At 40.6% G+C, this 60,836-nt stretch overlaps 3 protein-coding genes and 1 long non-coding RNA gene across 7 annotated transcripts; all 4 read left to right on the forward strand.

Moving 5' to 3' along the window:
• The first annotated feature begins 12,375 nt into the window (after positions 1–12,375).
• Positions 12,376–13,931, forward strand: LOC130912091 (slit homolog 3 protein). The gene is made up of 3 exons (XM_057829895.1): positions 12,376–12,486; positions 12,560–12,667; positions 12,840–13,931. The coding sequence occupies exon 3, from the start codon at positions 12,864–12,866 to the stop codon at positions 13,929–13,931; it is 1,068 nt and encodes a 355-aa protein (XP_057685878.1). The 5' UTR covers positions 12,376–12,486; positions 12,560–12,667; positions 12,840–12,863.
• Positions 13,932–13,975: 44 nt separating this feature from the next.
• On the forward strand, positions 13,976–38,709 carry LOC130912090 (major facilitator superfamily domain-containing protein 6-A-like). 3 transcript variants are annotated; one of them, XR_009062538.1, is made up of 8 exons: positions 17,668–18,020; positions 20,631–22,068; positions 25,138–25,235; positions 25,692–25,853; positions 26,436–26,534; positions 26,603–26,895; positions 28,110–28,277; positions 36,681–38,709. XR_009062538.1 is itself a non-coding variant. In XM_057829894.1 (7 exons), the coding sequence occupies exons 2-7, from the start codon at positions 20,633–20,635 to the stop codon at positions 28,209–28,211; spliced, it is 2,190 nt and encodes a 729-aa protein (XP_057685877.1). In that variant the 5' UTR covers positions 13,976–14,335; positions 20,631–20,632; the 3' UTR covers positions 28,212–31,681. The 3 variants fall into 3 exon arrangements, 2 of the variants coding, with proteins under 2 accessions (XP_057685877.1, XP_057685876.1); XM_057829894.1 differs by lacking the exons at positions 17,668–18,020; positions 36,681–38,709 and adding an exon at positions 13,976–14,335 and having other exon boundaries at positions 28,110–31,681; XM_057829893.1 differs by lacking the exon at positions 36,681–38,709 and having other exon boundaries at positions 17,669–18,020; positions 28,110–31,681.
• A 7,697-nt stretch (positions 38,710–46,406) lies between these two features.
• On the forward strand, positions 46,407–49,676 carry LOC130912136 (uncharacterized). The gene is made up of 3 exons (XR_009062549.1): positions 46,407–46,453; positions 47,099–47,170; positions 47,671–49,676. It is a non-coding gene; the product is annotated as an uncharacterized LOC130912136 (long non-coding RNA).
• A 1,178-nt stretch (positions 49,677–50,854) lies between these two features.
• Positions 50,855–59,696, forward strand: nab1b (NGFI-A binding protein 1b (EGR1 binding protein 1)). Of its 2 annotated transcripts, XM_057855703.1 has the most exons (8): positions 50,855–51,227; positions 54,745–55,544; positions 55,618–55,751; positions 55,836–55,887; positions 56,724–56,843; positions 57,550–57,718; positions 58,163–58,303; positions 58,382–59,696. In XM_057855703.1, exons 2-8 carry the CDS (start codon positions 54,747–54,749, stop codon positions 58,456–58,458), a joined length of 1,491 nt encoding a protein of 496 aa, XP_057711686.1. In that variant the 5' UTR covers positions 50,855–51,227; positions 54,745–54,746; the 3' UTR covers positions 58,459–59,696. The 2 variants fall into 2 exon arrangements, 1 of the variants encoding a protein (XP_057711686.1); XR_009066752.1 differs by lacking the exon at positions 58,382–59,696 and having other exon boundaries at positions 57,550–57,825.
• The last annotated feature ends 1,140 nt before the right edge of the window (positions 59,697–60,836 follow it).

The raw sequence follows: 60,836 nt of genomic DNA on the forward strand, positions 1-60,836 counted from the left end.
TGCCTCGCTTGGCAATTTGTTAAAAATGTTCACATTAGGTTTGTCCTTCTTGACCTCACAACGGCTCTTGGGATATGTAGTCTTTCGTGCTGCTTTCGGTTTTGAAAAAGGACAAGAAATTATGGAGATATACACATGTTCCATGCAGTGTTTTAATGCTTATTTATGAGTGCAATAAAACTAAAACTCAAATGACATTATCTCCAGTTTTACTTGGTCGATTGACTTCAAATAAAAACTGGTGTGGACATCAACTTCCACACTTTCAAATGAGATCAGCCATCGGCAAGTGGGTGACCTAATTACAGCGTGACGAGGCTTCAAAGATGATATGCGTAAGCACGTCGCCGCCGACACGTTCGGTGTTAAAGGGGTAAGTAAAAGTTTAATGTTTCAACTTTACTTAATGTTAGAGTGGCTTACAATAAATTACAATTAGTTCACATTTCTATTGTATTTTTAGATGACAAGGACTTTTGTTTTGAAAAAGGCACTACCTGACCGACCACAATAAATGGATTTCCTAAAATCAGCTCAAGTCAGAATGGTTAGAATGTCCGGGTGTGACCTTTTTTGGCATATTTAGCCGGAGGGCTTTGGACGAAGGGTGTGCTCGTGCCTGGCGGACACACATCAGTGGAGCAGAGGTGGAGATGTCAAATCTACATACACAATACTTGTGTCTGGAAAATTGTGTTATCAATTGTATGTTATTGATGTATTATTATAATTTATTATCATACAACATCTGTTTGTGATTCCTGGCTAAAACTAAGAGGGTCGAGTAAAGAAATGACTGATTGTATGATCGTGTTTGACAGAAAAACATCTGGTTTCTGTTTGTTTTCCTGTGTGATGCCTGAGTGAGTACCTTCTCCCACACGGTTTGCCCTTTAACCTCTCCCACTTCTACATTCCTATCAGCCATAAGCAATGTTGCTGCCTTTCTCCCATGTCAACATGCCAAAACTGTTTGGATCAAAGCAGTAGTTTTGTTGACCACGACAGGTGAGGCAAATGGGGAGCTCGGAGAACCGTGGAAATTGATTTTGAGCTGAGTTGGGATCAAAATGTGGAAAGAGGTATTGATTTCCATCAGCATTCTGTGGACTATTCGGACCATATGAAATAATTTGAACTTAATGTTTTTATATAGCATTTAGGAGAAACCAGAGCTGCTAAAAAGGGCTGTAAAAATAAACAAATAAAATTTAACTCTAAGAAAATACCAAAGAAGAAATGGTGGCAATCAAGGGAGGTAATTTAAAAAATAAAAAAATGGTCGTGTAGTTCACAAGCATCAATTTAATTATCCAAGCAAGAAGACTTTCTCCCATCAAAGATCAAGACAAGTCTGGAAACAAGGAAAATGAAATCAAAAGCAGACAGAAACACAGAACATCAACAACTTTCTTTTTAAATTAGCGGTAATTTAAAGGAGTGAGCAGTAATGTACAACATTTAAGTTTATACTGTATGTAGTTATTTTAATGTAATGACTTTCAAATCACTCTGAATTTCCTGTGTAAAGTGACCTGGAAATTCACCATGGCATTTCAGCCCAAATTATGTCACACTCAAAGGCTTCAAAGAATCCAGAGCCAAACATAAATATGTGCATTTCCATCTTGTCTGAAAGCTATCCTTTGTTTCGTCAACTTTGTTGTGACATTACTCAATAATTCAAGGATATTTTTCCTTTTTCTTTTAGCTTCCCTGACACATGTTCCGTTCTCTAGGAAGCTGTGTAAGGCTGTAAGCGCTCACATCCACCTGACCTAAAAGCTTTGACATCTCACAGGGGCGATCAGTGCACACTGAGCTGACAAAAATACTGCTCTTGGTTGCATCGGTGTGTCTGTGTGTTCCTCTGTAACACAACCTTGACCTAGATGCTAAACAAACATGCAAAGGAGTGGGTGAGAAATGACTAATAGTTCTCTAGCAGCAGTAGTAAAACTGCATTGTTTTAGCTGTCTGATTTAGTTGGTGCTGCTTTTTTACAATTTTAACAAGTGCTACATGGCCTTGTCTACGACCATTCCAGCTATTGTATATATTTTATATTTTCTGCTTACAGACTGAAAAGTAAAACGTCCTATTAGTCATGATGACTAAAGATTTTAAATAGATATTTTTAAGTAATTTGTTTTTCCAAAGTTTTAGTCGTAACACATTTTATTAAGTTAATACTGTGAGCTTGATAAACTGAGTTGAATTAACATAAATTTTATCCCATTTTATGTTGTGAAGCGGCTATTTAGCACAGTTGCTCGTGCGCATGGCTCCCACGGATCAGTGCAGGTTTGATCTTTGGTTGGAGTAAAACATACAGTATTTACTTAAACCTGAAGTCAAATTTACTTAAAATGTTGAGTTCAAAGTACTTCAACTGGAGTCCTATTTATTTGAATGCTGAGTTCAAAGTGTTAACTTGTTTTAACCTTTTATTTTAATTCAGTGGAATTGGTTTATTTGAAATTTCAAGTCCAACCAACTTTTATTAACAGGTCAGCTGTGTTTTGTATGGGAACGAATTTTAGTATTAAAATTTGGGGGGCAATTTTTTTTTTGTGTGTTTACATTATTCTGTAATACTGTATTCTTGATGCAAGTATTTAAGTTTTATTTTGTTTTTTTTGTTTTTTAATCATGAAATTTAGTTCAAGTTTTTGAATTATGGTCTATGAACTGAACAGTTCATTTTAAAATTTGTGAACTGCAATTTTAAATAGTTCGTTTAGAAAATGAACTTTTTCAACACTGGTTCAATTGCTGTGTTTAAAAATAAATAAATAAATAAATCGCATTGTTTCAGTACCAGTATTGAGGCACATTATGCAAGTATTACACCAATTTTGCATAAATTTTTGGTATAGTGAGAACGACTGTGAATATGAACACATTCTTCCTCTGCCTAAGAAGCACCCTCCCAGCAAGTATGACAACTGTGCGAATAAAAGTCTCATAATTAAGCTGGATAGACAGATTGATTCAGATGAATAATAGTATGATGATATAATGATGACAAATGGCCATGATAGTAGTGGGAGTGATTGTTTTCAAGTTCACACGTGTCCAGGTCAGCATGTGAAAGCCCTGTGATTCAACTGCATATCTCGTTAATAAATTGGGTTTAGGAGCACAAACTAAAATAAATTTCCTCCCGTAACCTAACGGAGGATAGCACCAGACATGGTCTGCTCCGACCTTTTGACCCCCTGCAGTGTTGACCCACGCCACCATGAGCAACTTCCTGTTTTTGAGTCAGAGATGCCACATTGGATCTGAAGAGAGGTGTCGAGGAGTGGCCACACTGTGCCAGTGTCCCCTTATTTAACACCGCTGTCTGTCACATGAACAGACACCTCCGGGGGTACACACCGCATCAACCCAAATATTTTGTTACTGTGCCTAACAGTCCGGGTGTAGAAATGTGTGGCAGTCCTAACTTGTACACCCACCACTGAGTACACTCCTTACATTTTATTTTGAAATTGTGCAAAATTTAACACACTTGCTCTTTATTCCCCAGTGGGGAACCGTGAACACTTCAGCTGGGCCTTCACCTCAGCCATCACTAACCATCACACAATGAGATGTGCACACTGTAACAGTATTCGTTGACTACATACTAGACGTTGGCCTGAAGTTTCTTTTCCCGACCCAAGTTCTACTACCACTGTATAATGCTTGATTCAATAAATTAGCAAGGTTGTTTTCTTAAAATTGTTTAATCAAAATGTATTATTTACAGTTAATAATTCATACAAAATGATGTGTTAGTTTCCTAAGTGTAAATAATCAAATGCAAAACATTTGTAAACTAAAATAGGCTTCGACAATGAAAAAAATGAATATGAGAGCAAAGTGTGTTTTTTTGTTTTGTTTTGTTTTTAATCAGTATGAAATTGTTTTGTATTTATTTTAATTTTTGAATCTTATTTCTTATTTTTGTGTTTGTTTATTTGTTTATTGTTTGTTGGCGTGTTTATTTGTTGTGTACAGGTAACTATGGTCAGTACTGGGGGCACCCTGAATTGGTTGCCAGCAAGTCGCAGGGGACAACGAGATAAAAAACAACCATGCATGCCAACACTCATACCTAGGGATAATTTGGAGTATTCAATCAGCCGACCATGCATGCTTTTAGGACGCGGGAGGAAACTGGGGTGCGCGGGGAAAAAAATATTAGGCATTCAAAAAGAGTAAACAATAATGGGCAATTTTATTTCCCATAAAAATTTAAATTAAATAGCTCTAACTTTTCTGTTTTTCAAACAATTTTCAAAATCCCCATCGTATTACTAATACCAAGCCCTGTCAAGTCATACCCCAACAAAGGATTTTAAACATTTAGAAATGTTTTTGTACCACAATCATCTTTCCCATGAAAACAGGACTTTTGGGCCCCCTTCTGGCCACCAGTACAAAATACAATTCTGGACAGAGAAGTGTTCATTTTGGACAGTGTTGATTATGTTTACAAACTTTCACCTGTCAACCCGAGGCCGTTGGCAATCTTACAAATAGTGACGTATGCCCTTACAAATTGGTTACTAATCTTACAACGTTGTATATAGCGTCCAATATGAAACAAAAATAAAACTCAATTTTTAAAATAATATGAATTTATTAGTAATATTGTAACATATAGCATGGTGCAAATAAAGAACAATCAATATCTTCAGCTACATCATGATTACAAAAATTTAACAGTGACTTTTGTTATAATTGTATGTAGCGCTTTTGGCCATTTCTATCATGTGTCGATGGCTGCACTTCATGGCAATTCAGCTCGCAATTCAGTTTGACTCGAAGGTAGTTCGTTAGTGTGACCAATTTTAAATTAAAATGGTCAAATGATAAAATTACCTTACCGATGAAATCTTTGAGTCAGGGAACATTTCTTTTGCTAATTCTGAGAAGTGATCAGCAATAGTTGCAGGCATATTGTGTTCGGCAACAAATTGGCAGAATAAAATCTCCGCTTTCGTCACTTTTCATTCTGCAGACTTCATCTTTATGACCAGTGTTGTTAATCTTACTTTTAAAAAATAATTAATTACAGTTATAAATTACTTCTCCCAAAAAGTAATTGAGTTACTCAGTTACTTGAAAATAAGAGTAATTAGTTACTTGGCAAAGTAACTGGTGTTACCTTTGATGTTTTTTCTTTCATTTAAAAAAAAACATTGTAACCTTTGCTATGTTTGGAAGTTATTTAATGTTGTGAATCAACCGTTAAAGTTGTTAAAATTGCTCCCGTTTTTGCATTAGTTCCCTTCTGTCTACTTTCGACATGTGAAAGTTTTAAAACTTTCATCATTTAAAGATAGATTGAAGTCAAGATTTTGCCGGTTTAGGAGTATTTTAGATAAAAAGTTACTTAGGTTTGCTAGGAAGGTTCACTAAAACAGAGCCTTTATGAGAAGTCTCCTGCTTTAAAATGGCGGCTGTTTACTAACGCGCCGAGTCTGTCATTTCGGAAGTAGTTTTATATGCATGTAATATCTAGGCGTAGATTGTAGGCTGTCGGCTACAGTCAAGAAATATTGGCGCCATCTAGCCTAGCATCGCGTTTGTTACAGCGTCACAACAAACACTCTTCTCTCTCCGTGTCTCTGACTTTTCTCGCGTCATTCAACCAACGTAGTAACGCATAGTAACACACATTGTCTCGTTGCCGAAACGGTGACAAAAAATGTAATGCACGAGAAACGTACAGATTTTGACCATACGGCGTACACATTTAAAAATCTGTGCTCACTTCTACAAATTACGTCAAAACCGTACAACTTGACAGGTATGAATACTGTATTATTATTATATTTCCCTCCAACCAGGCCCGGAGTGACTAATCGGGAGCTTCTGGACGATTCCCGATGGGCCGGCCGGCCGGCCGGCCAGATGGGCCGGTCCGGGTTTTATAAAAAAAAAAAAAAAAATTTACACTGTTATGATTTTTTGTTTGGTATTTATTTAGGACAGTGTCAATGAGTATAACTTACATTCTGTTACCGCAGTCCCTGTGGGCCGTCTTAAAAAAAAAATATATATATATATATATATATATATATATATATATATATATATATATATATATATATATATATATATATATATATATATATTTTTTTTTTTTTTTTTTTTTTTTTTTTTTTTTCCCAGACGCATCCTCACGTGTGCAGACGAAAAATACAGCATGCAGCTCCGCCCCTTAATTGTAGTCTGTAATGAGCCAAATTAGCTGCTATCTCGGTGCTCGGATGGATAAAAAGAGCAATGGTGGCGCTGAAAAAATAAGAATTAAAATGAGAAAAGCACTCATGAAAGAATCGGCAAAATGCGCAAAAATAGCTAATTTTTTTCACGCAACGACCTCGCTGCCTCAAACTACAACGAAAGTGGTAAGGCCAGATGGCGAATAAAAATGCAACTTGCACCGTGTGATACGACAATATGTAATTGTGCAAACTTTGGCTTCTTGTAGCTCCTCACAAGGGATATGTAGCAGCAAGCATTAGCCATAAAGAACACACCAAAGGTGCAGAGCTGGAAGGGAGGATTGCCATGTTGTTCAGTGAGTGAAAATTAGAATTAATATAATCAATTACGTGGCGTTTTTAAAGTGCCATAAAGCTGACTTCAGTTGATCAGAATGCATTGTTAAAATTGACGATTTCTTTAATATGTGATTTAATGTCAGTGGCAGCCACAGGGGGAAGTGTTGAGGATGGGATTGCTGCCATTGATGCATTCAGTGTTGAAAAAACAGGTGAGGCGTTGTAACAGTGTGAACAAGCAAGCTTCAATTCTAATATGGTCACATTTTATGCTCAAATGATAATAGTGGCTGACAGTGGAAAGTGATAGATAAATGTTAGATGCAATTGACCTGCATATTTTACATATGCATACACATTTATATTACATATTATACACATTTTATACACACAGAATTACAGTACACGGCTGTAGAAAACACTGAACTGAACACGTGTATGCATGATGACATTATTTTAAATGAGTGGGCCGGTCTGAGGCATTAAATTCCAGGGCCAAAAATGAGTCCCACTCCGGCCCTGCCTCCAACCCTCAGGGATCTCCAAACCCTCTAGAATTTTATTAAATAGTTTGGTTCAAAACAGCAGAGCAACCTCTCCCCAATTTCTCAGGTACTATTTCCGGATGAACTTCCTTTCACTTGTAATACAAAGGAATCTCTCCAGCTCTTCATTTTAGGATGTGAAGATGCGCTTAATTTGGTGTTGTCTAGGGACGCACCGAAAACTTTCTGTTTCGGTTGGAAATACTTTTAATCTTGGTAAAGTGAATGAAACAGAATTTAATCACATGCACAAATCTGTAAACCCTGACCTTCCACCTCACCCGTTTTTTAAAATCTAAGTGCATGCAGCATTCGGACAATGTGGCTCAGCAAGCATTCTACTCTGTAGGCGGTGGTGCAGATTGGCATAAATTTGATTCCGTACACGCCTGCTCAGAGTGCTTGCTTGCTAGTCAATGCAAAGTACACTAGGGGAGTAATAATACATCGATCTGGATTTATATAGCCTACCGTATTGATTTTTTAAGCACAACTTGATGGCAAATCGATCAAAATGCAAAACATCAATCAACATCGTCATTTTATCCATTAACGACGCCTTTTTGTTAAAAAGAAATGATTTCATTCAAATTTATGAAATGGTTTAGCAACAAAATTGTCAAAAACTGGCAATCTGAATACAGAAAATATCTCAAATCATTAGGCACGTCCATTACTGGCAAGTTTAATGATAGCCAAAAAAACAATATTGCTGAATTGGAAAAACAAACAAAATTTTTAACATGAACCAATGGCTAAATCTAATCAATCATATGTCAGGTTGGTGGTGCGTCCCCTCTTCCTGTCCCTGAAGGCCGGTTGATAGGGGCGCGGGTGGCCCGGGGGACCACCCTGGATCCCTGGGGGTTGACGATGGCCCCTTTGCTGGGCTGTGGGAGGAGGGATGGGCTGCACTGGTTCCGCCCCCTCTGACCACCCTCCCTCCCCGGGCTGGCTGGGTGGGGGCCGTGGAACCGGGGTGGTGCCCGCGTAGCGTTTCCGCTCCTCTGGGTGGCTGTCGCATGTTTGATGGGGCTCGCGCATGGCTGGATGTGATTGGGCGCGATGGCGATGGAGCAGCGTAGGGTCAGTTGCTGGCGGGCTTACACTCACAAGGGAATCACACGATTACTGGTTTCTAGATCACAGAGCTGATTTGTGTACACTCCATCCCTCACATGTCTTATAGAACCCCCCCCTTCTTTCCCTGGTCAACAGGGCCCCCATATGGTGTCAACCGGAAATACATCTAGCTGACGATAGCATCGACATATTCATAGTTAGTATAGGTGTTCAATGTATTTCTTGTTGTTGTTTGTTTCTTTTCTTTCTTTTCTTGTGTTTCTTTTCTTCTGTTCCCCCATAACCCCTTCCTGTTCGCTGCTTTGTCTCAATAAACGAGGTATGTTGAATGATCACAATAGGAGTATATCATACTCCAATGTAAAACATTAAAACTTTTAAGACCAACCAGACACTTAGACTTCCATTCTCCGTGTCAAACAGCTGAACAGGACAGGTTTAAAAAAAAAAAAAGAAAAAAGAAAATTGTCAAAAACTTCAAAACTGCTCTGTATTTTTTTTTTATCGCTTTAGGCGAAATGTGACTGATCGTGTTTAATGCGTACATAAAATTGTATTAAATCAATCAAAGGCCCTTGAATCGAAAGTGGCAGACTTTGTAATATTGGCAAATATTGGTATTGTATTGAAATAGATGATTCACAGCCTTAGTGTGCACCTGGACCTCGGCATAAATTCATATATGAGAAAAAAGGGAGTGTGTATTTCAAAGCTGCACTAAAGTCATATTCTAATATTTTAAACAGTTTCTTGCATATGAAAGTGGAGTGTGCCCTGGTCTAAGTGTGTTGTCTGTGTAGCTTTTTGGGTTCACAAGTACACTAGTGAGAAATGGTGAATAGAAAGCCAGCTGCAGTGTGAAAGTGATCTAGATTGAGATACTGTATGTGGAGTAGAATGTTCCGAAGGCAGAAGAACACATATGTAATCCTTCTATGCGTGGATTAACGTCTTCATTCGGGTTTGTCTGTAATCCCTCAGCTCTCTGAAAGCGTGAGGTATGATGGTACTCACCAATCAAATACTTTCATGATTGTCTCTCCTCTCTATTTTGTTCGTATTGGTCATGTATTAGAAAGTGGGCACAGTTATTGAATGACCCAAATACATCAGCGGAGCAGATGTGTTGATATACAGGAAATCTGTCAGTGACTGACAGGCTAATTTAAAAGAGTGACAATGCGCTCATTGTTTTCAGGTTGACTCAGTGAAACTGGAACCCTGCAGACACCCGATAGCTGCTGGAGCGAGAAACCTGCTTTGTCCATATTCCAAACAAAACTCAGCCATAGTCCTGTTGATTTTGTTTGGGATGTAAAGATAGCTGACGGATGCAATTTTTATGCGTCTGTCCTGTTATTGCTGAAGAGTTGAACTGACAATCAACATGGAATTAATTGGATTTGGGAAATGCGGACTTTGAGAATTAAAGTTGTGATATTTTGAAGAAGTTGGGAATAGTGGAAGAATGACTTAAATATGCATAGATAGTATATCTTGGTTTGGGATTTTTATAGTTGACAGAGTGGAATTTGGTGAATGTGCTAATTAGTTCAATGTGGAAAAAAAGTTCTCTATATGTTTTGAATTGAACTGAATGCTTTGAATCGATCAGCAATTGGAAAAAGACGACATAAACGGGGGAAATGTGTCTAAATTTAAAGTTAAGTTATAGTAAAGAGGTTGGAATTTTAGAAATGTGGGAGTTATTGAAATGTGAGATGTTCTGACTGGCCGAAACAGTGTCAAGTTGAAATGGGAATGATTGGGAATATTTGTCAGTGAGTGTCATATGTAAGTAAATGTTTTCCTGTGTGTGTTGAAAAATGTTGGTCATAGTGCAAATTAGTGAATGAGCCAGTCAAAATGGTTTGAAAAGCAGACATAAAAAAGTTAGAAAAAGCAGTCAAATAGATAGTACAGTGGGGCAAATAAGTATTTAGTCAACCACTAACTGTGCAAGTTCTCCCACTTGAAAATATTAGCGAGGCCTGTAATTGTCAACATGGGTAAACTTTAACCATGAGAGACAGAATGTGGAGAAAAAAAACAGAAAATCACATTGTTTGATTCTTAAAGAATTTATTTGCAAATCATGGTGGAAAAATAAGTATTTGGCCAATACCAAAAGTTCATCTCAATACTTTGTTATGGACCCTTTGTTGGCAATAACGGAGGCCAAACGTTTTCTGTAACTCTTCACAAGCTTTTCACACACTGCTGCTGGTATTTTGGCCCATACCTCCATGCAGATCTCCTCTGGAGCAGTGATGTTTTGGGGCTGTCATTGGGCAAAACGGACTTTCAACTCCCTCCTCACCCCGTGGCGTCAAAATGATAAGAACGGTGAGCAAAAATCCCAGAACCACACGGGGGGACCTAGTTAATGACCTACAAAGAGCTGGGACAACAGTAACAAAGGCTACTATCAGTAACACAATCCGCCGCCAGGGACTCAAATCGTGCACCGCCAGACGTGTCCCCCTGCTGAAGAAAGTACACGTCCAGGCCCATCTGTGGTTTGCTAGAGAGCATTTGGATGATCTAGAAGAGGACTGGGAGAATGTGTTATGGTCATATGAAACCAAAATAGAACTTTTTGGTAGAAACACAGGTTCCCATGTTTGGAGGAAAAAGAATACTGAATTGCACCATACCCACTGTGAAGCATGGGGGTGGAAACATCATGCTTTGGGGCTGTTTTTCTGCAAAGGGACCACAACGACTGATCTGTGTAAAGGAAAGAATGAATGGGGCCATGTATCAAGAGATTTTAAGGGAAAATCTCCTTCCATTAGCAAGGGCATTGAAGATGAGACGTGGCTGGGTCTTTCAGCATGACAAAGATCCCAAACACACAGCCAGGGCAACAAAGGAGTGGCTTCGTAAGAAGCATTTTAAGGTCCTGGAGTGGCCTAGCCAGTCTCCAGATCTCAACCCCATAAAAAATCTGTGGAGGGAGTTGAAAGTCTGTGTTGCCCAACGACAGCCCCAAAACATCACTGCTCTAGAGGAGATCTGCATGGAGGAATGGGCCAAAATACCAGCAACAGTGTGTGAAAAGCTTGTGAAGAGTTACAGAAAACGTTTGGCCTCCGTTATTGCCAACAAAGGGTACATAACAAAGTATTGAGATGAACTTTTGTAATCGACCAAATACTTATTTTCCACCATTATTTGCAAAGAAATTCTTTAAAAATCAAACAATGTGATTTTCTGTTTTTTTTCCCACATTCTGTCTCTCATGGTTGAGGTTTAACCATGTTGACAATTATAGGCCTCTCTAATGTTTTCAAGTGGGAGAACTTGCACAATTTGTGGTTGACTAAATACTTATTTTCCCCACTGTACATAATGGTAAATTTGCATCAAAGCCCATCCTGGCATGCTGGTTTATGTCCTTACTAAGTGCTGAAGATCTGTTATTGTCAGCGCTAAAGGCCAAATGAAACATGTGTTCAAGTACGACATGGGAATCCACATGGTGACTGAGTGCTTTATCTGACCTGTGGATTTGGACGGTATTAATGTAATCTTTCTCTCGGTGACCAACAGGTCTTCTAATTTACTGAGACATCACATCTCATCCGACAGATGAGAGTAAACAATTTGACATCTGGACACTGGCAGCCAGGCCGACAATTTATCACGGTGGCCGCAAGAAAACAAGCATTCATAATTTCATACCAGCACACAATATTTACATTTTTAACCTTAAAAAAGTATTTCTAGAACTTGGTAGGGAGATGAAGTACAGGAAATGTTAGCTTTAAGGAAAGTCGCTGTACAGGAGGCTATTTGTGTTTCTTTGTCTCTCTGTCAGTTCGCTAGTGTGCAAAATATTTGGTTAATCCTGCAGGCGACGAATCCTATTAATTGTTGTTGGCCTATGACTTGTGGGAATCAATCCATTTTCTCTAGCGCTTATCCTCATTAGGTTTGTGTGTGAGCTGGATCCTATTTCAGTTGTCTTTGTGAGAGAAGCACACCCTAAATTGGTTGCCAGCCAATCACAGCCAATCAATTAGGCAAGCAACCCTTCACGCTCCATTCAAAGGCAATTCAAAATTTGAAGTAATTCGTACTCACTCAGCAAATGAGTTAAAAGAACAGTGGTTAGCGATTTCTGCATGTTCTATATATATATGTATACACATATATATATTCACGAAATGGTAGAGATTAAGACCTTGCAATCAATTGAATGAGAATTTATAATTCTACTCTGTGGCCCACTTTGCCTTCAATCTTTTAACCACCCCTTCAGCTCAGCCCGCCCTCCCACTGCCATGGTGAATAATTGACAAGCTCTCCTCCCCTCACCACTGTACATCTTTCCATCCTCTTTGTGATGTTGCTCATTAGGTTTTGCAGCCTGGTGACCACCCACATCGCCTTTCTAACAGCATGCCGTGGTTCCACCTGCTGTTCGCCGGATGTCGACAACGGTCGGAAAAAGACGAGTGGCTATCCGTAAGACAAACGCCTCCATTTATTTAACGCGAGGGCATTCAATGTGGAATTTTGTCACTTTTTTTTTCTGCATGTTTCACCAGGCAACTTCTATTTTCTCTTCTCACAAACAAGTTGATGGTGAATAATGCTGATTAGCTTTTCTTGAAAATAATTGTCGATTTTAGTCTAGATTGAAGTTTGAGTGTGCAGAGCCATGAAGGAGTTCCTGTTCCTCCTCCTGGCCACATCCGCCACATCCTCCCGGTCGCCTGGCAGTTGGTGTGAGCATGGTTGCAACTGTCGCGGTGATCTGAGGTTCACCATCTGTTCACGAGCCTCCTTTACTCAGCTGCCCGGGAGAGTCCCGTCTTACACTGAGCTGCTGGACCTGTCCCACAACCGCATTGCCATCCTCCCGGAGCACTCTTTGAACAAGAACCGCAAGCTGCGTGTGCTCCTCTTGCAGAACAACAACATCAGTGTGGTACAGGATGGCGCCTTTTCACAGCTGGAGTTCCTGCAAAAGCTGGACCTGAGCTGGAACAGGATTCCCAACCTGGCCAAGGGTTTCTCAATAGGTTTGGCCTTCCTGAGGGAACTGCACTTGGCCCACAACTCACTAAGTAGCCTAGACAGCAGCAGCTTCACACACCTGGACGGCCTGAAGCGGTTGAACCTGAGCGGCAACGGCATCCACACAATCCAGGTTAGATCATTCGCCACCATGAGCAGCTTGCGGCATCTGCACCTGGAGGGCAATCAGCTGACATCGTTGAGGAGTGGGATCTTCTCCATGTTGCGGTCGGTGGAGCACCTCAATTTGGCCGGCAACCTCATTAATGACACACAGGTGGGCGTCTTTAAACCGCTCACAAGCATGACCCTTCTCAACCTAGCTCGCAACCAGATGACTAGCGTGTACTTTAAGACCTTCCTGAGCATCCACACTTACAGCACCCACATTCTGCTGGAGGGAAACCCCTGGAATTGCGACTGTGATCTGCAGAGAGTTTTCCGCAAGCTACGTAGCGTCCAGCGACTCTTCCTGGACGACTACTACAACCTGACATGCAGGCAACCCGCGGTGCTGCGCGACTACCGGCTCATCCAGGTGGACACAGAATTGTGTATCGCCGAGACCGTCACCGTGCTCATCATCACTGTGACCGTCGTCATAACGGTCCTGGCTGCCATGCTCATGGGGGAGAGGAAGAGGAAGAGGAAGAAGAGGAGAAAGCACTGGACGCAGCAGGGAGAGCTCTCAGATGATTCAGACTATTGAGACTGATACTTTCAATTTTCCTTCTAATTTTTGTTTGTTTGCTTTCTTTCAACAGTTGACTAATTTAACAAGGAGCACTTTTGGATCAGTAGTTATTGTGGTCACGTGAACAATAATTACACTTGCTAGATCAAGTTTATGCCTTACAAGGCTGGGCAAGTTAACAAGTTATTTTAATCATGCATTAACATCAGAGTCACCAAAGACGAAGTCAAGCCTTTTCTCTGCTTTGTTTGATTCTGTATCCTGATCTGATGCAATTGAGAACAGCGTGCTGATGGGTATTAGAGTGGTGGAACAAACAAACATGTAGCTCCACTCAGAGTACTAGTATGCCACTTGCAGAGGCAGAACTTAGGTGGGTAAAGTGGGCATGGTTGGGTGAGGGGAGGTCAAACAGAAAGGTAAGATGATGAGAGGCGCTGTAATATTACGTTTAAGTGTAAAAAAAAAAATCTCTGCCAGCCTTTTGAATTTATTATTAGTTTGTATGGGACAATGTGATTAATCAAAGTTACAGTATTTGCAAGAATATTACACTATTAACCGCGTTTGAAATATCTCATGCTTACCCAGCTCTTGTCTTTTCATTCTCTTAATACAGTGTGTTTAGCTATTACTTAACACAATTTTGTTAGTTTTAGAAAACATTTTTTAGGAAAAAAAAGGGACTTTTTGGCATTTTAATTGACTTCCAACGTCACTTAGTCATAAGCAGAGTTTAATGGGGGACAGCCCCCCCGGTGGCCGAAAAGTGTCATTGCATGTAATTGACTTTCCTGTAGACCCTACCCACGTGACGTCACAACTCCGCCCTCCTGACTGGTGCCGCCCAATTGCCCGTCAACACATCGTGTTTACCTGTTACGGCTACGTACATTCCTCCTATTTACGGCGTGTTTTTCTGCTCGTTAACATTAATAATCAAAATGGTGAAGGCGTGTGTGGCGGTCGGTTGCAACAACAGAGAAGATAGACGGAGAGACTTGAAGTTCTACCGGATTCCGAGAGACCCGGTGAGGAGAGCGAGATGGGCTGCTGCAATTCGACGAGAAAACTGGGCTCCAAACGATTACCACAGATTATGTAGTAGTCATTTTATATCTGGTAAGATGCATTTAATATATATTTAGAGGGTTTTGAGCTGACAACCACAATTAAGATCATTGCTAGGCTAATCGCCGACAACATACACGTATGTATATAGTGAGAGTGCTATCGCTAAACCATATAAACATTAAAAGCCCTAGCTCCATTGACAAATGACATGAAATACATTAGACTTGACAGTGGATGTTAGCAAGAACAAAAGATTTTGAATTGAAAATTTGGTAACTCACCATTCCAAGCACAAGATAGATTCCTGCCGAATTTTCGTGGACGAGGACCTGTTTCACCCAACCAGCAACAAGTATTTATAAGCCTCCAAGCTCTTAAAAATTTTTCAAACTTTCGTGAGAATAGGCTGATTTTGTGTGGACAAGATAGTTGTAAATACCAGGGTAGCTAGCAGATGTCAGGCAAAGACGGCGAAGACAGCAGGTCGAAAAACATCGATTTAGGCATCAAATATGGATCTGGCGAATGGATAAACTGAAGCTTTTCCACATAACGCCTTTTATGCAACGCATCCAGTGAGTTTACGGCATCCGAAAGCACCGGGTCTTCCATGAAATGCGTTATAAATTGCTCGATCAATTGAGACCATTGATAATACAGACACAAAATGACGGACAATGGGGCGGAACAATACAGCGATCACGTGATTTTGTGATGTCGGTGGGTAGGGTCTATATACAGTGGGGAGAACAAGTATTTGATACACTGCTAATGGGAAAACCCATTGGCAGTGTATCAAATACTTAATAAAATAAAAGTTGTAAAGCATTAAAGCAAACAACAAAAATGAATGAAATGAACAAAAAAATATATTTTTATAATGGGTCAAAATTATTTTTCGAACAGATCATGTGACTAGCACCTAAGATGGTCATTTGCTTTGCATATTAATTAAAAAAAAAAATAAATAAATATATTGCAATTTTATCTTTCAAATGATTTTTTTCTTTGTTTGAAAATATTTTTGGGGGACTGAAGCAAATTTTGACATTCAATCCCCCCAAAATTTGGGGGGATTGAATGATTTAAACACAAGTGTCCTACCATAATATGGCCCAAAAACAAAAAGGAGTTCTAAAATCAAAGAAAACTTTTATAATTAAAAATTAAGTGTTCAAATGCAAATATTTGAGTCTCAAATATTTTTTCGCATTCAAAAACGTTTTCCTATGATTGAATTTTTTCTTTTTTTTGATTGAAGTGATTTTTCATTTGAAAATATTTTTTTTTTTGTTTGCAGCAACTTATTTTTTATTGAATAATAAAGACACAAATATCCTAGCCAAAATGTGGCCTAAATGCAAAACAACATTACTTCTTATTTCAATCAAAAAAGTTGCTCCTATAAAAAAAAAAAAAAAATGGATTTCAATCAAAACAAAAGTTCAAAGAAAAATAGCTTTCAAATGTATTTTTTTGAATTTCAAATTTATTTTTGCATTCAAACACATTTTTTTCATCGTATGATGGAGACACAAATCTACCTCCATATGGCTCTGCCCAGGGAATACAATTTTTGACTGGGGTAACTACATTGGCACGACACCGGCGGGCGTACCATATTCAATGGATGACGATCCAGGCGAAAAGTATATAGCAGTCCTAAGCAGCCTGATTTAGAAGTCCCCTCAAGAATGATGGGAAACAGAAAAACGCTCATTTTCAACTTATTATTATGAATATTCTTGTATGTTAATTTTATTGCTGACACTACTTTTTGGGGTCATCAACATGTTGTGCCCCCTCGGCCCAAAAGTCAAACTCCGCCTATGCACTTAGTGTTTTCATGTCTAGAGTTAAATTGGTTAAATTGAGGTGAACGAACTTGGAAACTATCAGTTTGGCACAATGTTTTTGTAGATGGTACTTGAACGGATGAATGACATTTCCAGTGGGAAAAGCTTATTTGAAATACTTTGAGGTATAAATGGAATCACTAGTACCACTGTACGAAAGGTATACGTTATTTGCTGCCTATTTATCATTTCTCATGGGCCCTTGTAGGCATTTTGTGTCAGGCAGACATTTTTGTATTATTTACTTGCTTTTCTGCCATGTTGATGAACCAAAACCTGTTCGTGTTATTTGATCAACATTAAAATATGTGAGACGTGAATGAAGGACTCTTTATGTAAATTTTTGTCTCTGTATTTCTACGCCTCCTTGTGGATACAGGATTTCATAGAGTCAACAAATAAATAATGCTAAAATTAATAGTATACGCTTCAAACAAATCTTTGATTGTAAATTAATCGAATTGTTGTTTATGTTTAGTATTTCTTTATGTATCTTTTAAAATTCAGCGAAAAACAAATCAGAAAACAAAATAAATCGGATACTGATTAAATTGGGCTTCCAGTCCATTAGACCTAATGGTCGATCAAGAGTTTCCGGTTTGCATTGTTCGTTTGTTATTAACGGGACAGGGAGTGTCCCCTTTGAATGACTCTCAATAGGAAGTTCATCGTATTTGACCAATATGCAAGGCGGATATAGAAAAAATAAGGACAAATACGTTCGACGAAAGGTCCGGTTAAATCAACATAAACGGTTGTGCACACACAACCGATTATGCAATTATATTTAATCTATACTGTAAAACTGTGCCATAAATTATGTTGTTGGAGTATTCCATTGACGATATTGCACGTATATTGTGACATAGGTTTTTATTTTGACAGCCATTCACGGAAGTATATTGTATTCACCATAGTTCACTTTACACTGGCGTCCGCTTGGGACAGGTGGGAACTCCGGTTAGACGAGCTCACCACGATTAAAGACGAGCCGGTAACAAAGAGGGTATCGAACGAAATTATTATAGTACGTCAAAGTGTGTTACAATAAATCGACACACAGAGAAATTGTAAGGAATTTTATGGTAGAAATGTTTTACTACCATTGGCGAAAACCACAAAGAGAAAGTGCGTGATAATAATTAGACGTGAATGGGATCGGTGACCTAAGCAGGTAAGCAAATGATTTTTATTTTTCCTACCATTTCAATTTTTTGAATTTGTTATAGGGCAAGTAAGCTCCGTCAAGCACAGTATTAAATGGAGGCACCCTCTATCTATACTCGGTCTGTTCAACTGCTTATCCATTTACAAACATTATTTTTTACTCTTTAATAAGTGCGTTGTCTTGATCAGATTGTGTACTTCATTTTAAAGCTGCGAAAGAAACGAAGCACTTCCGCGTCGGCGTGACGTTACGGTTTCTAACATGAGGTGCTGGGACCACTTGATGTCTGTCCAGAGTTAAATCATGTTCCATAGACCGTGCCATCTATAGACCCTACTCACCAACGTCACAGAATGACGTGTCGCTGTATCCGGCCGCCATATTGTCCGTCTCTGTTTAGCCCTATTCTCAATGGTTTCAATTAGTCGTTCAGTTTATAGAGCAATTCATGGAAGCCCCGGTGCTTTCAGACGCTGTAAACTCATTGGATGCGTTGCATAAAAGGCGTTATGTGGAAAAGCTTCAGTCTATTTATTCGCCAGATCCATATTTGTTGTCTAAATCGATATTTTTCGACCCGCTGTCTTCGCCCTCTCTGCCTGACATCTGCTACCCTGATATCTATAACTATCTTGTCCACACAAAATCAGCCTATTCTCACGAAAGTTTGAAAAACTTTAAGCGCAGCACTCTAAGCAACATTACCCTGTGTGATTTCTAAAATGGCGACAATCAAAAAAAAAAAAAGTTGACTGCGATGGCCGACGCTTCAAGGATAGGTGGATATTGGACTATTTCTTCAATAAAACACGCAACAACTGTGTCTGCCTCATTTGCAAAGAGACAGTCGCTGTTTTCAAAGAGTTCGATGTGACGCAATATTACTAAACAAGCCACGCTGACATGTACGACAACATTACAGGGAAGATACGCAGCGAGAAATTATAGCAACTTGAAGCTAGTTTTTTTTTTTCACAGCAGCAGTATTTCGCAAGAGTCCGAGTGTCGAAAGAGAAAGCCACAAAGACGAGACTGTTGAAATTATGAATTTAAAAAATAATAAAGCAAATGTGACACACGGAAGGGCTTGCTAAAATTTGTTTAAATATATTGTTCTATGTAAATCAGCCAAGGTAACCCCCCGCATTTTTACCACACCAAATCTGGCCCCCTTTGCAAAAGGTTTGGACACACCTGTTTAACTGATAATCCGTAGACGAGGCCAGCTTCTTTCACTTGGTACCAGCTAAATATTATTCAAAATGTAACGATGGTGGAAGAAATAAGCATCTTGAATTTGAAACTGCATGTTGTCGGCGATTAGCCTCGCAATGATCTTAATTGTGGTTGTCAGCCCAAAACCCTCTAAATATATATTAAATGCATCTTACCAGATATAAAATGACTACTACATAATCCGTGGTAATCGTTTGGAGCCCAGTTTTCTCGTCGAATTGCAGCAGTCCATCTCGCTCACCTCTCCGGGTCTCTCGGAATACGGTAGAACTTCAAGTCTCTCCGTCTATCTTCTCTCTTATTGCAACCAACCGCCACACACGCCTTCACCATTTTGATTATTAATGTTAACGAGCAGAAAAACACGCCATAATCGGAGGAATTTACGTAGCGGTAATGCATCAACACGACGAGTAGACGGACAATATGGCGTGGAGACATGGTTGTGACGTCATGTGAGTAGGGTCTATTCCCCACTAGTTACTGCACTGTGTGGGTAGTGGGGGGGGGGGGGGGGGGGGGGTTAATTCATTGCCTACCATTGACAATGATACACATCCAATTCATCTGCTAACTTCTACCAGTCAAAATGGATTGGACATCTAGCGCCGTCACTGGCAGCAAATGAGTTGAAATAACAGATTATATACAAACACAGCTACTGTGTAAAAGTTCATAAATTCATTTAAATCACTGGCATAGAGATCTTTTAAAGATTAAATTTTCGCTTGACACATTTTAAAATTATGACCCATTGAAAGACATTTATGAGTATTGAATTTTTGATTTTGGGCTTTTTTTTTTTTTTTTTTTGCAGTCTTAGTTTTACACAAACCTTTTCATTTCACTGTTAATTTTACACATGATTAACCATTTCAAATTGAGGAAATCTAATGATATTTTTTTAACCTTTGGAATATATGAGACAGCAGTAACTCGGCCTACTATGTTAACTGAATCTGCAATGATACCTTCCGTTTAACTTTCGCCTTTTACACCTTATGTAAACAAATAGTTAGTATTTGCTTGTATAAAGCAAGTGAGAGTGAGAGAGCGGGGAAATTGGTCCGAGAGAAGCTAGTTCTTCAAGGACAACAGAGTAAACTAAAGTGCAGTATTTTAATCGATAGCAGCTAAATAAATTAGATTTTTTTACATGATTGAATTAGTTTTTAAAAATAGTTTTTGGGTGCTGTTGTGCTGATGACCATATAGAGCAGTTTACTATATCTATATAAGGTATAATACCAACTTCAAGCGCCAAGTTGTAACTGGAAAAAAACCTACATTTGTGCTGCTCTTAAGTCAAGGCACCACTGGATTTGGATCAAATGATTTGTGCAGGAATACCAAGGTCCTGATGTTGTCATTTTCCTCCAGATATGCCAGTTGATGACAAGATTGTCATCCTGACCGATGATGATGAGGACGACAAGTCTGTGCCGGCGGAGGCATTCAACAAGCTGTCGTTGCAGCAGAACAATGTTCCTGATCCCTCCTTTCCCTCCACCTCAGTCGAGCAGCCAGCGACCCTGCCGACCAGACCTTCCAGCTCCTTGGACTGCTGCAAAACAATGTTCCTCCGCATCAATACTCACCTGCTCATTTCTAAAATCTTCTACTTCTTCTTCTACGCCGCCTACGGCTCACTGCACCCGCTGCTTGCCGTCTACTATAAGCAGCTGGGTATGTCTGCCAGTCGCAGCGGTTTGCTGGTAGGCATCCGTTACTTCATCGAATTCTGCAGTGCGCCGTTCTGGGGCGTGGTGGCCGACCGCTTCAAGAAGGGCAAGGTTCTGTTGCTCTTCTCAGTCTTCTGCTGGTTGGTGTTCAACTGTGGCATTGGCTTTGTAAAGCCGGCCGACATGAAATGTGTGGAGAAGGGTGCCGACGTAACAACAGCGCCCCCAGTAACCACAACTCTCCCACCTGGAAACTTCACACAGGATAATAACACATCCGAGCGTGTCCGCCGCAGCCTCTTCGACCTGTATTGGCTCACTGAGTTGCCCAACCGCAGATCCCAGCGAAGTGTCAATGATACACCACCAGCTGTCAACACAACTACTACAACCACCACAACTGTTCCGACAGTCATTTTGAAGGAGTACCTTATAGTCTATGACAGTTCTCAAGTGGAGAACATCTTCCTCATCATTCTGCTGGTCATCATAGTCGGAGAGTTCTTCAGCGCTCCGGCCCTCACCATGGTGGACACAGTCACGCTGAAGTACCTTGGCAAAGCCCGCGATCGCTACGGCCTGCAGAGGATGTGGGGATCTCTGGGCTGGGGGCTCGCCATGCTACTAGTGGGCATCTGGATAGACCACACTCACATTAGCGTTGTGGTTGACGGTCTCGGCTGTATTCTGCCAGATGTCCGGCTGCGCAACTATCAGATCGCCTTCATTGTCTTTGGTGTGCTAATGGGTGCAGCGTTTGTTGTTGCAACTCAGTTCTACTTTGAAAAGGAGATTGACTATCGACAGGAAGTTCCAGAAGGTGTTGAAGTGGAGCCAGACACTGGGCAGGCGCCGGCCGATTCCGATCCATCCAACAGTAGTGTCGTTGTCCATCAGGAGTTCCACTTCACTGACCTTTTGAAGTTGCTCTGCAGTGTGCGCTACAGCTCTGTTCTATTCGTGGCCTGGTTTATGGGCTTCGGCTACGGCTTTGTCTTCAGCTTCCTATACTGGCACCTGGAAGACCTTCACGGCACTTACACTCTCTTTGGTGTCTGCTCCGTCCTTAGTCACGTTTCGGAGCTCGCGGCTTACTTTACCAGTCACAAGTTCATTGAGCTGGTGGGACACATCAGGTGAGATTTTGACTGTATCTTGCACCCCAATTTCATTTATTTGTGTCTAGGACAGTGGTTCCCAAACTGGTCCTCAAGGACCCCTGTGGGTCCTGGTTTTTGTTCCTACAGATCGAGCACAGACCGTTTAACCAATGAGGTTTCTGCTAAAACAAGCAGCACCTGACTACAATCAACTGATTACACTTGTAAAACCCCAAATTGGTACACATGTATTGTCCTGTTTTGTTGGAAAGAAATCCAGCACCCACAGTGGCCCGATGTGGAATAGTTTGGGAACCCCTGGTCTAGGAGAACTAGACAGATCCTGAGTGTCCAACTCAATGATTGCTTGACCCAGCATGCCAGATCACTTTACTCATTCAGTCCCCAAAAAAATCAATAAAGGTAATTATTATGTTTTTGTTTTTTTCCATGAGCAATGATTTGGAAGTTTTTGAAGCAGTTTTACTGTGATATCCAAACTTAAAAGGCTGAAATGTAACACTGTCTCTGGTCGGGACTCCCTTAGAAGAGAAGTTGTTAATCTGAGTGGGACTTTTCCTGGTTAAATCAAGGTAAAATAAAAATTTAAATGTGTTTAATCAGTCTGCCATGTTTCGGGAGAAAACCAACATAAACATGGAGAGAACATGTAAACGTCAAACAGGAAGGCCAGAGCTATCGATCTCAGAATTGTAAGGTGACGAGCAATCCAGTCACCACCCTGTTGCCCACTTCTTAACATAAAATGGAAATTAGTTGTTTACCCAAAAAATATTACAAAATAAATAATGAAAATACAATGTTGTGGCAAATGTGGACACAGTACATAATATTACCGTATAATTTGTCAATGTACTGTATATTGATAAGAATTTGACTGTCTCAGTAGCCCACTATGTCTCGGGATAGTTACGATATGACCCACAAAAAATAGTTTAACCATCGTGATGGACAGTCAATGTTTTTAAATACTTATATTATCCATCATCAGAACGAAGTTAAAATTTGTTATACACGTTTGAAAACCCCTAGGGAAATTACTGGCATTGACCTCTGTGTACTTTGAGGGTTTCAGGTTCTTGCCGAAGAGTACCTTTGTTAGCGTTTCACCAGCACCTATTCTCAGACCACAGTAACATCTACGTAGTGGTGAAGGTGAATTTGAGTTCAGCTGCAACATTTCCAAGCATGCTCCAGGCCTCCACATTCTTTGTTGATGTCAATACAGCAAGCTCACGCATACTAGTACTGTAATTGCATTCTGTGTGGATGCCAATGCAGGGAGCCTCCACTTTTACTCTGTGAAAGCACTGCCACTACATGGTGGTGCAATTTAAAAAATTACACCTAGTTTTCACGTGCATGTAAATGTGTGTGTCTCCAAATGTGTGTGTTCTAAGCAAACATTGATCCCGACTTCTTATGAATTTGTGGTTTTAGGGTGGGTCCTGTTTGGATTTATAGTTGTTCATGTAAGACCGTTGAATATTTTATTAGTAGGGCTGTCAAACGATTAAAATTTGTAATCGGGTTAATCACAGCTTAAAAATTAATTAATCGTAATTAATCGCACTTCAAACCATCTATAAAATATGCCATATTTTTCTGTAAATTGTTGGAATGGAAAGATAAGACACAAGACGGATATATACATTCAACATTACAGCTGGGAATCTTTGGGCACCTAACGATTCGATTACGATTCAGAGGCTCCGATTCGATTATAAAACGATTATTGATGCACCCCCCTAATGTTTTGTACATTAGTTCCAAAATAGTTCAAAAATACTCTCAGGCTAAACCAAACTACTATTTCAGTATCAAGTTAACATATAGCAGTAAACAAATATACAAAAATAACAGTAAATAAAAAACTCCAGTCCCCATTCTGTATCAGCAGCTTTAAACTACATTCAATTAATTTAATGTTGTCAATCAACCGTTAAAGTTGTTAAAATTGCTCCTGTTATTCCATAATTTCCCTTTTGTCTACTTTCGGCATGTGAAAGTTTTAAAACTATTTTAAAGATAGATTCAAGTCAATATTTTACCGATTTAGGAGTATTTTAGATAAAAATTAGGTTTGCTTGGAAGGTTCGCTACAACAGCCTTGCAGGGAAGTGTACTGCTTTAAGATGGCGGCCGTTTACTAACGCCAGCATCTAGCTTTTTGCAGATGTGCTGCTAACGCTACCGAAGCTATAATGAATCTAGTCCTATATAAATGATATCTAATATCCATTACTTGTAGCAGCTTTTCGGCAGCAGTCAGGTATGTCGTTGTGTTTTTTTATCTCGTGGCATGAGTTGAGCTAGAGCCTTGAGTTGAGCATTGGCATTACCCGAGGGGCCGGATAATGAGAAGCATGATGTTTAGCTACTCTCGCTCCGTTCTTCCTCATTGCGGACCGAAGAGCGCGCGGCGCGCTGAGTGTGTTGTACTTCCTCTTGGCATATTTCAATAATCGGAATTTGGATGTTTGTGAATCGTTCTCGAATCTTCCACGGCCGAATCGCGAATAATCTAAGAATCGGAAATTTTGCACACCTCTATTCAACATACTGTACATAAGTACTGTATTTGTTTATTAGAACAATAAATCAACAAGATGGCATTAACATTAACATTCTGTTAAAGCGATCCATGGATAGAAAGACTTGTAGTTCTTAAAAGATAAATGCTAGTACAAGTTAAAGAAATTTTATATTAAAACCCCTCAATGTTTTCGTTTCAATAAAATTTGTAAAATTTTCAATCAAAAAATAAACTAGTAGCTCGCCATTGTTGATGTCAATAAATATACAATGCTCTTGGTGCTGAAACCCATAAAATCAGTCGCACCCAAGCGCCAGCAGAGGGCGACAAAACACCAAAAAAACACAAGTAACAAGTGGACATGACACTGTGCTGTCATTTTAATCTGTTTGAGCGTGGCATGTGCGTTAATTGCGTCAAATATTTTAACGTGATTAATTAGAAAAATTAATTACCACCCGTTAACGCGATAATTTTGACAGCCCTATTTATTAGTTGTTTTTTTTTTACAATGTAGTTATTAATTGTGGGCATGTTTTTGGCCTCAGGGTGCTCTACATTGGCTTGGGCTGCAACACTGCTCGATACTTGTACATCTCATACCTCCATAATGCCTGGACTGTGCTGCCAATGGAGGTCCTTCAAGGTAACATACATACAGGCTTTGGTTGGCAAAAAACGTGAGGCCTTAAGGCCCCCTCAGAAGTTTTTTTTTTTTTTTTTTTGATAAAATCGCAACCAAAACTGTCTTCACTGTTAATTAAGATATTGCAGGCAGGTCTTTTGTTACCAAGTTCTTTTTCGAAATTTAATTGAATAGTAATTGGGCATATTTTTCTTTATCAGATTTCAAGAAGCTTGTTTATTGAATTATCCATCAATTTGTTGTCCACAAAGAATAATATTGATCCATCAATTTGTTGTCCGGTAATATTGTATTTGCAGGTTACAAAAAATGAAAAGTTTAATTTCAGTATTTGGGTAAAAAATGTTACTGTCATAAGTCACATGATGTGCAAAAGAATTTCACTACTCACATCTTGCATTGAAAATCGAAAGTGATATGATGCTACAGGATGTTGTTTGACTCGTGGTGTTGCAGGTGTGACGCATGCCTCTGTCTGGGCCGCTTGTATTTCCTTTTTGAGCGCCGCCGTCCCGCCAGCTCTTAGGACATCCGCCCAGGGCATTCTGCAGGGTCTTCACCTCGGGCTCGGCCGCGGTTGCGGCGCCATGGTGGGAGGACTGCTGGTTGGTTATTTTGGTAAGATGCCTTAATTCAGTGGAGCCTTTTTTGCATTGAGAGCTGTTCTGGAAAGAAACACTGTCATACACACTATTGAAGTCTTAACTAAAATGCGTTCATATGAAATACTGAAATATGCGTTTCAATTATGTATGTATAATTGCATTCCAGTCGACTGTGTAGCGGCCATGCAGTTCTTGTATTTGAGAAAAAAAGTCTGCCAAATGTGTGAGCAGAAGGCTATTTATTAATAGACATTCCATGAAAAATCTTAACAATGAAAATGTATAATAGTCAAGCCATTTGTCATACGTAAATATCCATGCAGAATGCATCACTTTCTTTGTTCACGCTTGTGGTTATTATAGTAACGTCAATTTTTTCCCTCGCTCATTCACCGGCATATTTGCCGCGGTCAAATTTTGCCTCACTTTGATGGGAGGAAACCAATTAACTTGTTTCTTGAAAAACCAGAAAGTTGTGTCACATTAAAGTCAAGTTATCACAACACTTGGATCCAATTCTAGCAAATTATAGGATGGCATTGACAACGACAGATATCCAATGAATTTGAGCTATGAATCATTTGAATTTTTACAGGCGCTGCAGTGTCATTCCGGGGTATTGGTATGGCCTCCCTGGTCATACTCCTCATCTTCACCTTCATCCAGTGTCTGACAGGCAAAACGGAAGAGAACGGTTGGTTGTAGCCGCCTACCCTCATACGTCAGAAATCAACCTTGTGACATTTTCTTCTCTTCGACTAGAGGACAAAATGCTGGCAGAAAACATTCCAGTCCCATCCAGCCCTGTTCCTATTGCCACCATTGACTTAGTAGACAACCATAGCACGAGAGAGAGCCCCCCTCTCAACAACCAGGTTGCCCCTCTCCCTGTGAAGAAGACCAAGTACCAAGAAGAGCAGGAGGACATAGCCCGGACAGCCTGGGGGCTCTCTGGCGCCCCCTGGGTCACCATCGCCTTCGCTATCATGCAAATCACGGAGATGGTGAACATGGCCAAGATTGGTCAGCCACCTCGTGAGACGCAGCCACTACAGGTGAACCATGTCACTTCTATAAACCACATCAAGTTAGATTCACATTCATTTAAAATTTTTTATTCCCATTTGGTTAAATAACTATTTTCATATTGTTTGTAAAGATACATCCGGCTGGCAGAATGTCAGTGAACCAAACTGAGAATGAAGACAAAAGTTGTTGTGTGTCAAGTTCTACAACCAGATATCCACTAATGATTTTTTTTTTTACACTTTGCCTCAATCCTAGCTCTCATCCTTAGTCCTTCCTTTAGTTTTTGGTAAATAATAAATTACATTATAATTTCTGCTGCGTTAACAGCCAACATTCCTTTAATATTTGTATTCCGTTGGGGTGAGTTGTGCTGTTTTATTACCAGGGATGACAAAGGTGAGTCTGGTCACACCCACAGTATTCGTTTACCTTTATCAACTGTCTGAATGTCCACCACATGTACAGTATTTTTAAATCCGCTTACCTGTTGGAACGTTTTGAAATTATAGTCGTAATTTCATTTCCCCCAGATGCAATTGCGATAGTTGCGAAGAAATCGGCTGAAGTTAATCTTCAGGCCATTTTTCATTTTTTCTTGATCTCTCTGCTTTGGTCCAGTGACATGTTCTTTTGCAAAGTGTTTGGACTTTGCATTTCGCCTGAAACCTCTTGGCCACCATAGTATTGTGTTTCCAGCACTTTGCAGTGTACTTCACATGATATTCAAATCACAATTATTTCCTGTGTGATGATTTTAATCTTCTGACTTGATGCTTTCTTTTTCTTACTGATGGCCAACTTTTGCTGCAGAGAGGTGAGATATTTGCCTGCTCACTGAAGTTAGCGTGTGTGTGCGCACTAGGTGTATTGTATATGAGGGGTTGTTAGGGACGTAACCCACCATAAGATTTTCACGGTTTAAATTCTAATTTGTACTTTTTTTTTTTTTTTTTTTTTTTTTTTTTTTTTTTTTTTTTTACACTTTTTGATTAGACCTATACTCTTAAGTGTTTGAATGTCTGGAAGAGAGCTTTTATAACCTCGCAAATGACTGAACACTTCATGAATACACTCTATACTGACTTTTATGCTGTCTCTTATGGCCTTTTCTAGTTGTCCATGCATGAACATGTGTGATTTTCCACCAATTCCCCGTTCTTTGCACGGAATTGCCCTGAATGTGTGAGCATTATAACAAATGGAGTGTGTAAACTCAACCATGTCTTGTCTTGGTGGTCAGGTTCCTAGTGATGCAGCAGTGGTGGCTCACGGAAACGCTGGTGACAGCGATGTCCCGCCCACACATGGACCGGGCCCTACCCCTTCGGCGTCTACAGACTGACAAAGATGACATGAAAAAAAAAATCTTTAGATCTCAGTTGTTCAACTTCCTGTCACGTGAAGACTGGTAAATACTTTTGCTGATGTGGAAATCTGTTGATGTCAATAGTAAGTTAATTTGATGGTGGTTTAATTTAAGTTTAATTTAAGAATTTTGTCAATGAAGGGCGGCATTTTGAAGCTGGGTGCATTTGTTTCATGCAAAACCAGTTTTTAGATCAACATTCCTGTTGGCTTGACTAAAGTCAGTTTTACTCGCCTTATCTTACACATTCCCAGTAAAGCACTGTAATGCTCAAAACTGTTTATATGCATTCTATCAGCACATTCATTTTTGATGGTTTATATCTTGAATTAGAGATATGGTGACTGCACTTTGGGAGAGAACCATGCCATCAAACACAGCTCACTGAAAGTGAACATCTAAAATCAAATGCCAAAGAATTCGAAATGCTGTACATGTGTTGCTGAAGGCCCATTTCATTCGTATGTACATAAATGATTCTTGTAAATCACCATGATGTTGATCATTTTCACAAAAAGCCCACAATGACCGTAATATTTTCAGAATATGAAATCATCTTTATAAGCCAAGTATGTTACAAACACATGGTAATTTGTCCCCGGTATATAGAGCTGCTCTAGTGTAACCATCAGAGAAAAAAAGAAGCCACTTTCATCAGATTACATTTAGAACGTAACGCATAAGTACCAAGAGCCATTTAGGTACAGTGAGGTGGAAAAAAGTATTTAATCAGCCACCAATTGTGTAAGTTTTCCCACTTAAAAAGATGAGAGAGGCCTGTAATAGTCATCATATGTATACCTCAACTATGAGAGACAGAATGAGGAAAAAAAATCCAGAAAAATCCATTTTTCAAAGAATTTATTTGCTAATTATGGTGGAAAATAAGTATTTGGTCACCTACAAGCAAGCAAGATTTCTGGTTCTCACAGAGCTGTAACTTCTTAAAGAGGCTCCTCTGTTCTCTTCACTCGTTACCTGTATTATTGGCACGTGTTTGAACTCATTCTCAGTATAAAAGACCCCGCTCTACAATCTCAAACAGTCACACTCCAAACTCCAATACGGCCAAGACCAAAGAGCTGTAAAAAGGACACTTGAAACAAAATAGTAGACCTTCACCTGGCTGGGAAGACTGAATCTGCAATAGGTAAGCAGCTTGGTGTGAAAAAAGAAACTGTGGGAGCATTCATTCATTCATTCATTCATTCATCTTCCATGCCGCTTATTCCAGTTATTAGAAAATGGAAAATATACAAGACCACTGATAATTTCCCTCCATCTGGGGCTCCATGCAAGATCTAAGCTGGTGGGGTCAAAATGATCACAAGAACAGTGAGCAAAATTCCCAGAACCACATCGGGCGACCTCGTGAACTACCTGCAGAGAGCTGGGACCAAAGTAACAAAGGCTACTATCAGTAATGCACTACGCCACCAAGAACCGAAATCCTGCAGTGCCAGAGTTGTCCCCCTGCTTAAGTCAGTATACGTCCAAGCCAATCTTAAGTTTGCTAGAGTGCATTTGGGTGATCCAGTAGAGGACTCGGAGAATGTCATATGGTCAGATGAAACCAAAAATGTATATTTTTTGGTAGAAATGCAACTTTTTGTGCTTGGAGGAGAAAGAATGCTGAATTGCATCCAAAGAACACTATATCTACTGTGAAGGAAGTGGTGGAAACATCCTGCTTTGTTTTTCTGAAAAGGGACCTGGACAACAGATCTGTGTAAAGGAAAGGGTAAATGGGGCCAAATATCGTGAGATTTTGAGTTGAAAACCTCCTTCCTTCAGCAAGGGCATTGACGATGGAACGTGGCTGGGTCTTAAAGCATAACCATGATCCCAAACACACTGCCTGGAAAACAAAGGGGTGGCTTCGTAAGAAGCATGTCAAGGTCCTGGAGTGGCCTAGGCAATACCCAGGTCTCAACCCCATAGAAAATCTTTGGAGGGAGTTGAAAGTCTGTGTCGGCCCCAAAACGTCACTGCTCTCAAGATCATCTGCATGAAGTAATAGAATAGAATAGGAACGCCTTTAATGTCAATACACAAAGTGTCGTGAGATTTAAAGCTGCCCCATAGTTTGCACACACACACACACACACACACACACACACACACACACATAGAATGGATTGAAAAGTATGTACAATCTCCAATATGCAAAAGAATATACACAACACAATAGAAAATGCATCAGTGGGGAGTCAGTGACTTGTAATAGTGATACTCTTGTGGTATAGGTAAGGTGACATTTGATAGCATCATTCAGTAATAAATATTGGTTATTAACAGTGCAAAATACAGGTTACAGTTTACAATAGGTTTCTCAATGCAAACTAGAGTTGAGTATTGTGACAGCTTTAGGGAAGAAGCGGTCTCTGAGTCTGTTTGTTCTGGCTGATATGGACCTGTATCGCCTGCCAGAGGGTAGCAGGTTGAACAGATGGAAGCCGGGGAGTGTAGTGTCCTATATTATGCTTTTTGCTCTGTTCAGGCATCTGGAGTTGTAGGTGTCAGTCAAGGAAGGCGGTGGCTTCCCGATGATCTTTTGTGCAGTGTTGGTCACCCTCTGCAGTCACTTCCTGTCTGCCACTGTGCAGCTTGATTGCCACACTGACACAGTGTAGGTCAGCAGGCTCTCTATGGTGGAGCGGTAGAAGGTCACCTGCAGGTTTGTGCTCAGTTGTTCCTTTTTGAGCACTCTGAGAAAGTGTAGTCGCTGCTGTGCCTTCTTGACCATGGCTGATGTGTTGGTTGACCAGGATAAGTCCGCAGAGATATGGACCCCTAGGAATTTGAATGGCTGCACTCGCTCAACACATTCACCGTTGATGTACGGGGGGGCAGGTGTAGCGCTGTTTCTCCAGAAGTCCAGGATGAGTTCCTTTGAATGGAGATGTTTAGTGCTAGGTTGTTGGTTGCACACCACCTCTCCAGGTTCAGGACCTCATTCCTGTAGGCCTGGGTTATCATCCCACCACCGTTGTGTCAACAGCGAATTTGACGATGATGTTCTCCGGGTGGGAGGGGCTGCAGTCATATGTGTGGAGCAAGTACAAGCGTGGGCTCAGCATACAGCCTCGCGGTGAGCCAGTGCTGGGAGTGAGGGCAGATGAAAGGTGGCGGCCCAGTTTCACCTGTTGGGGCCGGTTGATTAAAAAGTCTTTGATCCATGAGCTGGTATGGATGGATATAAATGGACCAAAATACCAGTAACAATTTGTGAAAACCTTGCGAAGACTTGTGAAGAAAATGTTTAGACCGCTGTCATTCCCAACAAAGGGAATATAACAAAGTAGTGAGATGAACTTTTGTTCTTGACCACTTATTTTCCACCATGATTTGCAAATAAATTATTTATCCCTTAACCCCTTATAGCCTAATGTATCACATTTGATACTTAGAATTTCATTATTTTGACACTAATTTAGAATTTTTTTTTTTTAATGGGTGCAAGTCAACACATGCATCTGCAGGTTCCATGAGAAAAAAGGCTTTAAAGGGATAAAGACCTGCAACCTGAAGCAATTATCAGAGAATCCCAAAATTTGAAAAATAAGGTCCTAATGAAACCTTTTTTTCCAAATTTGTAAAAAGAAATGTCAAAATGAATATGTGTAATGCGCGCTCTAATATCTATAACCCTAGCTAAATCCTGTTTTCTTTTTTTCTTATGGAACCTGCAGATGCATGTGTTGACTTGCATCCATCATTTAAAAAAAAAATTTTTCAAAAATGTCAAAATTCTGAATTACTCTCAAAATCAGGAAATTTTAGGTGTATCAAATGTGATACATCTGGCAACAAAAGGTTAAAAATCAGACTGTGATTTTCACGATTTTTTTACCCTCATTCTGTCTCTCATAGTTGAGGTATACCTATGATTTACAGGCCTCTCTCATCTTTTTAAGTGGGAGACCTTGCAGAGTTGGGTGGCTGACAATAATTTTTTGCCCCATTGTATGTAACGATAGAAGTGGTGTAAAGATGCTGTGAAATGTCTTCTGTGCAAGTGATGAAGACCTGCGTAAAGACTAGTTGCTGGTTGCAGGCTTTGAGGCAGGAGGAAAAGAGAATCTAAAATAATAAACTGATTAGTTTACACAACTTTATTGGTTAGCATTCTGCATAGATTTCTTTCTAAGCATTCTGTCTAGCAGTTTATTTCAGTTCATTCTTTCACATTCTTTTTTCAGAACAAGATACTAAATGACGAAATTCACAAATTAAGTAGGCCTACCGATACATTTGGTATTTTAAAAACATCCCCCCCTAAAGCTGTTCACATTATGACATTATGAGACTAAAAAGATAGCTACAAATTAAAACCGCAAACCAGAAACGTTTCAGTCACTGCAGGATGTTGTTGAAGTTTTTGTTTTGACCACTTGATGGCAGTAACGGACTGAGAATGGCTGTTTTTAAGGCTCAAGTGGCGTGCGTGTGGAGGGTTATTGAGGTCGTGTGCGCCTACTTCGGATTGGCGTGTGTGGGAGGACAGTATTAATCTTCAAAAAGTAGACTATTGTTGGGGGGGGGGGGGGTGAAATGTCAAGTGAATTTGTTGGTGTAATGTGTGTTCAGACCCCCAGGATTCATGCTGCTTCTTAACTAGCAATACTCAAAAGACTGCAGAAAAATGCGAGAGTGCAAGCACAGGATTTTATAAACCCACTGGGACCCCAGTCGGGAATGACCATTGAGTATTCCGAAAACAGGAGAAAGGATAAGCAGAGGTTTTGAAACACGTATAGATGTGTGTATATCAAGGGCGTAGGTTTGCATAGGGACGGTAGGAACATAACACTACCAACTTTTCAGGATTCTCAAATTGTCCCCACCAACTTTTAAGCAACCTTTTTTGCATTATGAAATGAGTTCAGTTATATACTGTAGGTCATTTAGATTGTCTTCCCATATGTTGTAAGGAGAGAATTGACCCTACCATTATTAAATGAATTACTTTCATTATGTTCAGACTTGCATTTAACCCCTTTTCACTTGCTTAATGTGCCGGTTGGCTGATGACTAGAACCTCCACATTCACACAATTCCGGCAGAAATACATGTCAGCATGCTGCCTCCTCCACCCCTTATGAAGAGGAGGTATATTAGAAGGTTTTTTTCGGCCAGCAGCAGCAGCAGCCACTGTTAGTAATGTTAAAAGACATCAATGTTGTGGAGGTGGGGGAACACACCACAAATTTTGCTACTGAAAGTCCGACCTGCATCAGAGTTGGCATAATATTAAACCATGTGAACTTGCTAACCTGTAAAACTCAAGTAGAAAGCTGCTTAGAGAGGTGTCTTCCGGTGCGTTTTCTACTGTTAAAATTAATTAACTGTGCATTGTGTGCATTTACTCATTAATTAAAATGGATTTATTTTTTACATCATTTTTCCCAAAAATATTTTTATTTGCAGCCTATGCACATTTTTTAACCCCCCAAAAAAACACAAAAACACAACCACTGTAAACTTCCTTTATATTACATAAGCATTTTGAAAAATGACTCTCTCCCATGAAAATAATTTTAACTTCTCATTCATTTTATTTTTACGTAGGAAGAGCTATTTTTGAGAAATGTACCCAATCTGTTTGGTCTTATTAATGTCCCGTCCCCAGAAAAAAGTGTACATGCAGGTTATACTTAATGGCGTCCCTACCAATGTTGAAACCAAACCTACGCCCTTGGTGTATATACTGTATGTATTTAAAATATAGATTCCTGAATTTGAATGTCTTGTCTTAGTGTTAAGAGCGTTTCCAGTTGTGTCATAAATAGCAGGCAATATCAGCCATGACATTTGACCTGCAATGATTTGCTAGTGAGTGGGGGATTTCCGACAGGATGCAAAGTGGTGCCATTGTTGAGTCATCCATGCCAATGGCAGCAGTCTTTTGGACCCCTTTAGCAGCAACATTGACTGCAATTTCAGCAGTAAGCTATTTTAATGCTCCAATTGTGACCTGCATTGTTGCCATGATGGCATCCCAGGCATTGATGTGTGATAGGTTCCATGCTAATTAAGTACTAATGCACAACATATACAGTGGGGCAAAAAAGTATTTAAGTCAACCACTAATTGTGCAAGTTCTCCCACTCGAAAATATTAGAGAGGCCTGTAATTGTCAAATGGGTAAACCTCAACCATGAGAGACAGAATGTGGAAAAAAAAAAACAGAAAATCACATTGTTTGATTTTTAAAGAATTTATTTGCAAATCATGGTGGAAAATAAGTATTTGGTCAATACCAAAAGTTCATCTCAATACTTCGTTATGTACCCTTTGTTGGCAATAACTGAGGCCAAACGTTTTCTGTAACTTCACAAGCTTTTCACACACTGTTGCTGGTATTTTGGCCCATTCCTCCATGTAGATCTCCTCTGGAGCAGTGATGTTTTGGGGCTGTCATTGGGCAACACGGACTTTCAACTCCCTCCACAGATTTTATATGGGGTTGAGATCTGGAGACTGGCTAGGCCACTCCAGGACCTTGAAATGCTTCTTATGAAGCCACTCCTCTGTTGCCCTGGCTGTGTGTTTGGGATCATTGTCATGCTGAAAGACCCAGTCACGTCTCATCTTCAATGCCCTTGCTGATGGAAAGAGGTTTTCACTCAAAATCTCTCAATACATGGCCCCATTCATTCTTTCCTTTACATAGATCAGTCGTCCTGGTCCCTATGCAGAAAAAAACAGCCCCAAAGCATGATGTTTCCACCCCCATGTTTCACAGTGAGTATGGTGTTCTTCGGATGCAATTCAGTATTCTTTCTCCTCCAAACACGAGAACCTGTGTTTCTACCAAAAAATTCTATTTTGGTTTCATCTGATCATAACACATTCTCAAAGTCCTCTTCTGGATCATCCAATTGCTCTCTAGCGAACCGCAGACGGGCCTGGACGTGTACTTTCTTCAGCAGGGAGACATGTCTGGCAGTGCAGGATCTGAGTCCCTGGCAGTGCATTGTGTTACTGATAGTAGCCTTTGTTACTGTGGTCCCAGCTCTCTGTAGGTCATTCTGTAGGTCCCCCCGTGTGGTTCTGGGATTTTTGCTCACCGTTCTTGTTATTATTTTGACGCCACGGGGTGAGATCTTGCATGGAGCCCCCGATTGCGGGAGATTAACAGAGGTCTTGTATGTCTTCCATTTTCTAAAAATTGCTCCCACAGTTGATTTCTTTACACCAAGCGTTTTACCTATTGCAGATTCAGTCTTCCCAGCCTGGTGCAGGTCTATAATTTTGTCTCTGGTGTCCTTCGACAGCTCTTTGGTGTTGGCCATTGTGGAGTTTGGAGTGTGACTAACTGAGATTGTGGACAGGTGTCTTTAATACCGATAATGAGCTAAAACAGGTGCCATTTATACAGGTAACGAGTGTAGCCTCGTTAGACCTCGTTAGAAGAAGTGAGACCTCTTTGAGAGCCAGAAATCACGCTTGTTTGTAGGTGACCAAATACTTAATTTTTTCACTCTAATTAGGAAATAAATTCTTTAAAAATCAATGTGATTTTCTTTTTTTTTTTTTTTTTCACATTCAGTCTCTCATGGTTGAGGTTTACCCATGTTGACAATTACAGGCCTCTCTAATCTTTTCAAATAGGAGAACTTGCACAATTGGTGGTTGACTAAATACTTATTTACCCTACTGTAAAACAGAAAGTACAGTAAAGCTAGGCTTGAGCAGCTCTTTAGGCACTTGGACGCTGCACTGAACAAAGCCGGTGAAAAACAACTGGCAGCTTGGAGAAAATTTGGCATTTGCAAACTGGAAATACAATTAGTATTTTGAGTCTGCCTCAGACTAAGAAAAATATATTAGATTATCTCAATTGTGGAAAGCAGGAAGTGCCCATAATAATACGAAAAGGGTCTGAATCCTTTCAGATTCTTTTGTTACCCTATTTTCTTCACCTTCATCTCATGGCCCCCGGTAAAAAAGGACAACCACACATGACTCATTCAATCAGTGATTTCAAATATCAGGGATCCCGTTATGTTCTATTGTATGGGCTGGCTGATTAACGCCTTTACATTTACTCACTGTGTCCCATGTTGTATTTGATCTAAAATTTTAAGCATATTACAAGCGTTTTTCTGTTTTCATAATCACGTTTGGAAATTACATGCATAAAACCCGATCAACAGAATATTTAACAATTTCATTAAACCAGCTACAAAGCGTGTTGGCTGTGTCTCAGAATATGAAAATTGCTTTATAGTGAAAAAAAAGAATAAAAAAGGAAAAAATGTAACGACGAGTAAAGCCCAAAGTATTTTTCTCAAAAAGTAAATGTAATGCCTTACTACCCATCTCTGTACACAGGAATATTTAAAGGGAGTAAAAGTAGCCTGTACAAGGTATGTTTTTTAACAGCAAACACAAGTACTTTGGTCCACTAAGTCATCTGCTGATTCTTGGCCCCAACAGGGACGCTTTTTGTCACAGCTGGATCAATCCCTCCATAGATAACGCCCACTCCACCAGGCTCTCCGTGGGCAGCCAGAGGGCAGCAAGACCGGCCCCCCCCCACTCATGCCTCCAAAGCCTCCTGGGTCAGCGCAGTGAGAGCGCTGACATTCAAATTAACCTTAAATGAGAAAACATAGCTGTTATTTGTGCATTCAGAATGACTTTTTGTATTTGGGTTTCACCTTTTGGAGGATGCTTCAATAAACAACAAAATGTAGAGAAATCAGGGAAGTACTGTACTTGAGTACATTTTCGGCCTTTGACTTAACCAAAAGAATTAAATCAGTGATTTTACTTTCACCTTTGCCTGCACCACAACCACTTTTGGCTGTATGTGGTTGAACAGAGCTAATGGCTCATTTTGTAGAAGCACTGTTTTGCAACATTGCTCACATAGGATGTGTGTGTACACCATATCAAGGTGCAGTGTGTGCCTCCACCCCCTCATGAGATGTGATCTGTAATTAAAGGTGTTTGTGTTGCGGACCGCTCTTCTTTGTATGAATGTCACTGACTGTGCGCCCATTGTGCTGGCGTTGAGGCGGGTGGGGCCGCGTGTGGGTACTTATGTGCCAGGAAGTTGCAGAGGTTTGTTTCTAATTGAGTCAGGGACTTTTGCTGGCGAGGTAGGCGTGCGCGTAGGGGGGAGGCGGCGGCTCTAATCCCAGGATGCTGCTATACTGCTGCTGCTGCTGCTGTTGTTGTTGTTGCTGCCTGCTGGCTGCACATCAAAAAGTTCACGGCAATAATCATGTAAATCGTGTCTGTGCCGACATTGTTTTCCAATTCCATCTTTCTCATCTTAGTCTGATAGGCGCTGTGACTTTTACACAGCAGAAGGGTCCAAATTACAACCAGGGGGGCAATGTTTTTCTAGCAGCCAGCGGCCACTACTAAAATTTACACTTGACACTGCCTGTGTTGAATGCCCATTTGCCACCTACAAACACATTCACTACTACTAATGAGAATAATCATAATAATAATTACCAAGCACTGCTTAACTCAAGGTGATATGATAAATAAATGTGTTGCATCTCTAATTTACAACAGGGTAATTGAAAAATTGCAGACGTTGCTATCAAAGCTCAAGCCAATTTCCCAACCAGAATAAAAAGCCTTTTTACTTCACAGAAGTAAACGAGTGGTGGTGGTCTTCCAAGCTCCTCTATTTGACTAGGAAACAGTGATCATGCCCAAACAAACAAACAAACATGGCCAAACAAAAGCTTTCGTTTCATAAAGCAATGTTAGGTTGTACCTGACCCTTTACCTTCTCTTCAATGCTTGTCATACTAAGAGTACTGGAATTAAGAGCTGCTATTTAGAGTCAAACTGATATAACACTCGAAAAGATTTGTACGCAGGTGAAGTCGGGAGGCAATTTGTCTTTTCAAAATGGCTACCTGACTCTTTCTACCTCTTCTTCTTAACTCCGGCTGAACCTAGCCAAAACAAACACATAAACAAAGTCTCTCATTTCAATCCCCCCACCCCAGCGGCCGGCACCCCAGGCAAAAGGGGAGGCCACGCCCTGGGAGCCACACCATAGAGAACAAGTGTGGGACCCACCTATTACCCCATTACTGTGCCTACCAGGTCCCCAACTGGCGGCCATTACCCAGCACCGTGACTGGATTGTGTGGGGAGGGTAGTGCAATGTATGCATTAAAATCGGAGAGCTCGGCTCAGGGCAGTGGGACCGGTGCATGGAAGTTTTACCCAGCCGCCCGTCCCACTGCCCTTTGGTAGAGCTCCCTTGTGGAATATGATGTGTGTCGTGCGTTAAAAGAGGTTCGGGAATGGCGGGGCCTGCCGTAAAGAGGCAACCGTGATGTCACCCCCCCAACATGTCCCATCCATCCCACAACCTTGGTGAGTGATGCATTATAATCAGGGGGGAGCCGGGCCGGGACTGTATGGCCCCGTCTCATCTCTTTCCGGAGGAATGAATGAGTATGTAGGTGACTGCGTGAGAGGTATTTACAGTGCAAAGTGTGGAGTACGTGAATTAAGAGGCAGACTACCGCAGGTGTGGCCCGGTCCGCCAGAACCACCGTCCGCAGGGCAGGGGAAGCGCCAGGGCCCCGATCAACCCCCGCCCCAGACCACCCTCAGTGCCCCCGCATCCACCCACCCCTCCCCCCGCCGCCCGAGCACCCACCACATACCCTGGACAGGTGCCACACCAAGCACCGAAGAAGGAAGCGCGACCCCCACCCCAACCCCGGGCTGGGAGGGGTGTGCGGTATGACACCAGGAAGCACCTCCCCAGTACCCTGTACGAGGAGATGCAGCTCAGGCCGGGCCGACCCGGGAGGGAACCGTGGCCGCCGCATACACCAACCACCCTTGGGACCACCACACACCCGACGGGACCATGCACAACCATGCGCAACTAAACCCACCCGAGCAGAGAATCCCGGCGCCAGGACCAGCAACGAGGTAGCACAGAACCAGACGCCAGCAAACCCCACCCAGCACCTGTGAAGCTGACAGAAGAACAGATTGATCAAAGACCCATAGATGTGTGCCGAGGACCAGTGAAGTGTCTCATTTAAACATAATTCTTTAATTCTTCTGAATCTGGTTATTTATATATAGGGTGTCCCAGAAAAATGCATCCACTCGCCAGCAGCTGGCAACCAAATCTTTTATGGATTTCTTTGTAGATTAATCCATCATTGAATCAATGATGGCAGCCTGAATAAACTTTGAGGGAAGATTATTTTTCCGATACTACTGGAAGTCTGAAATGTTTGTCTTTCAACAACTACAAGTCTTTCTATCCGTGGATCCCTTTAATAAAAACGGAGTCAACACACAAATACTTAGTCTTAGGGTGCAGTCAAACAATAAACAAAATCAATGAATGAAGCACACACGTTCCAGAATCTGAATCCAATATACTGTGTAGCTCACGTTTTACAATCTAGTGGGAGTTTACTGTAATCATTCAAACCATTGGTCAACAGTGCTGGGGGGTTGTCTGTGACTTAACCTGATTTGATTATCAAAGACTTGATTGAAGGGTGGTCATGTTACACCTTTGTTTTAATCAAAGGATTGAGATAACTGGACTTCTATGACACCAAATGCTATATGTTTTTTTTTTTTTTTTAAATGATCACTTTGACTGAGAATAAAAGGCTACATAATGCATATAAGTGAACACATAAATATGAGTACATAAAAGAACCCACCTGTAAACATACAGTTGTCACATCTTTTGTGTGGATTGGATTTGGACTGATCAGTTCAGGGCCCTCAACGTTTGTCTGGTTTGCCTGCCCCGGTTGCGGCATATCTGGGCGTGACGCATCTCAAGACTGCTCTCTGTGTGTTCGCCATTGTCATTTGCACTTTCCACTTTGAGCCAAGGCGGATTTTCACACAGCAGACACCTATTGAAAGTCTTACGCACACACACTCACGCGGCTGTCTCTGTCTGTATGTCAAATAACCTCCGCCCGCGCATGATACACCCACGCACATCCTTACCCAAAATGTCCGCATACACACACACTCAGTGTCCTCAAATACACACAACCACATCTACATCACTCCTATGTACACACTTTCCGCCTACGCAAGCACACACGTGTTCAGTCAGACATAAGCCGCTCATACAACCCACACTCAACAGACACAAAGTAGGAGTCACACACACACACAAATTGTGCCTGATAGAAAAGCTGCTACTTTAAGACTCCATATCTGCTTTTTTTGCCATCGGCATCCACGCCCGTCGACAAACTTGCGAATCCATGTTGGCTCCAAATGAGGAGGGACGTTTTTGCTTTTTGTCCCCCTTTCCCTTTCACACCCCCCATTCCTCTCTCCTCTGAAGGGGGAAGTTGGATTAAAGGAGCTTCTTGAGTGCTAAGGATGTGGGCTGTCTGGGAGCGGCGTGGGTGCTCTGACAGGGCGAGGGGCTGACAGGCCCAGGCGTGGGCGTGTCATTGAAATGGCTTTTTCCTCGGGGGGGCAAACAGAGGAAGGAGAAGAAAAAAAGCAGAGGAGAAGGGAGCGGCAAGCTGCCGCAAAAACGAAAAGTGAGATATGACGAGGCTTCTTGCCAAATGAAGCGCATGCACTTTCAGCAGGTGGGAGGGCGGACGCCAACTGACACAAATAAATTAAAAGTCACACCTACGCTTTTCAAATGATTGACAGGACCTCGGGAGTGTGAAAAGCTAGGAGGCCGCCTCCTTCCACGCTTTGCAAATTCCCACTAAATTCAACTCCCCTCTGTTTGAAGCAGTTTAGTGGAATGTTAAGCAGATATCACAGCGAGCCACCAAGGTCGATGTCAGTCGAGACGGTTGACTTTGAAGGAAAGCGCTCTATATAAAGCAGTAGGATGTTTGGAAACAACGACCATGGGAACAAGCAAGCCCAACATTGACCCACCTCACTGCGTGGGTGCTTGGACGTCTTATTTGCTGCTGGCGCTTTAATTTGTTTGCTCCTAATTCTGTACTCTGGCAGGCGTGCAGGACTGCGTACATTATGATGCGTGGAAGGAGGTCAAAACAAGCTGACGCTACTTTGCCCTCTTCTGTACAATTGGATATCTTCCTGTCTGTTGCTCTCATCCATGGCATATGTGGGAAGGTCAAAGCAGCATAATAATACACACACACACACATGCACAAGAGTTCAGATGAGGATTTGGATTTCAAGTTGGGTGTCGGGGAAAAAAATCCTCCTTGATGTATGTATTTTGAAATCACACTGTAATGATGTAAATGAACTGAAACCAATTTAAAATATACTGTATTCCGTATTTTAAAAGTAACTAGAAATATCCTTCCTTTTCCTTAAATATTATACACACACTCATGGCGTTGATGTTATATGTACAAAAACACATGTTTTGAGGCAGGCAATGTTCGGGCAGCTAATTCAAATGGATACTTTCCGACTGGGAAGTATCTAGTCAACCACCAATTGTGCAAGTTCTGCTACTTGAAAAAATTAGAGAGGCCTCTAATTGTCAACATGGGTAAACCCCAACCATGAGAGACAGAATGGATCACATTGTTTGATTTTTAAAGAATTTATTTCCAAATTAGAGTGGAAAATAAGTATTTGGTCACCTACAAACAAGCAAGATTTCTGGCTGTCAAAGAGGTCTTAACTTCTTCTAACAAGGTTTAACGAGGCTTCACTCGTTACATGTATTAATGGCACCTGTTTTAACTCATTATCAGTATAATAGACACCTGTCCACAATCTCAGTCAGTCACACTCCAAACTCCACTATGGCCAAGACCAAAGAGTTGTCGAAGGACACCATAGACAAAATTGTAGACCTGCACCAGGCTGGGAAGACTGAATCTGCAATAGGTAAAACGCTTGGTGTAAAGAAATCAACTGTGGGAGCAATTATTAGAAAAATGGAAGACATACAAGAAGACCACTTATAATCTCCCTCGATCTGGGGCTCCATGCAAGATCTCACTCCGTGGCGTCAAAATGATAACAAGAACGGTGAGCAAAAATCCCAGGACCACACGGGGGGACCTAGTGAATGACCTACAGAGAGCTGGGACCACAGTAACAAAGGCTACTATCAGTAACACAATGCGCCGCAAGGGACTCAAATCCTGCACTGCCGTACGTGTCCCCCTGCTGAAGATGGTATACGTCCAGGCCCATCTGCGGTTCGCTAGAGAGCATTTGGATGATCCAGAAGAGGACTGGGAGAATGTGTTATGGTCAGATGAAACCAAAATAGAACTTTTTGGTGGAAACACAGGTTCTCGTGTTTGGAGGAGAAAGAATACTGAATTGCATCCGAAGAACACCATACCCAGTGTGAAGCATGGGGGTGGAAACATCATGCTTTGGGGCGTTTGTTCTGCAAAGGGACCAGGACGACTGATCTGTGTAAAGGAATGAATGAATGGGGCCATGTATCGAGAGATTTTGAGTGAAAATCTCCTTCCATTAGCAAGGGCATTGAAGATGAGACGTGGCTGAGTCTTTCAGCATGACAATGATCCCAAACACACAGCCAGGGCAACAAAGGAGTGGCTTCGTAAGAATCATTTCAAGGTCCTGTAGTGGCCTACCCAGTCTCCAGATCTCAACCCCATAGAAAATCTGTGGAGGGAGTTGAAAGTCAGTGTTGCCCAACAACAGCTCCAAAACATCACTGCTCTAGAGGAGATCTGCATGGAGGAATGGGCCAAAATACCAGTAACACTGTGTGAAAAGCTTGTGAAGAGTTACAGAAAACATTTAGCCTCCATTATTGCCAACAAGGGGTACATAACAAAGTATTGAGATGGACTCTTGGTATTAACCAAATACTTATTTTCCACCATGATTTGCAAATACATTCTTTAAAAATTAAACAATGTGATTTTCTGTTTTTTTATTCCACATTCTGTCTCTCATGGTTGAGGTTTACCTATGTTGACAATCACAGACTTCTCTAATATTTTCAAGTGGGAGAACTTGCACAAATAGTGGTTGACTAAATACTTATTTGCCCCCACTGTATATATAACACAGTACACAATATAAAAACAAATCAACAAAACAAATCTAAAATTAGGCATTCTTTGAAAGAGATAATTATGAGCAAAACAGCTTTCAATAGTTAGTAAAATTACTTGAATTTTGAAAAAAGTCAAAAACTATTACTATACCTAATATAGTATAATCCCAGGTAGACCGATTGACCATTTTGGTAGTGTAGTGAGTGTAAAAATAGAAATATTGTGTGAGCAAAGTGCTTCTTTTTTTGTTGTTGTTTTTTTTTTAGCATGAAAGTGTTTCTTTAGTGTGCATGAGTGTATCAGTATCAGTAGTGTTTGTGTGCAAAACAAGCATGAGTGGTTGAAGGCTCTGCATGCATGCCCTCTACTGGCTAATCTACAGGCAACTTAGGCACCAATAAATCTGCAATCAATCAGTCCTAATACAGAAAAAAAAAAATCGGGCTCCAAGGACTGATACTGGTCCATGCTACATAGTGAACAAGTTTCAAGACAATCAGTTCGCAAATAACGGAAAATTGGTGACTTGAAAGGCTTACTTCATCCTGTAAAAATACCCTCGGCTGAGTGCGAGGATAGAGAGGAGTATTGATGTGCTTCTCACACTTTATTGTGAGGAAACCATTAAAATAACAACAAACACAGCAGGCCACTTTCAGCTACGATGCACGCCGGTCTTCAATCACCGCCTAATTCATTTCGCGTTCATATACATCCAACAGATCCCGCTCTCCTCTTAAAGGGGACGCATATTATTATAGACATTACAGTATAATATACCGTAATTTTCGGACTATAAGGCGCTACTTTTTGCCTTCATTTTGAAATCTGCGGCTTTTAGTTTAGTGCATCTTATTTGTTGATTTATTTGGGTTAATAGGTAACACTTTATTTGACAGTTGCGTCATAAGACTGTCATAATTATGACATGACACTATCATGGGCATTACTGAATGGTTATGACAAATGTGTCATCTGGCAAATTATGTCACTAACTTTTACATCCTCTCAAAAGTGAGATAATTTGCCAGATGACACAAAATGGCGTCTGTTATAAGCATTCATTGATGCTCATGACACTGTCATGTCATTATTATGATTGCCTCATGACAGTCTTACGGCGCCACTGTCAAAGTGTTGCCAAATATCATAACCAGCAACTAATGAAACAACTGGAACAATAACTGAAGAAATAATTAGCACAGAACATGAATTGTGATTGTTATTTACATCTGTAGCACTGAAATGTATGCTAGGAGGCATGTTGGACGACAACAATATTGACAGCAGAGGTTGACTGCTCCAAGGGAGCAGTGATGGCCAAATGAAGCTTCTTGAAGCAATGAATTGTGGTTCATTTGGTCTTATGACAGTCTTATGATGCCGCTGTCAAATAAAGTGTTACCGGTTAATATCTTTTGGTGTAAATATCCCATAATACAGTGAGGACAGCTGTGGCTTATAAAAGTAATACATTTTATTTGTAGTCCAGTGCTACTTATCTATGAAAAAATGTTGTTTTCGTGTCAAATTTGGTGGGTGGTGGCTTATAGTCAGGTGCGCCTTATAGTCCGAAAATTATGGTAGTGGGCTGTGGGTGATTATTTCAAAGCAATTCAGTGGCGTGTGTATAAAAAGTTGCACACCAACCAGCCTTGCACACCAATTTGATGTAGAGTGCGGCGTATGTTCTGAGCACTAACAGGCTGACCCCCACCTCTTCAATCTCTGCAGCAATGCTGACAACACTCCTGTAACGAGTGACATGACATTTTGGAGGGAAAATGACAAGCAGTCCTCAATTTGGACATTTAGGGATGTACGTTTTTTTCAAAGGGGTGTACTCACTTTTGTTGCCAGAGGTTTAGATATTAATGGCTATAGTTTGAGTTATTTTGAGGGGAAAATAAATTAACTCTATTATATAAGCTGCACACAGACTACTTTTCATTGTGTCAAAGTGCCTTTTTTCAGTGTTGTCCCATGAAAAGATATACTTAAATACCTGCAGAAATGCGAGGGGTGTACTCAATTTTGTGATACACTGTAGCAAAACAAATAAATACAAATCGGAATAGTAATATAATAATAATAATTCCTGTAATAATGTAACGAATCGGGTTCTAATGTGTTGGATGTGTTTTGCGTGTTGTACCTGAACGCAGCGTGGCTGACGTGACAGTGAGATAGATAGTGCGGTAGAGATTTTACTTTCTCCTTTAATGTCCTGTTGTTGTTTGCATCAACTGCAGCGGGCAGTAGGTGTGTTATGTTGCACAGTTTCTGTGAATAAATATATAAATATTATAAATAAATAAATAATACCTGATGAAGCTAGCGATTTCTTTGGCGATGTAACCACAATAATAATTGCCACCTTAAAAATACACAAATAGACAATGCACCTTAACTTATAAAGACTGGCAAACGGAGGTCGGAGGAGGACTGTCTAGACCAGGGGTCCCCAATCACTGGGCCGCGGACCGGTACCTGTCCGTGCCGCATTTGCTACCGGGCCACACAGAAATAATAATTTATTAACGACTGCATTCTGGCCCAATTAACTATGCCTTGTGCCCCTTAACACACCAATATCCCTGTCTACTCTGGATATAATACTACTGGATAGAATGTCGTTATAGAAATCCATTGATTGGACTGATAGCAGTACATCTTGTTTTGTATATCTATGTGTGCTTGTCCTCCATAATGATCTATGTCATAGGGCGGGAGCATCATATTTGTTCCGGGAAATTATAAGCCCCCACACTAGAATGACTGAAACACAGACGTCTTTGGACAGATTTTTTACGGGGAAAAGGGCACCTGACGAGCCAGAGGATGAGCCTACAACCTCGAAGAAAACAAAATCTATGCTACTTCCCAATCACTAAAGACCCACGAACTGCAAAAGAGTGGATTCGTGACCCGTGTGTGAATAAACCAAGTGATTCGTGCATGTCTCTGCAACAGGAATATCAGCTTGCAGAGATTGCAAATCACGGCGACCTTAAACGTACATTTGAGATAACAACTCTACCGAGGTTCTGGATTTCAGTCGTTTCGGAATATCCTGACATTCCTAGAAGAGCACTGAAAACTGTTACAATTTCCAACATCGTATCTTTGTGAAACGGGCTTCTCTCCCTCTCCCATCACACCTAGATGGGACCATCTCGTCTCAACGAAACAAGCTCAGGCCTCCCTCTGATTCAGCGGGTGAGTTATATTTTCCCTGCACTTAACACGGTGGGGCTAAAACAAATGTTATTTTATATTTGCTGTATTTTTCTGGCAAATTTGGCATGCGCGTAATGTTAAAAATGACCGCGAATGCAGCGATTCCAAAGTACGCTCTACAAACTTTCTTTAAAGAAAGGAACATTTACTTACGTTTGCTATGTTAGCTGCACACAACAACTGCACGCAGCTCTCTCACTTAACGACTTCGCAGTGTCGTTAAGCATTAATTTACGCCATTTCAGTGTTGCACATGTATGTTTATGATGTAAATAGTTTTTTAGCACCGTTGGATTCCAACTGAATATAAAAGAGGGCTTTTTTTCAACGCCACAAACGCTTTGGGAGAAAAATTTTGTAAGGGTGCAAAATTTGACAGAACACCGGTCCGTGGAAAAAAAGACCCAAATCACACCGGTCCGTGGTGCATATAAGGTTGGGGACCCCTGGTCTAGACGGTCGTATTGTCGAGCCAGTTCACGGATGCGCACTTAACGCTCATATTTTTCTATCATTTGCATCTTCATTTCAATGATAAGGATCAACTTTTTCCTTTTTTCACCACCTGCACTAACCTTCTTGAAACCAATGCTGATTTCTCTCACAAGAAAATACATCTTGCAGGAAAACAAAGAAACTGTGGCACTGTCATAAATCATCGTATTTCAAGCATGTCGTCGGATGTTGACACAAATGGTGAGTCAAATTTTACGTCAGATGTCGAAAAGATCGTGTGTCATATATGGAGGTACTGCTGTACTATGAAAAAAAACTTTAGAGTGTTGCTTGGAACCGTAACAAGTGTGCATTTCATTAATTTAGTTTTTATTAACGTATCACTTTATAGATTCATTTCTAATTTTGAAAAAATACATCAAGCAAAAATTTGAAATATAATAATGATTTAAAAGGAGAAAAAAAAATAATGATAATTAAAGCATTTAAGGTCTTTTTGCTGTCCACTGCAGTGACCACTGTCCCTGAAAGGGTTAAAGTATCCATGTTTACTGCTGTAACGGCAGATTTTCAAGTTACAGTTAGCCTACCATCCGGCAATTGAAGTGAAAAGAGGAACAGGAACAATACGTGAATATTGTCATCCAGAAATGTTGAGAATAACTTTGTGGGTTTCGGGTTGCAAAAGTCCATTTGTGTCTGTGGGCGTGTAACCTGCTCATGTTTGGTATTCCGTGCAGAAAGCCTCCCACGCGCGGTGTGTCCACCCACGCGCGGATTTGCGTCACGCGGGGAGCAGCGTGGGCGCGAGGCTCACAGAAGACGTGGAGAGAAAGGCAGCGGAATATCCCACTAGTCAAGCTACGGCGCTGTAGAAAAGCAAAAAAGGAAAAGGGCAGAAAAATAAAAGCCCCGGTCGTGCTTTATGAGGTACTTTGTTTGGATGAGGCTGAATTCAATCACTAAAACCAGTTAAAATCAAACAGTTATTTAAAAAAAAAAAAAAAAAAAAAGAGTCAAAACGTTATTAAAACAGAAGTGGAAAAACGCTCAAAGTTAGCATTTTTGTTTATATGCTATACAAAGAGTTAGACAATGATTGGAAAATAAAACGCTTATAAGACAATTCTTATTCATCATCGCATATTGTTGTTCATAATTTTAACCCTTAAAGACCTGCAACATGAAGCAATTATCAGAGAATCCCAAAATTTGAAAAATAAGGTCCTAATGAAACCTTTTTTTCAAATTTGTAAAAAGAAATGTCAAAATGAATATGTGTAATAAGTGCCCTAGCTAAATCCTGTTTTTTTTTTTCATTGAACCTGCAGATGCATGTGTTGACTTGCATCCATCTTTTTTTTTTTTTCAAAAAGAAATGTCAAAATTCTGAATTACTGTCAAAATCATGAAATTTTAGCTGTATCAAATGTGATACATTTTGCAATAAAGGGTTAATTTTGGCACAGAAAATAAATGAATACATGAATTTATAATCCCACAATATTTTGCAAATGCCCGGTAATCCAAAAAATTGCTGCAATAAATCAGCAAGCACAGCCTAGTTTTGGTTCTTGATATAAACAACTCTGATTCATAACCATGTTGTAACATCAGCTGTCCAACACACAGAATGATACCATTGTGTTTAAATAAACAGGTTCTCATTTCTCACAGAGAAAGTAAATTGACTAGTATTAAGAGGGAACCATTGCTAGGAGTGGGAACCTCTTGGTACCTCACGATACGATACGATTTGCGATACAAAGCTCACAATAACGATGATCTGACGATATGGCGATACAACGACTATCGCTACATTGGTCAGCAAATCATTCTAGGAAGCTACTAATAAACAGAAAAACACAATTTTCATCCTTTTGTTGTGTGTTTATCACTAGTAGACGTCCAATCCGTTTGAACTGGGAGGGTGGCAGCGAATGAACGAATTTTCATTCACTGCCATCCCTCCCACTTCAAATGGATTGAACGTGTATGGCCGTCAGTGGCAGCCAATGCCAGGCAATGAGGTAGTTTTGGGCCATTTAAGGTCATTTACCTGCTGATTTTCAGTTACATCCTATTGATTTTGGGGTATTTTATGGGTCACTTCCTGTTTATTTTGAGTTACAGAACAGGAAGTGACCTGGTAATCACCCAATAAATAGGCAGTGACTCAAACTCAACAGGAAATGACCTGTAAATGCCCTAAAATGAACCGCAAGTTACCTGTAAATGCCCCAAAAATCGGACTAAATGACTGTGAATGCTATGGCTTTGAATAAACGAATGTTCCCAGTCTAATTGGATTGGGCGTCGAGCACCGTCAAAGGCAGCCTTAAGGCCGAGTGATACTTCCGCGTCAGACCTGCGCCATCAAGGAAGACCCGATTTATGACCCTGCACCGTAGCCTGACGCGGTCCTATTGATTTTTCAAACCCTAACTTCACGTCAACGCATATGACGTGGCGGAAATGGACTGTGATTGGTTCGCTCAGACTGTTGTTTCCGCTTCAGCACGAAATCACCACCATAGTAAAACATTTTTCTAGACACAACAATGGACCAAGCCGACGGGAGTATCATCGAAGAGCAAGTCTCGTCAAGACATCATAAAGTTTGCCAAATGGCAAGGTCAGCGATTGAATAAAAAAATGGAAGAACCACCGAGACATGTGTGTTCGGAATCGAGTGGCCACACGAAGCGGTTACCCAGTTGGCCAAAAACTGCCAGCTTTTTATCCCCCTGTGTCGTATTTTTGGTTGGTGCGCTTCATCATTTATTGTTATTATATGTTTGCTGTGAGTCTGTGACTTATTTATATATGAAGAATAAAGCACAGGTTTGGTGTCAAAAGAGTTTTGATGTTTTATTTTCAACAACAGACAGTTCACATTCGATACATCATCACTGATTGAGAGTGCCTCGGTGCTTTTTATGATAACGTTAACATCACGGCTTCCAACGCAGTATGGGAAGTTCCATAGACGCCAGAAATCTGCTATGGCTTCCCACTGGCTTGTTGTAGGACACGACAAACAAATTGGGCCGGAGGGCTTTGCAGACCTCGGACAAAACGCTGGACGCAGTGCTCGACGCCAGTTTGAAGCTAGCCGCCACAGCTAGCTGGCTTTCACCCGAGGCTAGAAGAACTCTATGTGGCATCAAAAATTGGACAGACCGCCTCGAAATCGTCTTCTGCGCCACAACATTTGTCTGATCAACATTTATTCAGTGTTAATGAGCTGAAGATCCACATTCAAGCGTTCAGTCTTGCATTGTTTATTTTTTCTCCGTTAAACTAGACAAGAGAAAGTCAACAAGCATGCCCCAAAACCGTACAAACATAACACAACACCCCTCTAGTGGCTTGGCGGTGAATTACAGAGCAACGCGCCACCTGGCCGGAGAACCATCGAATGACGCCGTAGTTACTGCGCCGCAACACAGGAGCATAACTCAGGCTTTAGAGTTAACTGAGACACTATTATGATGTATATTAAGATTTTGGTAGCAACTTGATGTTTTTTTTTTTTTTTTCTAAACATTGACACCTTTTTAAAACAATATCCCGATTCTTGACAGGAGCACATCGATAACCTTTTGGGATACAAATTATCATGATATATCACCATTTCGATATTTTTTCACACCCCTAATTGCTATGACAGTATTTATAATATTGTGACATTTTAATGCGTCATACGTTGTTTTTTTCCAATGTCACACGTGTCTTGGTTATTGTGTACTATTTAAGGCTAAATTCAATTTAGAAGTAAATATTTGCTTTTTTTTTTTTTTTACTCACGAGACCTACATCTTTTATTTTCTTAAGCTGGCGGATGTGCTTGTGTTTGACTGAATGGATTTTTCCCGTGTGCGCAAACTGCTTGAAGAGTGGAGAAACCGGAGAGGACTCAAACATTTACACGCGCAACACATATTCAGAGGAAAGGACGCACGGAAGTCTCCCCCCTGATTTCAGCGCTTTTTTTTTTTTTTGCTTCTCTATAAGCGACAGAAAAAAAGTTGCGAGAGGAGCGTCAGATACGACATTGTCGCTTCACCTAAGTCCAAAAATACATTTATTTGATTTTTTTTTTTCGCAGCAGGAGATTATTTATACATTTACTGTCATTGACGTCCGTTGCTGTTCCGCACAAGTCGACGCTGCGGGTCCGTTTGTTGTCGGACTTTCCTCTTGCAGACTGGATACCGGTCTGCGTGCTGAGGACGAGTGAAGAACAGGAGTGGAACTCCTCACGTACGCACAAAGGGGCCCAAAAACGCACCAGGTAGGCGCAACTCTAGTGCACAGGGTAGCGTACCAGCGTACCTGGTATGGTGCAAACCAGGGCGTCACAAACGCACATGCAATTGCACAAGTAGGTAGAATGTCAATGTGACGCAACAATCGCAAGGAATTTTTGGGCAAACGTTCATGTGATTGCCAGACTTTGAATGAATGAATGCAGTCTTTCTCTACCGATCCAATATTGGAAACATGTCGAGGCCAGCCACCAAACAAAAAAAATGTTGAAATACAAACCGAAATTGTGATTTTGCATCAATTCACACATACATGGTGTGAACGGACAGGTTTAGTTAAATTACATATTGTGGTCAAGGCAACAGGTATTTGCACCAGCGGAAGTGTATCTACTTCTTAATGTGGTACAGTAGATAAACTTCTTTTATTGAAGAAATTCTACTTCGGACAAGTGAAGTCTAATCTGATCATTTCTCGCAGGAACACTGACGATATCACATGCCATACTTTATGTGTCAACAAAGAGGGTTTGGGAATCCTGAACTGGATGTTATGAAAGTGCTCAATAAAGTTGAACCACCGTGCATCAATAGTGATACTGTAATGTAAAGTAGATTAATTGTTTGTAAAAGCTAAATAAATGCCAGTGTTAGCGGTTGTCATGGTGATGAGGTTCCTTAGGTGTGATGGGGAAGTGTCTCTGCATGACTGAGCACTGAAAATAAAAGCTGAAACTTGTGAATCATGAGTGTACACAAACACACTGGTCCCAGATTTTAGACATGGAGAGTGTTAGGCTATGTATCATATAGCTAGAAGATGATCTTATGTTTTGATTTTCTTTTTATGTCTGCATGTTTATACCAAAACCTGACTTTTCATCCACAACAAATGCAACACAGCAATAGATATGGGCAAGAATTTGAGCAGTGGACCATTTTGTACACATGTCACTTAACACTCAACACCCAGAAACCATCATTTACATAAGAAAAGCAGCACAAACATTTAAGAAAGATTAACTCGACAGTTGTGGCTTGAGTAGTACAACTTTTTTTGTGTGTGTGTGACCCTGCTTTTAACTTATAACATAAATCACTTTCTCCATTGAAATGAATGGAAATGTCATTCAAACATTCTATAACTTGTACTAACATTTATCTTTTAAGAACTACAAGTCTTTCTATCCATGGATCGCTTTCACGGAATGTTAATAATGTCAATGTCATCTTGTTGATTTATTATTATTATTATTTATATATACACAAATACAGTACTTATGTACAGTATGTTGAATGTATATATCCGTCTTGTGTCTTATCTTTCCATTTCAACAATAATTTACAGAAAAATCTGTCATATTTTATAGATGGTTTGAATTGCAATTAATAATGATTAATTAATTTTTAAGCTGTGATTAACTCGATTAAAAAATTTAATCGTTTGACAGCCCTATATTTTATATAAACATATAGTTGTGAAATTGTTAGATGTGTGTAGAGGTCGGTAGTAACGCATTACATGTGTTCCGTTACATTTACTTGAGTAACTTTTTGAGAAAAATGTACTTGTAAGAGGAGTTTTACAAAGACATACTTTTTTACTTTTACTTAAATAGAATTGTGAAGAAAAAAACACGACTCTTACTCCACTACTTTGGGCTACACAAGAATTGTTACATTTTTCCTCTTTATTCTTTATATTAGTTTTTTTGCCAACGATGCCAAGAGTAGCTCTACCAATTTCACCGGTGAGACGTTGCAATAATAATCACATGACTCCACCATACCAATCAGGCACAAGCTTGCCGTTCTATGATCACGCCAGGCTGTTCAATCATGTGGCGTCTTTAAAGCACTGTAAAAAATGAAGCATTTGACATAGAGCGCTGCCCTCAACATGAATTGAAAGCGCAGATTTTAACCTCCTTCCCAGTCTTTATTTGGCACCGACTGACCGATATGATCCTTTTAACTTCATAATAGTAACTATGAAGGAACTATTCACAATTCGACGAATAATGCTTCATTTCTGTCATTTTTTTCTCTCGCTGGAATTCAATGATTTTTTGTGTGTGTGTGTATTTCATTGGCTTAATTTGATTATGTAATGGGTTATTATACAGTATCATTGTAACAACACTTCATATAGATAACTTTGTGCTGAGAAAACAAAATCAAATGTTACTCATTACTTGAGTATTCTTTTCACCAAATACTTTTTTACTTGGACTTGAGTACATTTTTTTGGATGACTACTTCTACTCGAGTAATATTATTTTGAAGTAATGCTACTCTTACATGAGTACAATTTTTGGCTACTCTTCCCACCTCTGCATGTGTGGTTGCAAGAAATACACAATGAGTGCTTGTGCGTTAAGTCAAAATTTTGACTGGCATTTGCAGTAAACAACTTGAAGCCTTTTTAAAAAGATAATTCCTCATTTGCCAAACTGCTGCGTATTGTTAATGATGCCACTACAAAGCACTACTATGTCAAAAAATAAATATAAACAATCAGAAATCATGTCACTTGTCTCTCAAAGCACCACCCAATTCTGATATTTGACACAGAGATACCACAAAGTGTAACGTTGGAAAAGAAAACTCTAGTTTGAACCCTAGTGGGCCAGTTTTATGAGAACCACTTCACTACCGCATGCTAATATGTTGGATCAGACAGCTTTTGTGTGTTTCCCACCCGGGGCCTCTGCTTGGGCCTATCCTAGGCGAGGCGAGTCCACCACCTACACATCCTGCAGGGGTGGAGAGAGGCATGTGGTCCTCCCAGGAACTGTGCCGACTGGTGAGCGCGACTCTTCTGGAGTGACAAACAAGCTTGTCTCACCATTTGACTTTTGCTCAATTTAAGGGAAACAGGGTCAAAGGAGGATGCTGGGTCACCTCTATGCATGCATGTGGTATATAGTATTATAAATGACATTACTCTGCATTCTATTATATTACTAATAAAGGGTCGGCGACCTTTTTAACTTCGGATAATTGTAAGATTTCAATAAAACAAGTTATAATGCTTGCTTTGCACTGAGCACATACACAAAAATACTAAGACAGGACCCATATTTTGTATAATAATTTCAATTCACTGTAAATATGTTCAACTAATACTCACCAATACAACTTTGAAGCTATATAACAAAAGGTTTGGCGCTTGTTGTGAATTTGAATACTTCAAAAATAAACATTCATATAGAAAAATGCGACAAAATGACAAATCAAATGTATTTATTGTGTGTACGATGTGTTGCAAAGCAGAGGAAGAGAGGAAGGAATTCATTCTTTGTCACTTCCTTTTTTTTTTTTTTTTTTTTTGCTGATCAAACATGACTAAAATAGTAACACAATTTCTATTATTAACATCTCAAAGAATAAAGATAATTCAGGAAGAGTAGTAGTGTCAATTTGAATGTATGCAGTCGTGTGAAGAAAATGTTTGGACACAACTGATTAAAAGGAAAAGGCCCAAAAAATATCAAAATTTGTATAAGGTTATATTAACTGCATTTCCTCTCCTGTCTTAAGTCATGGCGGCAGTGTTGCCGAGGACGCTGGGCGAGCTTCAGCTGTACCGGATCCTCCAGCGAGCCAACCTGCTCTACTACTACGAAGCTTTCATCCAGCAGGGTGGCGATGACGTGCAGCAGCTATGCGAAGCCGGTGAGGAGGAGTTCCTTGAAATCATGGCGCTGGTCGGTATGGCCAGCAAGCCACTCCACGTTAGGCGCCTGCAGAAGGCCTTGCGCGACTGGGTAACCAACCCAGCCATCTTCAACCAGCCTCTCACCTCGCTCCCGGTGTGCAGCATTCCTGTATACAAGCTGCCTGAAGGTTCTCCCACACTGCTGGGTTCCCAGGACCGAGCCAACACATCCAGTGTCAAGATTCCCAAATCAGTCGCCACCTGCTCAGACACAGGAAAACTGGATGTGACTCGGGACAAAGTATCTGTAAGCTCACCTCTTCCTGGAAACGCCGAATCTCGGTTCTGGTCAGGACATAGCAACGATAGCGAGCATAGCCTGTCACCAACCGACCTAGGTTCCCCATCTTCTCCAAGAGACGTAATGGAAGCTCTGGATGTGGCTGCGGTGCAGTCGGTGCTGGAGTGTGTGGACAGGATGGCGCCAGGGCTTGCCAAGGTGGACATTGCTGATGTTAAAGAGCAACTCAAGAGCAACAAGAAACTAGCCAAGATGATCGGACACATCTTTGAGCTAAGCGACGATGACCCGCGTAGGGAGGAGGAGATCCGCAAGTACAGTGCCATTTACGGACGCTTCGACTCCAAAAGAAGGGATGGAAAACATCTGACGCTTCATGAGGTGGGACTGTATTCCTCAAGCGCTGAACCACATCATCTTGTCTATTTTGTGCTCATTCTTGTTTATTGTTCAGCTGACAGTGAACGAGGCTGCAGCGCAGCTCTGCATGAGGGACATGGCTCTGCTCACACGCAGAGACGAGCTGTTTGGGCTCGCCCGACAGATCTCAAGAGAGGTCACTTACAAATACACCTACCGCACTAGCAAGTAAGCATGGCAATCCTACACTGTCATGTTCTGGAATCAGTCTCACTTAACCCTAAGTTTCTAAATAATGTACTTTTTCCACAGATCTCGCTGTGGGGACCGTGATGAGCCATCTCCAAAAAGGATTAAAACTGAGGTTAGCTCATAAGTTTGTGGCTAAGCAGATGCTTATCCAGGGGTGAAAGTGGTTAGAATTTCTTGCCGGAACTCCCCGATGTGAAGGTCGCCACGGAGCCAGAATTTTTTTTTTTTTTTTGGGGGGGGGGGGGGGGGGGGGTCAAAACTACTGAAATGCAAAGAAAACTGTTTTGGTTAGCTATAACCCCAACCTCAATCGCCAAATTTTTATTTTTCCTCATTTCCTCACATACTAAATGCCAAATCTTAATTTTAACTACTTAAGAACATAGGATGTATATTAAAATTGAAGATAATGTAAACATTTACTTTTTGTTGTTTTTTAATAGTAAAGATATAAGTAACATACATTCAGAAAAATAAGTACAAATGAATTATATTATGCAGAGTGAAATAGAATATATTTTAAAGATCCCGCAAACATTGACGTTTTTAAATCATAAGGAAATGAATAAGTAGCCTAACATAAATGAACAAATAAAAATCCAAAGTGCACATTGACAGCAAAGATGTTTCTGAACCTCCCCATCAGAGCAAATAAAACTAAATATGATAAATAGGCCACCTTAACTCTTTCCTTGCTCTTAAAGATTTGATCCATTTTCTGTTACATTGCCCTTTTATTTTCATTTGCGGTTTCAGAAAACATGCACTGAATCTTATACCGGAACTGCGTTCCGGCCCTGAATCTTATACCGGAACCGCGTTCCTGACCGTTCCCGTCCACTTTCACCCCTGTGCTTATCATGTAAAATGAACTGGAGAAATATTTGTGAAAGCGCAACAAGCACAAAATTCTTTAGGTGACTCAATCGCTCCTATTTGCTTCTTCAGGAGAACTTCTTCGACATCCAGGAAGCACTTCAGGCCATCCACATGAGGCAGGAAATGCTGAGGGAGCAGCTGGCCTGCGCCAAGTCTAAAGGAGATGAAAGCATTGGAAGGAATCTGCAGGTACGATCATCTCCGAGGTCTGATTTGGTTTCAGACACACAGTTAGTGATGCAGTTTTGGCCTTAGAGGAATTGACCTAATTGGATGCCTGTTGCAACTTATTGATGATTTTGTTCCTCATCATTGCACAAAGTCCATTCAATGTGGAAACACACCTCCATATGCGTGCGCCTTCCTGTGTCAGTGTGTAGACCGCACATCTGAACTAATGTGATTTTCCAAAACGTTATTCAGAGAGGGAAGAGATTTTATGGTTCATTCACGGCGCGATCCCTGCGGACGTTGTGACAATTTGACGTTGTAATTTAAAGTGACACTGACATGTGCCCCGATGATCATTTCATTTCCAACGTGATGTTTGTGTTGATGCTCACTGATGAGCTGTGGTGGCAACTAACAAATTACGCATACTTTGTTAAATTACTGTATTTGAGTCTTTGACTTCTTATGTTTGAAAGAGATACTGTGTTTTCCACTCATTTGTCAAATTTGTCTTGCAATTTCTTGCACCTCTGCATGACCCCTGGAAGTTTTTATATATCGCGAAAATTTAAAATATTGTGGCATCTCTGATAAATATCCAGGGCTCCAGACTGACATTTGACACAATGAATTCACATTTTTCATCTAGTCATTCCTGTGTGACCAGTTAATGTGAAATGGGATCATAAGCTTAGATTGACAGGGGCAGTATTGTTATTTTCAGATGCAGCTAGAGCGTCTGCTGGCGAGACAGATGGAAATCCTCCAGGACGCCGCAGTCCAGGAGCGACTGCAGGCTCTGGATTGGAGGATTCCCGCTGCTGCCTTGAAGTACCTCACCAACGCCCAGAATACCAACGGGGCTGCCAGTGACTCCAGCAAGGAGAATCAAGGTAAAACGGATCACCAAACATTTCCTGTATGTGGCTAATCCGAAAACTTTGCATGTCTTGGAAACTGCTCGCTCTGAATTTGTGTCTTCTTCTGGAAAAAAATAAGCGTGAGTATTCAAGTTATGTCTTCAGGGCTCATCTCCTCTTCCCACATCACCAACTCCGACAGCTTCTTCTATCATTCTTCCACAAATCCCACAATGCACCTGTAATTAAGCCGCCTACGCAATGTTTACCTCCAGCCAGTTGCCCAGAGGGGGCGTCTCTCTCTCTCCCTCTCTCTTTCTCTCTCTCTCTCTCTCTCTCCCTCTCTTTCTCTCTCTGTAGATGTACCTCCCCATTGCTTTAACGTTTCATGTCATTGATGTTGCAATGTGCTTTTTTACAGCATCTGGTTCAATGTAAGAATAAGATGAGCCTCATTGCTCCTTGTTTGTTCTTCAGATGAGCGACCTGTAAACTTGCGCGTCGTGAGCCAAACCATGCAGGAAGGTGACCTTCCGTTAGGTAAACAGCTTGCCAATGAGCTGAAACGTCACCACAACAACAACAGCAGCACAGACGAGACCAAAACACCAGCAACAGGTTAGCGTGGGTTGCCTCGACTGGTTGGTTCTTGAGTTTCTACGCTGACACCATCAATCTGAATGCTTGCCTTCTCAGAAAATGGGATGTCACAGCGAGCAGCCGGCAACACAGACAAAAAGATCATCAAATCAGAACCTGAGGACTCAACATAGTGCCGCCCGCCTGGTCTCATGGTAGTATGCATTTATCAGCTGTCACTAGAAACTAAGCAAGCACAGCCGCAGTAGAGCCTTAACAACCAATGTTGCCTCACGAAGAGCATTTATTTTCCTTGATTTCATCTTTGTGTCGGTGCCAAAGCATCAAGAGCGCCTCAAGACATGACCCTCCATGCTTGCCAGGTCTTATCGCTACTAGACGTATGTTTGCTTTCTTACCTCTCAACAGCTGTTTTTGTTGCTTTTGTTTGCGACGTTCATGCTGGGCTTGAATTTGACCTCGGCCTCTGTTAGTCTCCCAAATGAACTTTTGTGTTGGAAGCAAATGGGTTCTCGATTTTTGGGATGGCTCCACATCTCCTCTCTCTTCTCCTGTGTATATTATTAATGAGAGATGATTTGAAAAGACACAAAAGCAGGGGAACCCTAAGTATGGTTGTTGCTTTGTGTCACACTGCTGGTGGCATCCAGAACCACACATCTGCAGATAGAATACACCAGGACTGAAGATATGATATTGCACCCTACTTTCAGGTGTGTCCTCGCAGAGTGTAAATACTTCTGTGATAACAAATTGTCTTAGCCTAATCTCAGCCAGGGTTCTGCTATGTCAAGTGTAACTGTGCTGTATATGTTTGTGCCAATAGCGTTCATGTGCATAAAAAAATGAACTTTCAGTGTCACAGAGGAAAAAAACTGAAGTGTATAAATGCGGTGTATAAAACCTGCTGAACACGATGACTATGGTGATATTGACTATCTCTTAGTGCATATTTCATGTGTGTTGATGTTTACCCGTAGAAACATTACAAGAGTTTTGTGGTCGGAGTTGGTCGGACTCTCCTCGCCCCAGTCAGTGGCAGACCAATGCAATATACTGTAGTATATGTGACTAACATGTATGAAATGTTTTGTGACTGTCTGTCTATCCTTGGAACCGGATAATGTTGTCTTAACGTGCAACACTGTATTTGTATTTTAAAAATTGTCATGGAATTCATTGTTTTGTGTCGAGAAACTAGTGAGGACTCACAATCACGTTGTGATGTTTTCAGTGGAGCTCCCCAGCCTGACGCCTTGCCGGCCTCTCCTCAATGTCTCCTCACAATGGTAGATTAGGCTCCACATAGTTATGCACCTGTTTTTTTTTAAACACTAAAATATTTTATTTGTTATATAGCACATAACATTAAAATTTATTTTTTGAACCCTATCGTGATGATTGCTCTCTGGTCAGTGAATAATTCTTCCTGCTCCTGTAAGGCTTTTCACGGGTTTTATGTCATTCCTGTTATTGGGGAGGCAGGGTACGCCCTGAACCAATTGTCAGCCAATTGCAGGCAAATAACCATTCACATTTTCACTTCTGGACAATTATGAGCTGAAACGTGGCACTTCTAGCAGTATAAAAATATGATTGAATGGGTCTCGGTCAGGGTGCGCATTAGTGATGGGAATTCTGGCTCTTTTTAGAGAGCCGGTTCTTTTGGCTCGGCTCACTAAAAAGAGCCGGCTCTTTCGGGTCCTAAATGGCTCCTCGTTTTTTTTGTTGTTGTTGCATAAATTAATTTACAACCAAAAAAAAAAATACAATTATGTGTAAACCGAATTACTAATGTAAAAAATATACAGTATATAAAATTATTATTTATATGGCTTTATTTATATTCTTTTGAACATACTCAGCATGGAGTACAACACAGAGTGCTACAAAAAATAAATTATAAAGTACAAAAACAAACACACATCTGAAAACAAGGTCAACAAAAAGTTCCAATCTCTGATTGTGTATATGGCGGAAAACACTCAGGTGACTTGAAGCTCCGCTCTGAGACCCCCAATTTGACCAAATTTCAAAATTGTCTTATACATGCATGTGTGATACATCATTGGAAAGCTTAAAATCTCAATTTTCTGGTGGAAGAAAATTTTTGAACAGGAGGACATTTAAAAAAAAAAAAAAATGTTTTTTAAACAGCAAAACCCTATCTGGAGGCAAGAGCACGCGAGAGCAGAATTACAGACGCCATGACTTTAACGAGATATTATCGCGTAATTACCTTGTTTCGATTCAAAAACTCCATGTAGCATGTATCACTGAGTGTCAAGACACAATTGTGAATGCCCACAGCTGGATTGTGGGGGATTTTATGGGTGAAACATGGCAATATAAAAAGGGTCGCGATGCAGAAATCGCAGACATCAAGGAGTGATCGAGATTTTCTTTTTCATATATTTAACCCTATAGACGTTTTTTTTTTTTTTTTCATTTTTCTTTGTTTGGATCGATTATTTATCATCTAACATATCGGAGAAAATACGACAGTAACAAAAAAAAAAAATACAATTAAGTGATAATTATGAGGTAGATA

The sequence above is a fragment of the Corythoichthys intestinalis genome, chromosome 2, assembly GCF_030265065.1.
Source record: "Corythoichthys intestinalis isolate RoL2023-P3 chromosome 2, ASM3026506v1, whole genome shotgun sequence".
Lineage (NCBI taxonomy): Eukaryota > Metazoa > Chordata > Actinopteri > Syngnathiformes > Syngnathidae > Corythoichthys > Corythoichthys intestinalis.

Excerpts from the sequence above, each read along its gene's own strand:
- LOC130912090 (XM_057829894.1), top strand. The coding sequence starts at position 20,633 with ATGCCAGTTGATGACAAGATTGTCATCCTGACCGATGATGATGAGGAC. Across the intron at positions 25,236-25,691 it reads GCCAATGGAGGTCCTTCAAG|GTGTGACGCATGCCTCTGTC; the intron begins GTAACATACATA and ends GTGGTGTTGCAG. Across the intron at positions 25,854-26,435 it reads ACTGCTGGTTGGTTATTTTG|GCGCTGCAGTGTCATTCCGG; the intron begins GTAAGATGCCTT and ends GAATTTTTACAG.
- LOC130912091 (XM_057829895.1), top strand. The coding sequence starts at position 12,864 with ATGAAGGAGTTCCTGTTCCTCCTCCTGGCCACATCCGCCACATCCTCC.
- nab1b (XM_057855703.1), top strand. The coding sequence starts at position 54,747 with ATGGCGGCAGTGTTGCCGAGGACGCTGGGCGAGCTTCAGCTGTACCGG. Across the intron at positions 55,752-55,835 it reads TACACCTACCGCACTAGCAA|ATCTCGCTGTGGGGACCGTG; the intron begins GTAAGCATGGCA and ends CTTTTTCCACAG. Across the intron at positions 56,844-57,549 it reads GCATTGGAAGGAATCTGCAG|ATGCAGCTAGAGCGTCTGCT; the intron begins GTACGATCATCT and ends TGTTATTTTCAG.